This window comes from Jaculus jaculus, chromosome 7 (genome assembly GCF_020740685.1).
Source record: "Jaculus jaculus isolate mJacJac1 chromosome 7, mJacJac1.mat.Y.cur, whole genome shotgun sequence".
NCBI classification, from domain to species: domain Eukaryota; kingdom Metazoa; phylum Chordata; class Mammalia; order Rodentia; family Dipodidae; genus Jaculus; species Jaculus jaculus.
This window is the reverse complement of record NC_059108.1, coordinates 458007-512408: the sequence shown is the minus strand read 5'-3', so window position 1 is coordinate 512408 and position 54402 is coordinate 458007. Positions and strand designations below refer to the sequence as shown.

Genomic DNA, 54402 nt, shown 5'->3' with positions numbered 1-54402 from the left:
AAAGTGTGCGCCACCACGCCCGGCTCTGAGTGTTGGGATTAAAGGCGTATGTCACCACGCCTGGCCCTCCCTTGGTATTTTTGAGAGAAGCTTTCTCTTGCTTTGTAGTCTAGGCTCATCTCAAACTCTCAGCAGTTTTTCTCAGCAGGAGGATTGTTCTGGAATTATAGGAGTGAGCCCAGTTTTGCTTTCCTCATTGTGTTTCTGTCTTCCCCCTTGCTGTCTCTGTGTCTTATTCTGTTACACATTTCATCTGTTGCCGTTCTACTGAACTCTGGGCTTGGACCTCATTTCAGGCATGAGAGTGGCAGCTCTATCTTGGCTAAGTGATTACCTTTCCTCTCAGCATTAATAAACACAGCTATCAGGTTCAAAGAATATATGAACTCATCCAAAGATCCCTCCTTTTTCTGGCTCTGTATTAGGCCATGCTAGGGCATAGTAATGATGGAGGTGGCCCTAGGCCCTGCTCTTACAAAATTCACAGGCTAGTAAAGTAGACATACCTGAACCCAGACAATGATAGTCCCAAATGAATACTGGGAGAGACAGAGCAGTTAGGCCTGAGGAATGATCCTGGAATGTCCAGGTGAGCTTCTTAGTGGAAGCAACAACTCAACCAAACACTGCAGAGTTGTTAGGAGAAGTTGTCTCTTTCTCCAGAGCACAGTGCCTGAGAGGAAAGCCCTGGTGTGGGCCAGATGACGGAACTATCCCCTAGAAACTTGACAGGCAGGGAAAGGATTTAAGACCTCAGACCAGAACCTCTGCCTCCTGAGTGCTGGGATTAAAGGGATGCACCACCACAGTGGCTAAAATGCTACTTTTAACTCAACCTCACAGTGATGTTGGCCCTATTTACTGTCATGCCCTGGGCTCCAGAGCCACCCTATTTGATTGATCTCATCTTGCAACTGGCCCATGGCTTCCTGCATATTTGAGCAGTCATTCTACCTCTTGGATTTTGTTTCTGTTAAGTGATGACTATACCAAAACTACTCTAAAAGATGAGGTCACCTAGGTGCAATAGCTCAAACCTATAATTGCAGTACCCAGGAGCCTGAGGCAAGAGACACAAGAGTTTCAGGCTGGTCTGAGCTACATAGTGAGAACCAATCTTAAAAAGAATATGGGTGATGGAGCTAGGAAGGGACTGGGAATCAGTGTTTAGGGAGGACAGAGTTTCAGTTGGGAAGATGGAAAGTTCTGGAAGAGGATGGTCAATATCGTGAACATATTAAATTCCATTGATCTGTGTACTTGGACATGGCCAAAATATATTTTATAAATTAAAAAAAAAAAAGAATATGGGCCAGATTCAGGAGGCCTAGGTAGGAGGATTGCTCTGAGTTTCAGGCAATCCTGAGAATACATAGTGAATTCCAAGTCAGTATGAGCTAGAGAGACCCTATTTTGTAAAGCCCCAAAAATAAAAATCTATTTTTTTTAAGTTGGACATGGTGGCCAACACCTTCAATCCCAGCACTCAGGAGACAGAGTTAGGAGATCAAGGCCAGACTATATAGAGTGCATTCCAGGTCAGTCTGCGCTAGAGCAAGACCCTGCCTCAAAAAAAAAAAAAAAATCCAAAGTACAAAAGATTATACAATGGAAAGTAAGTCTTTTATACTCAGACAATATTGACTTATTTCCAAGGTTTCTTTTTTTTTCTTAACACCAACTATACATTTTTTCCACCAGTCTTTTAAAAATCCATTTAATTTAATTTACTTATTTGAGAGAGAAAAAGAAGCAAAGAGAGAGAGACAGAGAGAGTGAGAATGGGAACTCCAGGGCCTACAGCCACTACAAACAAAACCCAGACACATGTGTCCCTTTGTGCATCTGGTTTATGTGGGTTCTGCGGAATTGAACTGAGGTCCTTTGGCTTTGCAGGCAAACACCTTAACCACTAAGCCATCCCTCCAGTTCCCAAGGTTTCTTTTTTGTTTGTTGTTTTGTTTTTATGAAGTAGGGTTTTGCTTTACCCCAGGCTGATCTGGAACTTATTCTGTAGTCCTAGGCTGGCCTTGAACTCACAATGATCCTCCTACCTCTGCCTGCATGGTGCTGATATCAAAGGCATGTACCACCAAGCCCAGCTTTTAAAAATTTAATTTAATTTTTTTGAGGTAGGGTCTCACTCTAGTGCTGGGATTAAAGGCATGCACCACCACACCCGGCTCTAATTTTATTTTTATTTTAGAGAGAGAGAGAGAGAATTGGTGCACCAAGGCCTCAGCCACTGTAATCATACTCCAGACACTTGCTCCACCTAATGGGTATTAGGGAATTGAGTCTAGGCCACCAGACTTTGCAAGAAAGCATTTTAAACCACTGAGCAATCTCCCCAGACCCCCAGTGTAACCACAGCCAACATTTTTATTTTTTTATTTTTTTGAGGTAGGGTCTTTCGTTGAAACCAGAGGGAACCGAAAGGCTAATGACTGCCCCTGAAACTAGGTCTTGGGAATATCAGAGACATTCAGTCCCAGACAAGCCTGACAACTCCCCTGATTGATAAACTTCCCTTAACTCAGAAGACCTTGTAGGAACAGAAACCATCTGAAATATCTTCCCTAGACAATCTTGCTGGAAAAGTTTATTCTGAGCAAGGACACAAGTAACTACAGTTCCTTTTCTACTTCCCTTGGACCTGCACCTGGTACAGTCTGTTTTTCTTAGGATCCTCTTTATAAGCGTGAATCCCAGCTTAGCTCAGTGCTTCAGCCTCCATCCTGTGGGAAGGTTGTAGCCCCTGGCTGTGCTTCAATAAATAGTCTCTGTCTGTTAAAATCAAGTCCAGTGTTTTCCTTTGCTTTTTGCTTTCACTTTCCTTAAATGCTTACCTGGAATTCACTAGTAGTCTCAGGGTGGTCTTAAACTTAGCCTCCTGAGTGCTGGGATTAAAGGTGTGCACCACCATGCCCAGCCCCAGACAACCCTTAAGAGAGGTAACTTTCCTCTAAAACTGAGAGTTTCACAAACAACCTTATGACTTCTGTAATTACCTATGGTGGTTTGAATCAGATGTCCCCCATAAACTCATGTGCTTTGTATACTTGGTCCCCAGCTCATGGCAATTTGGGAGGCAGAGACCTGCTGGAGGAGGCATGCAACTGGGAATAGACTTTGCAGTATTATTGCCCAGCTTCCTCTTGCCAGAGCTCAGCTCAATCTCCTCCTGCTGTTTTTCACCTGTTATGGCAGAGGTAATGTCCAGCCTCTGCCCCTGCCATGCTTTCTTTTGCCATCACGGAGCTTTCCCTTAAGACTGTAAGGCAAAATAAATATTTTCCTTTCATCAATTTTTTTTGGTCGGGTGCTTTGTCCCAGAAATAAGGTTTTCTTTTGTTCCTTTTTATTAGGGGGTGGGGTAAGATAGGGGCTCACTGTAGCCCACACTTACCTGGAACTCAGTCAATAGCCCCAGGCTAGCCTTGAACTTACAGCAATCCTCCTATCTCAGCTTCCCAAGTGGTGGATTAAGGGTGAGTACCACCACTCAAATCCTCTAAAGACAATTCTACCTCATAAAAATTATGTTACATGGGCTGAATAGATCCTTAGCGGTTAAGGTGCCTGCCTACAAAGCCAAAAGACCCAGGTTCAATTCCTCAGGACCCATGTGAGCCAGTACACAAGGTAGCACATGCATCTGGAGTTCATTTGCAGCAGTTGGAGACCCTGGCATGCCAATTCTCTCCCTCTCTCTCTAATAAGTAATAAAATGCTTTTTAAAAAATTATGTTCCATGGGCTGGAGAGATGGCTTAGCTGTTAAGTGCTTGCCTATGGAGCCTAAGGGCCCCAGTTCAAGGCTCAATTCCCCAGAACCCACGTTAGCCACATGCACAAGGAGGCGCATGCATCTGGAGTTTGTTTGCAGTGGCTGGAGGCCCTGGCGTGCCCATTCTGTCCACCCCCCACTCTCTCTCTATATCTATCTATCTGCCTCTTTCTCTGTCTGTCACTTTCAAATAAATACATAAAATTAAAATAAAAAATTATGTTCCACACTCAGGAGCCATAGATTGTTGCTAGAAAATTTTCAGTGCCAGGGATGGAATACCTTCCAGTGAGTTGTTGGCCAGGGAGGTCCCAGATGTCCCCAAAACATTATAGGCCATTGCCAAGGCCCTTCATTTCCCACCAGGAATAGATGGTAAGACCCTATTGCTGAAGATTCCACATACTTGGGCTGCAAGGCCATTGAGAAATCCTGTTGGAACTGAGCTGATAACCTCCTCCATGTAGACCAGCTGACAGAAAGCTGGAAGAAGCCATTCTGCATGCAGTTCAATGGGAGAGAGAGAGAAATCACCAGCTTCCTCTTGCCAGAGCTCAGCTCAATCTCCTCCTGCTGTTTTTCACCTGTTATGGCAGAGGTAATGTCCAGCCTCTGCCCATGCCATGCTTTCTTTTGCCATCACGGAGCTTTCCCTTAAGACTGTAAGGCAAAATAAATATTTTCCTTTCATCAATTTTTTTTGGTCCACCACTTGGGAAGCTGAGATAGGAGGATTGCTGTAAGTTCAAGCCTTATATTTGGCCGGCCAGGCCAAATGAGCCAACGGGTGCAATAGTGGCATGTCTTTCATGGTGGAAACCAACTGCCTTCTAATTGGACTGGAGGCCCGCTCCATGGGAGGGAATACATCCCTGATACAGAAAACTTAAAACAGGGGTAGTCATGAGCCCTAGGAGTGTAACGTCTGCTGCTGTCTGGCTAAATGTATATACTATGCTTATCAAACTGCCCATTAAATACTTCTCTTAATGTTCATACCCTTATATTAATGCTACTCTCACTTTTGGTAGAGAATCTTCTCTTTTCAGATAGCAGTGACCTTGGGATGACTCAGAAGGCATCATGGTGCTGGGAAGAAGTGACAGGAGTGCTCAGCACTGCAATATCTCTATCACACCTTCTAAGGCTCAAGGTCTATTGCGGAAGAGGTGGCAGAAAGAATGTAAGAGCCAAAGGAAGGGTAGGACTCCTTACAATGTGCTCCTTCAGACACAAAATGGCCTGGATATCCATGACCTCACAGTGCCTGACACTACCTACACAAGACCATCATAATGGAAGGAAAAGATCATGACATCAAAATAAAAGAGAGACTGATTGAGAGGGGGAGGGGATATGATGGAGAATGGAGTTTCAAAGGGGAAAGTGGGGGGAAAGAGGGCATTACCATAGGATATTGTTTACAATCATGGATGTTGTTAATAAAAAAAGTTTGAAAAGAAAAAATATTATGTTCTAAGGGCTGAAGTGGTAGCTCAGAGGTTAAAGGCTTTCTTGCAAACCTGCTGTTTGGGGTTCAGTTCCCCAGCACCCATGTAAAGCCAGAGGCATGCATGGTGCATGCATATGGAGTTCATTCACAGTGGCAAGAGGACTTGTCATGTCTATACTCTCTCTCCCCTCTCTCTCAAATAAATAAATAACATGGTTGGGCTGGAGAGATGGCTTAACGGTTAAGCACTTGCCTGTGAAGCCTGAGGACCCTGGTTCGAGGCTCGACTCCCCAGGACCCATGTTAGCTAGATGCACAAAGGGGCGCATGCTTCTGGAGTTCGTTTGCAGTGGCTGGAGGCCCTGAAGTGCCCATTGTCTCTGTCTCCCTCTTTTTCTCTGTCTGTTACTCTCAAGTAAATAAATAAAAATAATAATAAATAAATAAATAACATGGTTTAGTGGTTAAGGCACTTGCCTGCAAAGCCAAAGAACCCAGGTTTGATTTCCCAGTGACCACATAAAGCCAGATGCACAGGGTGGTGGTGGTATATGTGTCTGGAGTTCATTTGTCATGGCTGGAGGTCCTGGTGTGCCCAGTCTCTCTATCTATTTGCCTCTTTACTCTCTATTAAATATATTTATATTAAATATATTTACTCTTTATTAAATAAAAAAATAAGATATTTAAAAAATATTTTAAGCCAGACATGGTGACACATGACTTTAATCCCAGCACTAGGGAGGCAGAGGTAGGAGGATCACAATAAATTCAAGGCCACCCTGAGACTACATAGTGAATTCCAGGTTAGTCTGAGCTAGTGTGAGACCCTACCTCAAAAAACCAACCAAACAAACGAAAAAAAAAATTTAAGCTGGGCGTGGTGGCACACACTTTAACCCCAGCACTCCACTGGACAGGCAAAAGTAGGAGGATCACTGTGAGTTTGAGGCCAGCCTGAGACTACATGATGAATTACAAGTTGGCCTGGGCTAGAGTAAGACCCTACCTCAAAAAAAAAAAAAAAATTATGTCCCATTCTGAGGCTCAGAAAAACCTTGGATGCTCTATAGAGGTCCTTCTTTAAATAACTTCCTAACTTTCTGGCAATCAGAAACCTATCTGGCCATCACATACTCACATACTATCTTCTCTCATGCTCATTTCCTTCATTAGGGTCTCACGCTGTCCCAGGATTAACTGGAATTAGTTTCAGGCTGGTTTTGAACTCATAACTATCCTCCTACCTCTGTTTCCTCAGTGCTGGGATTAAAGGCATGTGCCACCACACCTGGCTCATTATCATTTTTATACCCCTACCAGGTAGGGTCTTGTTGTAGCCCAGGCTGACCTGAAATTCACTATGTAGTCTGCGTGGCCTCGAACTCACAGCTATCTTCCTACCTCTTCCTCCCAGTGCTAGGAGTAAAGGTATGTGGCACCATGCCCAGCTTGTTTTGTTTTGTTTTGTTTTTAGGTAAGGTCTCACTATAGCTCAGGCTGACCTGGAACTCACTCTGTAGTCCCAGGCTGGCCTCAATCTCACAGCAATCCTCCTACCTATATCTCCTGAGTGTGGGATAAAAGGTGTGTGCCACCATGCTGGCTGCAAATCTCTCTTTATATGAGTACTGAGGAATCAAACCCAGCCCATTAGGCTTTGCAAGAAACTGCCTTAACCACTGAGCCATCTCTCCAGTCTCTTCATTATCTTTTTTTGGAGGTAGGGTCTCACTGTAGCTTAGTAGCTCAGGCTGACCTGGAATTCACTGTGTCGTCTCAGAGTGGCCTTGAACTCATGGCAATACTCCTGCCTCTTCCTTCCAAGTGCTGGGATTAAAGGTGTGTGCCACCACGCCCGGCTTCCATTATCATTTTTCTCCCATTTTCTCTTTATTCACCGTTAGCTTCTTCTCATGAGCTCCAAGTTTTTCATCCCAGGAGAGTCTACTTAGCAAAAGTTAGTAATAGTCTAACTTTTACTGTTTCCCTTCTGGGCCCCGAACTGCAAGAAACTGTAACCCAATATCTGCATCTTATCCTCTCTTTTATCCAATTTAACCTCCCAAATCATAGGCTAATACCTAGGATGTCTCTTTCTCTTTGTAATGCCTCCCTTATAAAATCAAGCTCCACTCAACAGCTGGTCCACAGTTTTGTCCCACACATTCTGGGACTACAGTGTGTGCTGTGGTTCTTCATCTATTTCTAATACAGTCACCCCACTCATCCAGCAGACATGCCACACCATACTGTTAGCTCTAGGACCACTATCTTGTGATGGAAAAACCTAGTGAACTCAGAACTCACAGATTGGGGTAGTCTAACTTGCCCTGGGGGGTGGTCCTCCTGTCTTCCTCCCAGTGCTGGAATTATAGGCAGACTGCCACACCTGCCTGGCATTTACATGGGTGCTGGGAATTTGAACTCAGTTTTATTTTATTTATTTATATGAGAGAGAGGGAGAGAGAAAGAGGCAGATATAGAAAGGATGGGCACACCAGGGCCTCTAGCTGCTGCAAGCAAACTCCAGATGGATGCATGTACCACCTTGTTGTATCTGGTTTATGTGGGTCCTGGGGAATTGAACCTGGGTTCTTTGGCTTTGCAGGCAAGCACTTTCACCAGTAAGCCATCTTTCCAGTCCTGAGCTCAGTTTTTTAGGTTTGTAATGCAAAGTGCTTTACCCACTGTGGTAGTTTGAATGTATAGCCCCCAGTAGACTCAGATGTTTTATTAAAGCTGTAACTTGGATTTCCAGCTGCCTGGCTGGAAGAGGTGTCACTGTGAGAAGATCCTGGGGTCCAGCCCTATGGTGTTATTGGGGAATGGATCTGTTTCCAGCCTAAGGCATACAGAATGATTGAGCTCTGCCTGGTGTTCCCAGGGTGCGCTTGTTTGAGTGTGGTGCTGAGTTGTGGTTTTTCTCTTTATGTGGCTCTGTGAAGGTGGGTCAGTTTCTTCCACCATTATGGAACTTCCTCTGGATCTGTAAATCTGAAATAAATCCCATTTCTCCCATAAGCTGTGTCTGGTTTAGAGGTTCATCATGGCAGCATGGAGTTGACTATGATACCCACTGATCCAAATCCCAAGAAATACATCTTTTTATGAGATAGAGTCCTACTATACAGTCTAGACTGGCTTTGAAGTGGTCATCCTCTTGCCTCAGTCTCCAGAGTACTGGGATTACAGATGTGTCATAGGCAGCTACAATGTTGCTGGGATGAACTTTCAAACTCGGTACAAGTTATAGGAGGAAGAGCTTTATTGAAGCTTACAGATAGAAAGGAAATTCCACAATGGCAGAAGAGGCTGGCCCACTTTCACAGGCCCAGGCAGAGAGAAATGGCACCACCAGCATCACAAGAAGCATACATCAGGAACACCAGTAGAACTGAGGCACTTTGCAGTGGCTCAGAAGCACCAGGGCTTCTAGCCACTGCAAACGAACTCCAGATGAACGCACCACCTTGTGCATCTGGTTTACGCGGGTACTGGGGAATAGAACCTGAGTTCTTAGGCTTCACAGGCTAACAAGCGTCTTCACAGCTAACCATCTGTCCAGCCCTCGATGGTTTTCTTAGATCACAGTTTCTCACCTTCAGCAATTTTGGCCCGACACACCCCCGTGTGCCTGGGAGTTGCAGCTCCTCCTTCAAGTACCAGGAGTGGATTGAAAATGCCAGTTACTGTGGAAACCCATGCGCCACGTGGGTGTTGCATCTAGCAGGGTGAAAGTCGGTTCTGGAAGTGAGGTCGGCCATTTTGAGAGCGGGCAGGAGGGGCGCGACAGGTGGTGCCAGCAACGGTTGACTGGTTTTAAGCAAGTGACTGGTACAGCCGGCGGGGAGAAGGCGATGCCATCCTAGGGGATGAGGGGGCGGGGAGGGGCTAGGAAGGGGTGGGAGGGAGGGGAGGGAAGAGGCACAGGAGAGAAAAGAGCCTTGAGTAGGGGAGCAAAGAAAGGGCGAGTCCGAGGAGGGCGGAGCTAAGACCCAGGGGTGGGGAAGGGGCGGGGATGGGCGGTGCCAGAGGCCGTTGACCGTCGGGGCATGGAAAGGAGGGGTGGGACTAGGTGGGGCGAAAAGGAGTCTCGGTTCCAGGGGAAAGTGAGCATCGAGAAGACCGCGTGGGCGTGGGACGAGGAGCGGTCTCACGGCCAGGGGAAGGCGGGTGGCGAGGAGACATCCCGAGGTCAGGAGAGGTCTCAGGGCACAGGGAGAGTCTGGGGTGGGAAAGGGTGGGGCGAGGAGAGAGCCAAGGGGGCGGAGAGGCCTGGCGGGGAGGGGAAGGAAAGAGGACAGGAGAAATCCCTGGGTCTGGAAAGATCCCGGTGCCAGGGCAGAGCCCGCTGTGAGAGGCGGGGATCCCGAGAGGGAGAGAGATCCCGCAACCCAGAAAGGGTCTCTACGGAGAAAGGGTGGGGCGAGGAGAGAGCCAAGGGGGAGGAGAGGTCTGGCAGCGAGGGGAAGGGCCGAGGGGAGGAGAAATCCTTGGTCCAAGACCGATCACGGGGCGAGGGAGCCAAAGCTGAGGAGGCTGGAGGCAAGGAGACCGGCTCTAAAGACAAGGGGCGGGGCGAAAATAAGGTGCGGGACCACCCTGAGGGGCAGGGCGAGGAGCGGGCGCGGGAAGAACCGCTGGCCCAAGACCAAGGGAAAGGGCCGGCGGAAAATCAGGGAAGAGGTAAGGAGAAGAAGCAGAGCAATAAGCAAACCTCAAGCAAGAGACAGGGGCGGAGCCATGTGAAGGGGCGTGGCGTGCAGAAGGTCCAGGGCGAGGATTCTGAGAGGAACAAGACCAAGAATAGAACTCGGTTCTTAGGCTGTGCATCACCTAAGAGAAAGGGGCGTGCGGAGCAGAAGGGCGGGGACGGGACATTACATGAGGGCGGAGCAAGGCCCACGAACAAGTCGGTGCCAGTAGGTTGGAGCAGGACTGGGGAAAATAAGAGAGGCTTGGTCAAAACGAGAAACAAAAACCGTGACCCGGCGAAGAGCAGGGTCAGAGTACCGAGAGGGGCCAGAGCTAGGAGCAAGAGTAGGGCAAAGATAGCGGGCGAAGCGAGGAAACGAGACGAAAAGAGCCACGTGGCCAGGAGCAAGAGCAGGGGCGGGGCCCGGAGCAAGAGCGGGGGCGGGGCCCGGAGCAAGAGCGGGGGCGGGGCCCGGAGCAAGAGCGGGGGCGGGGCCCGGAGCAAGAGCGGGGGCGGGGCCCGGAGCAAGAGCGGGGGCGGGGCCCGGAGCAAGAGCAGGGGCCGGGCCAGGGGCGGGGCCCATAGCTCTGGTAGAGGCGGAGCCAGGAAGAGGGTCGGAATGAAAAGGGGCAGCAAGGTGGGTTCACCGAAGTCCGCTCCAGAGAGCGGTCTTGTGCGCAGGCCTTGATCTCCGCGTTCTCCAGGTTCTAGCAACATGGTGTGCTGGCCAGTCATGTCACCTGCCAGCCCTGTGTGGCAGAGAGTACGAGTCCTGTGGGTGTTGTGGGCACTGTTAACTATGTTACTGGAGCCGTGGAAGACGTGGGCGACAGACTCTTACAACCAGTGCAGCTGGCAGGTTGTCCTGAACAAGTTTGAGACAGTAGGCGAAAACGACATGAATGATCGGTTCGTTGATCAAGAGCCCGTGGATACAGTGGCCAACGTGTTCAGCATGTTGGTAGACTCGCCAATTGATGTGCGCGAGGTAAGGGGACAAGGGTCAAACGTATCCGTGGGGTTTTCATCCAGTACACTGCTTGAGTGAACATTTTTGTCCACCTCTTTCTTACAGAAATACCTGGGATTCCCTTATTACTTGAAAATCAACTATTCCTGTGTGGGACAGGTGAGAAGGTACAGTGGAAGCGGACTGACTGTAAGCCTCTGATTCTCCATCTTCTAACTTTTCTCTCTCTCTCTCTTGGTTTTCCGAGGTAGGGCTAGTTCTAACTCAGGCTGACTTGGAATGTACTATGTAGCCTCAGGGTGGCCTTGAACTCATGGCAGTCCTCTGCCTCCCAAGTGCTGGAATTAAAGGTTTGTGCCGCCACACCCGGCCCTCTTTCTTTTTTTATTAATTAATTAATTTTATTTATTTAAGAGAGGGAGAATAGACGTGACAGGGCCTTCAACCACTATAAATGAACTCCAGATTCATGCACCACCATGTACACCTGACATACGTGGGTCCTGGGGAATCAAACCTGGGTCTTTTGGCTTTGCAGGCAAGCACCTTAACCATTAAGCCATCTCTCAAGTCTCTTTTCTCTTTTTTAATTTATTTATTTATGAGCAAGCAGAGAGAGAGGGAGGAAGAGAATGAGCATGTCAGGGTCTCTAGCTACTGCAAATGAACTCCAGCTGTATGGGCCACCTTGTGCATCCGGCTTTACATAGGTACTGGGGAATCGAACCTGGATCCTTGGCTTTCCTAGCAAGTGCCTTAACCACTATAGCCATCTCTCCAGCCCTCTAAAGCCTCTTTTGAGGTTAGGTCTCACTGTAGCCAAGGCTGACCTGGAACTCATTCTGTAGCTCAGGCTGGCCTTGAATTCGTGGTGATCAATCTGTGTGCTCTGCTGAACTTTTTTTTTTTTTTTTTTTTTCAAGGTAGGGTCTCACTCTGGCCCAGGCTGACCTGGAATTCACTATGTAGTCTCAGAGTGGCCTCAAACTCACATGGCGATACTCCTACCTCTGCCTCACGAGTGCTTGGAATAAAGGCATGCACCACCATGCCTGGCTCTGGACTTTTTTTAAAATTGTTTTTTTGAGGTAGGGTCTCATTCTAGCCCAGGCTGACCTAGAATTCAGTCACAGGGTGGCCTTGAACCCACAGCGATCCTCCTACCTCTGCCTCCCAAGTGCTGCTGAACTTTTTAAAGGACACTATGAAGAAGTGAAGAGTGCTTGCTTAGTATGCATGTAGCCCTGGTGGTTCATGCCTGTAATACACTATGTAATGTAATACTACATAGAGATGTCAACCAAGGATAGACTAGGTTATGAGACCTCCCATTCTCCCCTCCCATGCAAAAAAAAAAAAAAAAAAGAAAAAGAAAAAGAAAAAAGAAAAGCTAAGCCATGGGCTGGTGGGATTGCTTATTGGTTAAGGCACTTGCTTACAAAGCCAAAGGACACAGGTTCAATTCCCCAGGATCCACGTAAGTCAGATGCATAAGGTCGTGCTGTATTTGAAGTTTGTTTGTAGTGGCTGGAGGACCTGGTGTGCCCATTCTCTCCATCTCTTTCTCTCTCAAATACACAGCTAAAAATAAAATATATTTTAAAACTAAGAATCTTGGACTGGAGAGATGGTTTAATGGTTAAGCACGTGCCTGTGAAGCCTAAGGACCCCAGTTCAAGGCTTGATTGCCCAGGACCCACGTAAGTCAGATGCACAAGGTGGTACATGCATTTGGAGTTTGTTTGCAGTGGCTGGAGGCCCTGATGCACCTATTCTCTCTCTCTGCCTCTTTCTCTGTCTATCTACCACTCTCAAATAAATAAGTAAAAACCAAGAATCTATGGCTGGGTGTGATGGCACATGCCTTTAATCCCAGCACTCAGAGGGCAGAAGTAGGAGCATCACTGTGAGTTCAAGGCCACCCTGAGACTACAGAGCGAATTCCAGGTCAGCCTGAGCTAGAGTGAGAGACTACTTCAAAAAACCAAAAACATTAAAAAAGAAACAAACCAAAACCAAGAATCTATTTTAAAGAAAAAATAAAAAAGGCCTGGAAAGATAGCTTACTGATTGAGGTGCTTGCCTGCAAACCAAAGGACACAGGTTTGACTCCTCAGTACCCACGTAAAGCCAGATGCACAAGGTAGCACATGTGTCTCACATTCATTTTAGTGGCTGGAGGCCTGTGTGTGCCCATTCTCTATCTGCCTCTTCCTCCCTCTCTTTTTCTCCCTCCTCCTCTCTTAAGTAAATAAATAAATAAAATATAAAGAAAAGCTCTATTTGATGCCATATGTATGTAATTCCAGCACTGGGAAGACCGAGGCAGAAAGATTGTGAATTCAGTATAGCAAGTTCCTGTCTCAAAAGAATGTTTTTTTGAAGTAGGGTCTCATTCTAGCTCAGACTAACCTGGAATTCACTATGTAGTCTCAGGGTGGCCTTGAACTCACTGAGTGCTGAGATTAAAGGCATGCACCACCACGCCCAGCTTTTTTTTTTTTTTTTTTTTTTTTTGAGGTAGGGTCTCTCTCTAGTCCAGGCTGACCTACAATTCACTGTGGCCTCCAACTCTCAATGACCCTCCTACCTCTGCCTCCCAAGTGCTGGGATTAAAGGTGTTTGCCATTGCGCCTGGCTGAAACAACTGGTTTTATGTTTATTTTATTTTTATTTATTTGAGAGAGAGAGGGAGAGTAGTCACAGGCTGGCCTTGAACTCACTGTGATCCCTCCTACCTCTGTCTCTGGAGTGCTGGGATTAAAGGTCTGCACCACCATGCCTGGCTGCCCTTTTACTTTTATTTATTTATTTAACAGAGAGGGGCAGATAGAGAGAGAGAATAGGTATACCAGAGCCTCAAGCCACTGCAAATTAACTCCAGAATGTGCCACCTAGGTACTGGGGAATTGAACCTGGGTCCTTAGGCTTCACAGGCAAGCACCTTAACCACTGAGCCATCTCTCCAGCCCCACCTCTTCTTACTTTCCAACTTTGAGAGAAGTTATTGTAGGGTGTGGCGGATCTCACCTTTAATCCTATCAATCTTGTAGTCAGAAGTAAGAGGATCCAGTGAGCTTGAGGCCAGTCTGGGACTGAGTAAGTTCTAGGTTATCCTGGGTTAGAGTGAGACCCTACCTTATATAAAAAAAATAAAAAAAAAATACAGAAAAAAAAAAAAGAGTAACCTACCAGGAACAGAAGTACTGCCTTCCTACTATTGTATTTGTTTTGTGCTTTCCCTCCCTCCCTCATAGCTTCAGGCTGGTCTTGAATTTATGTAGCTGAGGATGCCCTTGAACTTTTGACCCCTTTGCCTCCACCTCAGTGCTAGCTTTCTTTCTGGTCGGCTAACTTTCTTTCTCTCCTGATTAACATGGAACTCATTAATATAGACAGGCTAGATTCAGACTTGCATCAGTCCTCCTGCCCCTGCCACCTGAGTGCTAGGATTAAATGCATGTACCACTATGCCTGGCTCCTCAGCCATGTTCTCCTGACTATCTCAAGGTGGAGAGCTTGGTATTTCCACCCAGCACAGCAAGACAAGCACTGCTATACAGTATTCCAGGCAGGAGGACCCCGGCACTGTATTAATTTGCCTGTGTGGCCCTCTCACCCTCAGGCTTCTCAGGACCTGGTTCGAAAGGGCCACCTGATGGGGCTGAAGCCCTTGGTGCTGGTCACCTTCCAGTACCCAGTCAACTTCTACCGCTGGAAGATGGAGCAGCTGCAGATTGAGATGGAGGCTGCCCCATTCCGTAGCAAAGGTGGGCTCCATGGGTAGGAGTGGGTGATCTCAGTATGCTTAGAGAACTGGAGGGAACCTGGTAATCACCAGTACTTCAGCACCCACTCTACCAGCAGGGCAGTGCTTGGCAGAGGAAGTATGCATCATGAACTGGTACACGCCCATGCCCATCAAAAACGGCAGTGTGGTCATGCGTGTGGACATCAGCAGCAATGGCTTGGGGCCTTTCATTCCCCCCAAAAGGTGCTCTTTCTGGTACTCAGGCCAGGGCAGGGTCATAGGAATGCCAATCCCCTAGCCTCAGAGGAACTATTGGTGGTCAGAGGGAAGGGTTGAGAGAGATGGTTGTGAGCTGTGGGAAGTCCCAAGCCCAGATTTCTTACTGGGACATGCTGTCCACCTGTTCACAGGTTCTATGTGAATATCAATGGTTTCCAGAAGAGAGAGAACAATGAAATTCGTTTCACTGTGGGAGATGAGGTGAGAGTCATGGGACAGGAAATAGGTGTGGTATACTTAGATCTTGGCCTCCTTAAAGGAGCACAGATCCCATTTGTAGAACACTTGCTTCATGTCCAGCCCCATGTATTCCCACATATACTATTTTCATTTTTTTCAGTGCTAGGGATTGAACCTGAGCCTCATTATTCCTAGGATAGTACTCTCACCTAATGATAGCCCATCTCGATTTATTTATTTGTACCAGGGCCTCCTGCCACTGCAAATAAACTCCAGACACATGCACCACTTTGTGTATCTGGCTTACATGGGTCCTGGGGAATTGAACTAGGGTTCTTAGGCAGGCAAAGTGCCTTAACCACTGAGACATCTCTCCAGCCATATTTTTTTTCTAATATTTATTTGAGAAAGAGAGAGCCAGGGCCTCTAGCCACTGTAAATGAACTCCTGACACATGTACAACCTTGTGTATCTGACTGTATATGAGTACTCAGGAATCAAAGCTGGGTCCTTTGGCTTTGTAAGTAAGCGCCATAACCACTAAGCAATCTCTGTAGCCCCCATTTTAGTTTTTAGAGTAGGAGAGGGTTTATTCTGGCTTGCAGTTCCAGAGGGTAGAGTCCATCATGTCAGGAGAGGCATGACAGGCTAGAGCCGGGTGCCAGTATCAGCCACATCGGCAGGTGGGAAACAGAGGGCAAACAAGAAGTGGGGCAAATCCACAAAGCCTTAAAGCCCCCAGTTACTCACTTTCTCCAGCAAGGTTCCAACCCCTAAAGGTCCCACAACCTTCCCAAACAGTGCCCCTCAAGAGTTGAAACACATGGACCTATGAGGGCAGGGCATAACTTTTTCATCAGGCTCATACATAGATCACAAGGAGTGTAAGGCAAAGGAGATTTATTGAGAAAAGGCAGAAGAGCCTCAAAGTGTTAGGACAAGCAAGCATAGGATTTTGGCCAGCATTCAAAGAAAAGAAAGGGTGGGTGGGGGAGGGGGGAGAGAGTTATACTTTGTGAGTTACAGTTCAGAGAAGTAGTCAGGCTCAGCAGTGAGGACCTGAGAGCAACTGTCCTGCATACTCATTTTAAAGAGGGGGAAAAAAACACTGAGGTTCTTAGGTTTCTTCCCTATACTCTTCAAGAATGTACAAATGGGGCTGAAGAGATGGCTTCGTGGTTAAGGCATTTGCTTATGAAGCCTAAGGACCCAGGTTCAATTGCCAGGACCAACATAAACCAAATGCACAAAGTGGCCCATGCATCTGGAATTCATTTACAGTGGCTAAAGTCCCTGGCAAACCCATTCTCTCTCACTACCTCTTTCCTGTTTTCTCTCCCAAATAAATAAAAACAGAGGTAGGAAGATAGCTGTGAGTTCGAGGCTAGCTGAGACGAATTCTGGGTCAGCTTGGGCTAGATTAAAACCCTACCTCAAACCACCCCTCCAAAGAATGTACAAATGGGGCTAGAGAGAGAGTTCAGTGGTTAAGGTGCTTGCCTTACAAGTCTAATAACCTGGGCTGGAGAGATGGCTTAGCGGTTAAGTGCTTGCCTGTGAAGCCTAAGTACCCCGGTTCGAGGCTCGGTTCCCCAGGTCCCACATTAGCCAGATGCACAGGGGGCACATGCGTCTGGAATTCGTTTGCAGTGGCTGGAGGCCCTGACACACCCATTCTCTCTCTGTCTGCCTCTTTCTCTGTCTGTCGTTCTCAAATAAATAAATAAAAACGAACAAAAAAAAAATTTAAAAAAAAGTCCAATAACCCAAGTCTGATTTCCCAGTACCCATGTAAAGCCAGATGCATAAAGTGTCCCATGCATTTGGAGTCTGTTTTGCAGTGGCTAGAGGCCCATTCTCTCTGTACCTGGGCATGGTGGCACACACCTTTAATCCCAGCACTTGGGAGGCAGAGGTAGGAGGATCACTGTGAATTAGAGGCCAGCCTGGGACTACATAGTGAATTCCAGGTCAGCCTGGGCTAGAGTGAGGCCCTACCTGGGGGAAAAAAAAAATGAGAAAGAGAAGAAGCAATGGGTGCAAAGGCTAGGTGGGGTGTGCCTGGTATGTCTGAGAAGCAGGAAAGGTTTACTGAACTCAGAAAGTGTGAGAGAGAAGGGACTGGCAGAAAGGCCAGGAAGGTGATAGCAAACTGTGAGAGTCTTTGTGTTTAGGATGAGGACTTGGGCTTTGACTGAGATGATGAGCAGATGGGAGAGTGCTGAATGGTCCTTCTGCTCCTTGCCTGGCAGCTCTTTGAACTGAAGAAGCACTACTTTCAGAAAGAAGGCTCGAGACCCCTGTGGTACACTCTAAACCATTCACCTGTGCTCATTCTCGGGGGCATTTCCAATGAAAAGGCCATTCTGATGACAGATACCAACTTTGAGGGCTACTCTCTCGTGGAGGTGAGTGATGCCAAGCAGATGGTGGGCTGCTGGCTCTGGTAGGTAGCTGGGTTTCAGACCCTGTTGGAGTGAGGCATGTGGTAGATGGGATTACAAGGACATAGCAGTCCCCAGCAGAGAGCATGAAGGAAAACTCTGCTGCCAGACCACTTAGCTTCAAATCTTGATTCTGTACCTTCCTCCCCCAACCCCTTTTGTGGTACTGGGAATTAAACCCAGGGCTTCTTATATTCTAGGCAAATGCTTTACCTGTGAGCCACATCCCAGCCCCTCACTGGTGGGTTCTAGGCAAGTGCTTGATTGCTGGGCCATATCCCAATGCCCAATGTTACTTTATATTTGTTTGTTTCCTTGTCTCCCCCTCCCCCCAAGGTACCGGTCTCACTCTAGTCCAGGCTGACCTGGAGCTCACTATGTAGCTCCAGGCTGGCCTCGAACTCTCTGCAATTTCTCCTTCCTCAGCCTCCCAAGTGCTGGTATTAGAGGATGATGTTGAACTTCTGATCTTCCTACTTTCACCTCCTGAGTGCTGGAATTATAGTTGTGTTCCACCTGGTTTATGGAGTACTATGAGGTGTGTGAACCAGGGTTTCCTGTTTGATAGGCAAACTCTCTGCATCCAAGCCCAACTTTTTTTATTTTTTATTTGAAAGAGACAGAGTCAGAGAGAGAGAGAGGGCAGGAGACAGAGAAAATGGGAAGTACCTTAACCACAAAGCCATCTCTCCAGTCCCCAATTTTTTTCATTAAAAAATAATATTTGGTTAAAGCACTTGCCTATGAAGCCTAAGAACCCAGTTTTGATTACCCACTACCTATGTAAACCAGCTGCACAAGGTAGCACATGCGTCTGGAGTTCATTTGCAGTGGCTAGAGGCCCTGACATGCCCATGCTCACACTCTGTTGGTCTCTCTCTAAAAAAATAAATTAATTAGCTGGGCATGGTGATGCATGCCTTTAATCCCAGCACTCAGGAGGCAGAGATAGGAGGATCATCATGAGTTCGAGGTCACCCTGAGACTACATTGTGAAATCTAGGTCAGCCTGAGCTAGAATGAGACCCTACCTGAAAAAAAAAATAATAAAATAAAAGATTAATTTAAAAAATAGTAACCAGCTAACTCTGATTCAAGGCCAACCTGAGCTACATGAGATCCTGTCTCAAAAAAAAGGGATGGAGAGATGGCTCAGACATTAAAGGTATTTGCTTGAAAAGCCTGATAGCCCAGCTTCAATTCCCTAGTACTCACCTAATCCAAATGTACAAAGTGGCACATGCTACTGGAGTTTGTTTGCAGTGACAGGAGACTCTGGTGTGCCCATTCTCTCTGTGTCTGCCTCTTTCTCCCTCTCTTAAAAAAAAAAAAAAAAAAGAAAAAGAAAAAAAATATATATATACATACATACACAGAGAGAGAGAGAGAGAGAGAGAGAGAGAGAGAGAGGTGGTTTGATTCAGGTGTCCCCCATAAACTTAAGTGTTGTGAATGCTAGGTTCCCAGCTGATGGAGATTTGGGAATTAATGCCTCCTGGAGGGAGTGTATCGTTGGGGGTGGGCTTATGGGTATTAAAGCCAGTTTCCCCTTGCCAGCGTTTGGCACACCCTCCTGTTGCTGTGGTCCACCTTATGTTGGCCAAAGGGTGATGTCCATCCTCTGCTCATGCCATCGTTTTCCCCTGCTATCGTGAAGCTTCCCCTCGAGCCTGTAAGCCAAAATAAATCTCTTTTTCCCAGAAGCTACTCTTGTTGGGTGATTTCTACCAGCAATGTGAACCGGACTGCAACATATATGTAGTTAAAAACAAAAAGCCAGGTGTGGTGGTGCAAGTCTTTAAGCCCAGCACTCAGGAGGCAGAGGTAGGAGGATCACTATGAGTTCGAAACCACCCTGAGACTACATAGTGAATTCCAGGTCAGGCTGAGCTAGAGTGAGCCCCTACCTCGATAAACCAATAAATAAATAAATAAATAAAAATAAAGTAAGGGGGGCTGGAGAGATGGCTTAGCAGTTAAGCACTTGCCTGTGAAACCTAAGGACCCCAGTTCGAGGCTTGACTCCCCAGGACCCACATAAGCCAGATGCACAAGGTGGCACATGCATCTAGTGTTCATTTGCAGTGGCTGGAGGCCCTGGTGTGCCCATTTTCTCTCTCTCTGCTTCTTTCTCTGTCACCCTCAAATAAATAAATAAAAATAAAACAATTTTTTTTTTAAACTAAGGGATTGGAGAGATAGCTTAGTGGTTGAGGTGCTTGCTTATAAGCCTAATGGCCCAGGTTTGAATCCCCAGTACATGCATAATGCCAGATGTACAAAGTGGTGCATACATCTGGAGTTCATTTGTAGTGTCAATAGGTCTTGGAGCCTCCATTTTCTCTCTCTCTTCCCCCTCTCTATCTTCCTCCCCCTACTTGCAAATAATAAAGTAAAAAGCCAGGCTGGAGAGATGGCTCAGCACTTAAGGCACTTGCCTGCAAAGCCAAAGGACCCAGGCTCAATTCCCTTGTACCCACATAAGCCAGATGCACATGGTGGTGCAGGCATCTGGAGTTTATTTGCAGTGACTAGATGCCCTGGTGTGCCCATTCTGTCTCCCTCTTTCTCAAATAAATGAATAATAATAATAATAATAATAATAGCTGGGCATGATGGCACACCCCTTTAATCCCAGCACTCAGGAAGCAGAGGTAAGATGATTGTCAAGAGTTTGAGGCCACCCTGAGACTAATAGTGAATTCTAGGTCAGCCTAGGCTACAGTGAGACCCTACCTCGAAAAAAAAAAAAAAAAAAAAGGCGGGGGAGGGATGCTGGAGGAATGGCTTAGTAGTTAAAGCACTTGCCTGCAAAGCCAAAAGACCCAGGTTCATTTCTCCAGGATCCACATGAGCCAGATGCACAAGGTGGCCATATGCATCTGGAGTTTGCAGTGGCTGGAGGCACTGGTGTTCCCTCCCTCCCTCTTTCTCTCTCAAATAAATAAATAAAAATCAAATAATTTTTAAAATGCCTCTTGTGGGCTAGAGAGATGGTTTAGCAGTTAAGCACTTGCCTGTGAAGCCTAAGGACCCCGGTTCCAGGCTCAATTCCCCAGGACTCACGTAAGCCAGATGCACAAGGGGTGCATGCATCTGGAGTTCGTTTGCAGTGGCTGGAGGCCCTGGCACACCCATTCTCTCTCTGTCTCTCTATTTGCCTCTTTCTCTCTGTCTGTCACTCTCAAATAAATAAAAATGAATAAAATGTTTAAAAAAATGTTTAAAGTGTCTTGTGCCAAGCATGGTATGTTTTCTACCCATGTGAGCACAACCTTGATTATATCAATGGCACAGAGATTATTGAGTGCACTGTGCACTGCCCAACTCCAGGTTGTACATAATGCCCCAAATGGCTCAGATCTGTCATCTATTTCCCCAGTCTACAGTGGGAGAGGTTGGCAGTCTGAGCAGTTAAATCAGTAGTCACCTGTTCACCCCTATTCTGCTGCCCTGCAGTTGAGCATTGACAGTTGCTGGGTCGGCTCCTATTATTGTCCCCTGTCTGGCTTCTCGGCAACCATTTATGACGCCATCTCCACTGAGAGCACACTCTTCATCCGGCAGAACCAGCTCGTCTACTATTTTACAGGCAGCTACAACACTCTGTTCAAGCGCAACCAAGACAGCAGTGAGAAGACCTGGCAGTGGGGAGGGAGGGAGTAATGTGGGGAAAAGGGTGTGTGGGAGATCAGGGTGGGGTGGAAGGGAAGGAATTAAGATTGTGGCCAGTTGTGGTGGTCTGCCTGGGTTTGAGTGAGTCCCTACATTGAGAAACCAAAAACTAAAAGAAAGAATTAAGATTGTGAAGGACATTTACCACAAAGGAAAAAGAAGCCAGGTATGTGGCCTGTAATCCCAGTATTGGGAGATGGAGGCAGGAGGACCAAGAATTCACTATGAGGGGGCTGGAGGGATGACTTAGCAGTTAAGGCACTTGCCTGCAAAGCCAAAGGACCCAGGTTTGATTCCCCAAGACCCACGTAGGATAGATGCACAAGGTGGCACATGCATCTGGAATTGTTTGCAGCAGCTGAAAGCCCTGGCGAGCCCATTTTCTCTCTTTCTCTTTACCTCTCTCTCAACTAAATAAAATTAAAAAAAAACAAAAAACACTTAAGGGCTGGAGAGATGGCTTAATCATTAAGTGCTTGCCTGTGAAGCCTAATGACCCACATTCGAGGCTCTATTCCCCAGTACCCATATAAACAAAATGCACAAGGTAGCGCTTGCATCTGGAGTTTGTTTACAGTGGCTGGAGGCCCTGGTGCGCCCATTCTTTCTTTCTCTGCCTCTTTCTCTCTGTGTTTACCACTCTCAAATAAATAAAACTTTAAAAAAAGAGGGGGCTGGAGAGATGGCTTAGCGGTTAAGCACTTGCCTGTGAAGCCTAAGGACCCCAGTTCGAGGCTCGTCTCCCCAGGACCCACGTTAGGCAGATACACAAGGGGGTGCACGCATCTGGAGTATGTTTGCAGTGGCTGGACGCCCTGGCACGCCCATTCTCTCTCCCTCTCTCTGCCTCTTTCTCTCTGTCTCTCTCTGTGGCTCTCAAATAAATAAATAAAAATTTAAAAAAAAGAAAAACCAAAAAAAAAGGGGGGGGGATGATGGGCTGGAGAGGTGGCTAAGTAGTTAAGGCACTTGCCTGCAAAGCCAAAGGACCCAGGCTCAAATCCCCAGTATGCATGTAAAGCCAGATGCACAAGGTGGTGCATGTGTCTAGAGTTCGTTTGCAGTGGCTAGAGGCCCTGGCACACCCTGTCTATATTTATCTACTTCTTTCTCTCAAATAAATAAAATATTTTTAAAAATATATATATATATTTAATTTGACAATAACAAAGTAGACCCCAAGAACAAGAATGGGATTTTCTCCAAGGCTAGTCAGAGATGAAAAGTAACAGGCTCAGTAAGACAAGGGAGAAGGATGGGGGCCTCAGATACCAGGTCTGACTGCCTGGCCCTGAAGCCCTATGCTTGACCCCTAGGCAGGTGGGTTCGTGTCCTGGCCAGCGAATGCATCAAGAGATTATGCCCTGTGTACCTTGGCAGCAATGGCTCTGAGTACATACTTGCGCTGACCACTGGCAAGCATGAGGGTTACATTCACCTTGGGACCATCAGAGGTAAGTGTGGATAGTTTCTGGAACTTTTAGCAGGCCCCTCCATACCCTCTCACATCAGGCCCTCACTGCTCACCATGTGTCCTTAGAACAGGTGGCAGACTATGGATTGTCTCAGTGTATGTGTGTTGGGGAGGGGGTAGTACTTGTAGAGATAAGGCTAGAATTGTGGCTTCAAAAAGCAAAAATGCAATTCCAAAATCTGATCCTAAATCTATTTATTTGAGAGAGTGAGAGAGAGAGAGAGAGAGGATGGGTGTGCCAGGACCTCTAGCCACTGCAAATGAACTCTAGATACACATGCCACATTGTGCATCTGGCTTATGTGGGTACTGGGGAATCAACCCTGAGTCCTTATGCTTTGTAGGCAAGTGCCTTAACTGCTAAGCCATCTCTCCAGTCCTCCAAAATCATTCTAAGCAAAAGCCAGACATGGTGGCACATGCCTGTAATCCCAGTGTTTGGGAGGTAGAGGCAGGATAAGAGTTCACAGCCAGCCTCTGCTGTATGAGTTCAATGCCAGCCTGGGTTATATGAGAAAGATCTTGACTAAAAAGTAAATACTTAATTTAAAAAGCTCACTTGGGCTGGAGAGATGGCTCAGAGGTAAAAGACACTTGTTTGCAAACCTTGATGGCCTTGGTTCAACTCCCTAGTACCCACATAAAGCCCGATGCACAAAGTGGCATATGCATCTGGAGTCCATTGCAGTGGCAAGAGGCCTTGGAGTGCCTATTCTCATTCTCTCTCTTTCTCTGCTTGAAAATAAAATATTTTTAAATTGGGTATGGTGGTGCATGCCTTTAATCTCAGCACTCCAGAGGCAGAGGTAGGAGGGATTACTGTGAGGTTGAAGCCAGCCTGAGACTACATAGTGAATTCCAGGTCAGCCTAGGCTGGAGAGAGAGAGAGAGATAAGAGAGAGATAGAGAGACCCTTACCTAAAAAAAAAAAAAAAAAAAAAAAAAAAAAAAAAAAAAAATTGCTGGCTGTGGTGGCGCATGCCTTTAATCCCAGCACTTGGGAGGCAGAGGTAGGAGTATTGCCATGAGTTTGAGGCCAGCCTGAGACTCCATAGTGAATTCCAGGTGAGCCTGAGCTAGAGTGAGACCCTACCTTGAACCCCCCCCCAAAAAAAAAAACCACTTTTTTTTGAAGTAGGGTTTTGCTACCTGGAATTCACTATGAAGTCTCAGAACCAAGATATTTTTAAAATACTTTTTACTTTTATTTATTTATTTGAGAGAGAGAAGCAGGGAGAGAGAGAGAATGGGCACGCCAGGGCTTCTAACCACTGCAAACAAACTCCAGATGCATGTGCAACTTTGTGCATCTGGCTTATATGGGCTTTGGGGAATCAAACCTGGGTCCTTTGTCTTTGCTGGCATGAGCCTTAACCACTAAGCCATCTCCTCACCCCCAAAATGTATACATATATACATATATATATTGTTTTTTTGAGGTAGGGTCTTGGTCTAGCCCAGGCTAACCTGGAGTTCAATATGTAGTCTCAGGAATTCACAGTGATCCTCCTACCTTTGCCTCCTGAGTGCTGGGATTAAAGGAGTGCACCACCACGCCTGGCTCCCTAAAATATATTATTTATTTATTTTTAAAATTTATTATTTTTGTTAATAATTTCCATGATTATAAACAATATCCCCTCCCTCCCCCCACTTTCCCCTTTGCAATTCTATTCTCCATCATATTTCCTCCCCTTCTCAATCAGTCTCTTTTACTTTGATGTCATGATCTTTTCCTTCCATTATGATGGTCTTGTGTAGGTAGTGTCAGGCACAATGAGGTCATGGATACCCAGGACATTTTGTATCTGGAGGAGCATGTTGTAAGGAGTCCTACCCTTCCTTTGGCTCATACATTCTTTCTGCCGCCTTTCCCACAATGAACCCTGAACCTTGGAAGGTGTAATAGAGATTGCAGTGCTGAGCACTCCTCTGTCACTTCTTCCCTACACCATGATGCCTTCTGAGTCATTCCAAGGTCACTGCCATCTGAAAAGAGAAGGTTCTCTACCTAAAGTGCATTAATATATGGGTATGAACATTAAGAGAAGTGCTTTTATTGGGCAATTTGATAAGCATAGTATATACATTTAGCCAGACAGCAGCAGACATTACACCCCTAGGGATCATAACTACTGCTGTTTTAGGTTTTCAGTATCAGGGATGTATTCCCTCCCGTGGAGCAGACCTCCAATCCAATTAGAAGGCAGTTGGTTTCCACCATGACAGACGTGCCACTATTGTTCCCGTTGGCTCATTTGGCCTCGCTGGCCAAATACAAGGTTTGCAGTGTTCACTGGTGATTTCTCTCTTTCCCATTGAACTGCGTGCAGAATGGCTGCTTCGAGCTTTTTGTCAGCTGGTCTACATGGACGAGGGTATCAGCTCAGGTTTTCTCAGTGGTCTTGCAGCCCAAGTATGTGGAGTCTTCAGCAGTAGGGTCTTACCATCTATTCCTGGTGGGAAACAAAGGGCCTTGGCAATGGCCTATAGTGTTTTGGGAGCATCAGTTACCTCCTTGGCCAACAATTCACTGGAAGGTATCCCATCCCTGGCATTGAAAATTTTCTAGTAGCAATCTATGGCTCCTGAGTATTCCCTTGTTCAAAAAAGTAGGTTTTCATATGATTTATTTATATCTTCTTTTTTTTAAATTTTTTTTTGTTTGTTTGTTTTTGTTTTTGTTTTTCGAGGTAGGGTCTCACTCTGGTCCAGGCTGACCTGGATTTTTTAAATTTTTTATTAGCATTTTCCATGATTATAAAAAAATATCCCATGGTAATTCCCTCCCTCCCCCCCCCCACTTTCTATTTATATCTTCTTAGATTTTGATTAGCGCTCCCTCCACCTTTCCTTTATTCATCTCTTCCCCTGACCTTACTTGGGCCTTTTCACCCCCATTAATCTATTCTTCTACTTACATATATACAATACCATCCTATTAAGTACCCCCCTCCCTTCCTTTATCTTCCCTTTATATCTCTTTTCTAGCTTACTGGCCTTTGCTACTGAGTTTTCTTCCTACTCACACAAAAGTCCAATCATCTGTAGCTAGGATCCATATATGAAAAAGAACATGCATTGTTTGGCTTTTTGAGCCTGGGTTACCTCACTTAGTATAATCCTTTCCAGATCCATCCATTTTCCTGAAAATTTCATAACTTTATTTTCCAAAATATTTTTTTAAATAATAAAAAAAAATAAAGCCAGGTGTGGTGGCACATGCCTTTAATCCCAGCAGTTGGTAGGCAGAGGTAGGATTGCTATGAGTTTGAGGTCACCCTGAGACTACATAGTGAATCCCATGTCAGCCTGGGCTAGAGTGAGACCCTACCTTGAAAAACAAAAGCCATGGGCTGGAGAGATGACTTGGCATTTAAGGTGCTTGCCTTTAAAGCTAAGTACCAGAGTTCAATTCATCAGTACCCATGTAAAGCTAGATGCACAAGGTAGCGCATGTATGTGGAGTTTGTTTGCAGTAGCTAAGAGGTCCTGGTATGCCCATTCTTTCTTTTTTTTTTTTTTCAAAGATTTAATTTTTATTTATTTATTTGTTAGAGGCAGAGAGAGAGTGGGAATGGTACACACAGGGCCTCTAGCCACTGCTGCAAACGAACTCAAGATGCATGTGCCCCCATGTGGATCTGGCTCATGTGGGGCCTGGAGAATCAAACCTGGGCTGGGTCCTTAGGCTTCATAGGCATGTGCCTTATCTGCTAAACCATCTGTCCAGCCCCGCCCATTCTTTCTCTGTGTCTGTCTGCCTCTTTCTCACACTGTCAAATAAATAAAAGCCAGGCATGGTGGCCCATACCTTTAATCACAGCACTCAGAAGGCAGAGGTAGGAGGATTGCAGTGAGTTTGAGGTCAATTTGGGATTACAGAGTGAGTTCCAGGTCAGCCTAAGATAGAGCAAGACTCTACTTTAGAGGTGGGGGCGCAGAAAAAAAGAGAAACAAACAAACAAAGAAAAAAAAAACAAAAAAACAAAAAACAAAGGACTGGGTTGTAGCTCATTAAGATGAGAGAGCACTTACCTACTAGAATCTACTAATGAGCAGAGATTAGGGGAAATGGAATGGCTTAGTGGTAGAGTGCTCAATTTTTTTTCTTCCTTCCAAATATTTATTTGAGAGAGAGTGAAAGTATGGGCACACCAGGGCCACCTGCCACTGCAAGTAAACTCTAGACACATGGGTCACTTTGTGTACCTGGCTTTATGTGAGTACTGGGGAACTGAACCTGAGCCATCAGGCTTTACAAGCAAGTACCTCTAACCACAGTGATCTCTCCAACCCTCTTCTTAAAAATATTTTTATTAGCCAGGCGTGGTGATGCACACCTTTAATCCCAGCATTCGGGAGGCAGAGATAGGAGGATTGCCATGAGTTCAAGGCTACCCTGAGAATACATAGTGAATTTCAAGTCAGCCTGGGCTAGAGTGAGACACTACCTCAAAAAACCAAATATATATATTTATTAGCTGGGCATGGTGGCACAGGCCTTTAATCCCAGCACTCAGAAGGCAGAGGTAGGAGGATTGCCATGAGTTTGAGGTCACCCTGGGACTCCATAGCAAATTCCAGGTAAGCCTGGGCTATAGTGAGACCCTACCTCAAAAAAAACAAAAAAAAAAATTATATATATTTTATTTGCTGGCCGTGGTGGTACACCCCTTTAACCCTGAGATTGGGAGGCTGCGGTAGGATTTCCCTGAGTTCTAAGCCACCCTGAGAGTACAGAATGAGTTCCAGGTTACCCTAGACTAAAGCAAGACCCTACCTCAAAAAAAAAAAATTATTTTCAACACAGAGAAAGAGAATGAGAGAGACAGAGAATGAGTATGAGCATGCTAGGGTTTCTTGCTGCTACAAATGAACTCCAGATACATGTGCTATTTTCTGTCTTCTCCTCCTTCTCCTCCTCCTTCTCCTTCCTCCTCCTCTTCTTCCTCATCCTCCTCTTCTCCTTTTTTTTTTTTTTTTATTTCTAGTTCACTATGTCGTCTCAGGGTAGCCTCTCAAACTTACAGTGATCCTCCTACCTCTGCCTCCCAGGTGCTGGGATTAAAGGTGTGCGCCACCATGCCCGGCAAGATGCATGTACTATTTTCTATTTTGTCTACCTGGCTTTCCATGGATACTAGGGAACTGAACCTGGGCCAGCAGACATTATAAGCAAGCACCTTTTTCTTCGATTATTTGAGGTAGGGTGGTCTTGTGTAGCCAGGCTGACCTGGAATTCACTCTGGAGTCTCAGGCTGGCCTAGAACTCACAGCAATCCTCCTACCCCTGCTTCCAGAGTGCTGGGATTAAAGGTGTGCCCCACCACACCCAGCACAAGCACCTTTAACTGCTGAGCCATCTCCCTAGCCCTGCTTTTATTTTATTATTTTATTTTTTGGTGATACCAGAGATTAAACCCAGGACCTTGTCCATGTTAGTCTTAGTCTACCATCTAAGCTATATCCCCACCCAACTTTTTTGTTTGTTTTTATTTTTATTTATTTTATTATTATTATTATTTTTTTTTTTTTTTTTTTGGTTTTTCAAGGTAGGGTCTCACTCTGGTCCAGGCTGACCTGGAATTAACTCTGTCATCTCAGGGTGGCCTTGAACTCATGGCAATCCTCCTACCTCTGCCTCCCGAGTGCTGGGATTAAAGGCGTGCGCCACCACGCCCGGCTTGTTTTTATTTTTGAAGGTAGGGTCTTACTCTAGCCTAGGCTGATCTAGAATTCACTATGTAGTTTCAGGCTGGCTTCGAACTCATAGTGATCCTCTTCTGTCTTCCAAGTGCTGGGATTTAAGATGTGCACCATCATGCCCAGCCATTGTGTGTGTGTGTGTGTGTGTGTGTGTGTGTGTGTGTGTGTGTTTAATAGGGGTGGGAGGAGAACAAGTTCTCATGCAACCCAGGCCTGGGTTCAAACTTGCTTTGTAGCTAAGTCTGACCTTGAACTACTGATTTCTCTGCTACTACCTCTAGAGTGCTAGGATATGCCGGGCTCCCCCAGCAGGTAGGTAGTGCTGAGGAAGGACCAGGCCTGCTGGTTCCTTCCAAGGGGTTGAGGAGGAAGATGAGTGTCGGATGACTCAGAACCTCTCCTAGTCACCAGAGAAAAACCACAGAGTTGGGAGTCTTGTCGAAGCAGGAACTCACTTTATTGTTACAGGTGGTTGCCTATATAATGTTGAGAATGAAGGCTGGGATTCTAGGATGGTGGGGAGAGGTAAGGGCTAATAGTAAACTGTAACTATTGAAATGGTAATTCCAACTCCTGCATGGAAGTAGCAGGCAAGAAGCCATTAGATGTCTTGCTGAGTCCTAGCTGGCCAGAGACAGGTCACCAAACTTTAGCTAGGCTCAGGCAGTTCCACTAGGCCTTATGCCTGCGCCTCTCAAGGCCCAACAGGATAGGCATGGGCAACCCTGCTGGACTCCATTAGTTCTAACACAAGCATCAGGATGGTTCTGATTGGGACGTATGCCCAGGACTCAGTGCATTATGGTGACCATAGACCATGTATAGAGCTGGAATAGTTAGATGGTAGACCTGCCTCCTAGAATCCCAGAACTGAGGGGTACAAGCATGGGGAGGCCAAGAGGGGGCACTGTTTTCGTGGGATGTCTGGTGGGCTAGGAAGAAGGGTCTGAGCATGGGACCTGCCTTGCTCCACAGATGGCCGTGTGTCCTTCCAGATGTTGCCTGAGAAGTGGTCGGTGTGCGAAAAGTTAATGGGTACTCATCTCTCTTTGGAGTTTGGGGTGAGACGGTGGGAAGTATCTGGGAAAGGCAGCACAAGGTTTCATGTTTGGGAAGGAGTATGACCTAGGCTGCCAGGATAGGGTTGAGTCTTGTGCTGCTTTGAACTTCATGCTTTCCCTCAGTTTCTTACTGCTCCATCAACTGGGCTGTGTTCGTCTCAGATGAGTTAAATTTCCTGTTGCTGTTGGAGACCCAAGAACAGAACTCTACTGAAAAGTCCTTTTTCTTGATCAACTACAACATGGGTAATTAAGATGACTGGGGGACAGGTGGAAGAGAGCAGAAGCTCCTATTGTGGATTGTAGTCCACCCTAAGCATACTGGTCTTAGGTAAGGGGTAGCATGGAGAACAGAAAAGAGGCTTGGTGGGCTGGGGAAGCCAATATGACTGGGGCAGAGAGGAGAGGACAGGGAGAGAGACTGAAGAGTGAGCAGAAGCCAGAACTGGGAAAATCTTGTGACTCACAATAGGAAGTTTCACTTCATTTTACCTGCAATAAGAACAAAACTACCAGGTAAAGTTGTTCAAGTTATATACTACACAAATACTCCAGCCAGGTGAGAGAAGACAAGTACTATGTCCTAAGAGGATCTTATTCTCTCAAAGGCAATATTTTTTATAACTGACATTTATCCAAGATTTTTTTTTTCCCAAGGATGGAAATGTCACTCAGTTTGTAGAATGCTTGCCTAGCCTGCATGAAGCCCCGGGTTCAATCCCCAGCACTGCATAAACTAAGCATTATGATGAGCACCCATAATTCTAGTACTTGGGAGGTAGAGGAAAGAGGATAAGAAGTTCAAGGTCATTCTCAGCTACATAACATGTTTGAGGCTAGCCTGGGATATATGAAACCCTGTCTCAAATGGGAAGCCAAAGCTGGGCATGATGGCACACACCTTTAATCCCAGCACTCGAGGCAGAGGTAGGAGGATCGTGGTGAGTTTGAGACCACCCTGAGACTACATAGTGGATTCCAGGTCAGCCTGTGTTAGAGTGAGACCCTACCTTGGAAAACCAAAACAACAACAGCAACAAAATAGGAAGTCAATAGAGCATCATATGGGAATATTGGGAAGGTGATGATTTATCCTGGCTTCAGATTTTGAGAGCTCCAAGTTTCAGGAAATTTTCTTGTTTTCTCACCTGTAGCTTCTCAAAGTATGGATGTCCTCTATAAGCTGCCAAAATTTATACCTGAAGGTAGGAACTGAAGGAAAGGGTGGCCCTTGGGGTGGGTAGGGGCTAAGAGAAGCCATTGTAAAACTATCTCACTGCTGTCTTATCTCCTCCTTTGCTGTGGTAAGGACGGGACCGGGATTTCCTAGTGATCCTAGGGAAAGAAGTTTACACTTCTACTGCCATGATACCCAAGGGTCTCTTCTACAACACCTTCAACAATTACCTATACATCTGGGGCAACTTCCTCCTCCAGAGGTAGGCCTATACTATGCCCCAGGAGGCCCAGGCATATTTTGAGGGGGTTCCTGGGTACTGAACCCAGGGCCTTGCTCAAGCTAGAAAAGTGCTCTACCACTGACCTACACCCCAGTCCCTCACTGTTGGATTCTAGGCAAGTTTTTATTGCTGAGCCATGCCCCCAGCTTTAAGAGTCCTTTCTTGAAGCTGTCTGTGAGGACTTGCCCATGTAAACAGTAGAGTGGTATTTTTTCCAGATACATTGGAACCCATCCCACCAAGCTACCCTGTCACCCTTCAGAAAAGGAGGGGGGGATGACCCTGTGCCATCTTCATGGGTGATTGAGAAAACTGCCTCCTCCCTGATTCATTTGGATATAATTTTTATTTATTTAATTTATTTGACAGAGAAAGAGGGAGGAAGAGAGAGAGAGAGTGGGAGAGAACAGGCACACCAGGGCCTCCAGCCACTGCAAACTAACTTCAGATGTGTGCATCCTTTTGTACATCTGGCTAATGTGGGTCCTGGGGAATCGAGCCTGGGTCCTGTAGCTTTGCAGGCAAATGCTTTAACTGCTAAGCTATCCCTCAAGTCCTCATTTGGTTTTAAAAGGAAGAAAACTGTTGGGTGTGGTGGCACACACCTAGCACACATGAGGCCAAGGTAGGAGAATCCCTGTGAATTCTAGGCTAGCCTGAAACTACATAGTGAATTCCAGGTCAACCTACAGCCTGGCCTAGGGCAAGACCCTACCTTAACCAAAAAAAAAGGGGGGGGGGGAGGGAAGAATCCCAATTCAGAATCATTAAACAATTTGTGGTTTTATACATGCAAAGATTAAGGTTCAACATTAGGTATGCTTGGAATCAGGGACTCAAAGAGTATGTCATTAAGACTCCATTTCTAGTACTATTACCAGAGTTGTAAACCCTAAAGCCAACTCTTGGTATCCTAAAGAATTGAGGATGCAGAGATAAGGACTCCAAAGGCAGAAAGTCATCCCAGGGAATGGGTGAATACAGAAGCCAGGCTTCCAGTCTCCCTGTATTTGTTTACAAGGTCAGTGGAGGAAGAAATTCAGAGTCCTATGCTATATCTGGATTGGAGTAGAGGATCTGAGACTCTTGGCTGTCCCTTTACTCAGAGCTTCCTACATCTGCCCCTGCAGCTATACCAGGTCACACTTCATCTTTCTAGTGGACTTCCCAAAGGAGTCAGTCATCAAATACGTGGTCAACTCCTTTCAAGGTGACATGGTCTTGGTCACGGAGACAGATGAGGTGGGTTTCCCTGCTCCTCTCTTTACTCCCTCCCTGATCACCCCCAGACCCTCCACCCGTATCAGGGTCAATGGTAGCAGAAGTTCCATCTGAAACTAAACCCTGGAGCTCAGAAAGGATATGAATCTTTTCCAAAGTCACATAGCAGAGTACAAGATCTGATTTTCTGAGGAACTTGATCTTTTTCTTTCTTTTTAAAAATTTTATTTTTATTTATTTCTTTGAGAAAAAGAGGCAGACAGAGGGAGAGAGAATGGGCACACAGGGCCTCCAACCATTGCAAGTGAACTCCAGATGCATGTGCCACCTTGTGCATCTGACTTACGTGAGTCCTGGGGAATCAAGCCTTGAACCAGGGTTTTTGCCAGGCTTCACAGGCAAGCACTTAACTGCTAAGCCATTTCTCCAGCCCTCTTTTTTTTTTTTTTTTTTTTTTTTGAGGTAGCCCAGGCTGACCTGGAATTCACTATGTAATCCCAGGGTGGCCTCAAACTCACAGTGATCCTTCTACCTCTGCCTCCTGAGTACTGGGATTAAAGGCATGTGCCACCATTCCTGGCTCCTCTTTTTTTTTTTTTTTTCACAATGTAGCCTAGGTTAGCCTTGAATTCCTGGCAATCCTGAGCCAGTCTCCTGAATGGTACAATTATAGGTGTGTGCCACCATATCCTGTGACAAGAGACCTCTTTTGTGGCAGTATGCACTTAATTGTTTATGTCACACATATTGAGCACCTACTGTATGCTTGACCCAGTGCTGGGGACAAATTGGGAAAAGATGTAGCCCAGAGCCTTGTCCTCTCAGGGTCACACAGTCCCTAGACTGGTCTAAGTCACACAGTGCCTAGACTATGGCAGATCAAAATGGCCAGGATGCAATGGGGAAAATACCACTAAAGGAACCTGTCCTAGCCTTGGAGAACAACCTGGATAGAGGCTGGATGGGAGAGGAAATGTAGAGTCAGATGAGGGGCATATCAGTACAGAGATAAAACAAGGACAAGGGCATAATGAGACCCTTGGATTGCAGAGAGTAAGGAGAAGAAAAGTGAGCATGGTGGCTAGATCCTGTAATCATGGTGCTTAAGAGACTGACACAGGAGGATGATAACAAGTTCTAGCTTAGGCTATCTAGTGAGACCCCGGCTAAAGAAATGTCAGGCCAGGCATGGTGGCACATGCCTTCGATCCCAGCTCTCAGGAGGCAGAAGTAGAAGGATTACTGTAAGTTTGAGGCCATTCTATCTGCTTCTTTCTCCCTCTCTCTCTCCAATGAATAAATAAATAAGATATATATTTTTTAATTAGCTCAAGTGTGAGGAGAAAGAAGGAAAGGAGGGAGAGGGGAAGGGAGGGAGGAAGGAAAGAGAGGGAGATAGGCATGGTGTTGCATGCCTTTAATTCCAGCATTTAGGAGGCAGAGGTAGGAGGATTGCTGTGACTTCAAGGGCAGCCTTAGACTACAAGTTCAGGTCAGCTTGGGCTTGAGTGAAACCTGGGGAAATAAAAGAGAAAGAGAGAGAGAAAGCTGGCTGGGGAGATTGCTCAGGGGTTAAAAGCACTTGCTTGTAAAGCTCGATGGTCTGTGTTCTGTTCCCCAGTACTCACATAAAGCCAGAAGCACAAAGTGGTGCATATGTCTGGAGTTCATTTGCAGTGACAAGAGACCCTGACTTGCCCATACTCAGTCTCTCTTTGTCTCCCTCTGTAATAAATAAATAAAATGAAAGAAGGAAAATGGAGGGCTGGAGAAATGGCTCAGCAGTTAAGGTACTTGCCTGCAAAGCCTAATGACCTCAGTTTAATTCCTCAGTACCCACATAAAGCCAGATGCGCAAAGTGGGGCATGTATCGAATTCATCTGTAGTGACCAGAGGCCCTGACACACCCATTCTTTTTCTCTCTCAGCTTGCAAATAAATAAATTAATTAATAATTTTTAAAATATTTTATTTTTAGTTATTTGTTTATTTGACAGGGAAAGAGGGAGGGAGAGAGAGAGAAAGAATGGGTGTGCCAAGGCCTTCAGTCACTGCAGATGAACTCCAGACGCATGCGCCTCTTTGTGTATCTGGCTAACGTGGGTCCTGGGGAATTGAACCTGAGTCCTTTGGCTTTGTAGGCAAATGCCTTAACCGCTAAGTCATTCCTCCAGCCCAATAATTTTTTTTTTAAAGGAAGGTTAGGAAAAGAAAAAAAAGGGAATTATTTAGATTGCAGATTTAGCTCAGTGATGCAATGTTTGCCTAGCATGCGGGAGGCCCCAGGTTTGGTATAGTACCTAGTACTACAGAGAGAGAGGAGGGAAGAAAAGAGGAAGACAGAGAAACTCAAGCTGTCTGGAACCTTGAAAAAAAGTTATGGCTTGTAGGGGCTGGAGGTGCCTGGGCTCAGGGAAGTGGGGAAGTGGCATTACTAAGAAGATATGAGGACTCATCTTCAGATGAGGTCCTTGTCTCTCAAGCTGAGGGGGCAGAGCAGGAGGTCCTGTGTCTCCCACACACCCCCTGGTCGCCGCACAGTTGCACATAGGCACCCATGCAAGACTGTTTGATCTGCAGGTCTGGTATTTCTTGGAGGGTGGCTATGATGTGCATAAGCTGTTCCCATCCAAGAGCTGGAACACACATGTCAGTCTGCAAGTAATGCAACAGTCTTCTCTCTATGCATCCAAAGAGATCATGGTCACCATATTTTATGAGAACAGCCAGCTCTACCAGGTGCCAGGCAGAAGGGGTGGGATAGGGAAGGGACAGGTGGGGGAACTAAAGGGAAGTCCTATGAGCTTACCTACCTGCCTACCCTCCAGCTGGTGTATCTTTTGAAGAGTGCAGTTGGCCGTCTGGTCAAGAGGCCTGTGCCTGTGGAAAAGTTGCTGATGTACAGACATGACAACCGACATACCTTCCAGCTGTCTGAGTGAGAAGAAGGGGCCCACCCAGAGATCTGAATGCTCCCAGTCTAGGGGTGGCACCTAAAGCTACTTCAAGGATAACCTGGGACCCAGTACCTAGGAAAGCTCAAGAAGCATCTGGCATAGTTTGGGGTATCAGGAAGGTTTCTAGGAGGAGGTGTGACATTAAGATGAGAAGGAATTAGCCAAGGGAGGAGATGGGAAAGGGTGTTCCAGATGGGGGAACCACACATGCAAAGGCTCTGAAGAGGAAAAGATATTTCAGAGCTGAAGAGATGGCTTAGAGGTTAAGTGCTTGCCTGTGAAACCTAAGGACCCCGGTTCGAGGCTCCATTCCCCAGGACCCACATTAGCCAAATGCACAAGGGGGCGCATGTGTCTGGAGTTCGTTTGCAATGGCTGGAAGCTCTGGCATGCCCATTCTCTCGCTCTGCCTCTTTCACTCTCTCTCTGTCGCTCTCAAATAAATAAAAATAAACAAACAAAATTTAAAAAGAACTTATTCTTAAAAAAAAAATGTTTAAAAAAAGAGATTTGAGTGTTTACAAACTCAGAATACCTGTAATTTTAGCACTGAGGAGAATTAGGAGTTCAAGGCCAGGCTGGACTACACGAGACCTTTCTCAAAAAGACAAAAACAGAAGCCGAGCATGGTGGCACACTTGGCAGAGGTAGGAGGGTCACCGTGAGTTCAAGACCACCCTGAGACTACATAGTGAATTCCAGGTCAGCCTGGACTACTGGACTAGAGTGAACCCCTACCTCGAAAAACCAATAAATAAATAAATAAATAAATAAATAAATAAATAAATAAATAAATGAATGGCAAAAACAAAAAGGACTGAGAGAAACTACTTGTGTAAAGAGTACAGCAGAGATGGGAGAGGACTACAAAGCAGAATGATATTAAGGCATGGAAATGGCAGTAATCATCCTGAGTCCGATATGGGGGCTCACCTCAGGAGTTGGAGACAGGATGATGGCAAGAGGGAGGTCAGTCTGGGCGCTCTCTCTCTCTTTCTCTCTCTCTCTCTCTCTCTCTCTCACACACACACACACACACAAAATGCTTCAGCCACCTGTTGTGGGTGGAATACAGCAAGGTAGCTGGAGATGAGGGTGGAGGCTGGGCAGGGACCTGGCTGGAGTGGAGTTGGAAGTCAAGCTCAAGTAGACAGAAAGAAGGGACTGACTGCAGAAGGGGCTGTGTTAAGAGACAGCCAATCAGATGTGTACAGAGGCCTCCAAGCATAAAGGGGCTGAGTTTGACCAGTGCTGGCTTAGATTTGGGGAGCCAGCAGGGCAGAGTTGGAAACTAAGGCCTAGGGATGTTCCCAGTACTCTATGTGCTAAAGTCAGCTGTTTTCCTCCCCACCCCAATGCTGCCTAGGATGATTCGGGTGCCTGTCTTTGAAAACTTCTGCCCCTTCACGGTGATGCGGCTGCGTGACCTGCCTAACCCACAGGCCTACACCCGCCAAGAGCGCTATCGAGCTCGGCCACCAATGATCATCCAGGCTTCAGGCTTCCACAGTGAGAACTCACTTGCTGTCTATCAAGGCCTTGTCTACTACCTGCTGTGGCTACACTCCAAGTATGACAAGGTGGGTTCCTGGGGGAACTGCATCCAGGTTTGCACATTCAGGTTATAGCCTGAAGTTCAAGGATTGGAACATTGGGTGATACAGAAAGCAAACCCAGACCAAGGTTAGGAAGAATGGTTTTGGGGGTGCTGCTATTAGATTGAGTGCCAAGTTTGAGCTGGGCATGATCACATACAGCTGTAATCCGGTATTTGGAAGATAGAGGCAGGAGCTTTAGGAGTTCAAGGCCAGGCTTGAATACACACACACACACCAGATACCAAACATAAAGCTGGGTTTAGCTAGGCGTGGTGGCGCACACCTTTAATCCCAGCACTTGGGAGGCAGAGGTAGGAGGATCGCTGTGAGTTTGAGGCCACCCTGACTACATAGTTAATTCCAGGTCAGCCTTAGCTAGACTGAGACCCTACCTCAAACAAACAAACAAAAAAGCTGGGTTTAGGGGCAGGCTGGTATGTGCCCTTTTATTTTGGTTATGAGCCAAAACCCAAACCAGAAAAGTGCTAATGGATTTGCCCCCACACACACACCAATGCTTCCCTCCTCACTATGTCTACCGGTTCCACAGCCATATGCAGACCCTGTGCACGACCCTACCTGGCGCTGGTGGAAAAGCAAGACAAATGATGAGGTACTAGTGAGGATGGGTTACACCTGTCCCCCACCTCCTAGTCCCTGTGCTGATTTACCTGGCGCACCCCAGGATTACTACTTCTACCTCTCAAGCAACTCGCAGACTGTGGGTGGTGTGTACATTGACATGAGCAGCTACAAAAAGATCTACGACCTCAAGGCCGACTATGACTTGCCTGACACCATTTTCCTGGACAAAGGCACCACATACAACTTCAGCATTTTCCTGACAGCACAGGAGGACTCCTTGGATGTTGGTCTGTGGGCGGGGTCTAAGTAGAGGTTGTTGGATTGCCCCTTGTGCGTAAAACGGAGGGTGGGGCTGGGGCCTAGGCACTGGGAGGAGGGGGCGGGACCGATGCATTAGTCCCTCCCTCTCTCTGGGTAGGCTCCGCCCTTCTGGTGCACAACAAGGTAGTCTTGAGTGTGGTGGTGGCGGATCCCACATGCATCATGGCCTCACTAAAGCAGGAAGTCTTTATTAACCGGAACTCGGTGCTGTACAAGGTGAGGCCTTAAGAGGAGGGTCCACCAAGGTGGGCACCGAGTTGCAGGACAGTGGCAGCTGTTCAGCTGCTGTCAGTTTACTCCTCTGTGCAGTCACTGAAAGGGCACAGATCTACCTGACCCTTGATATCGGGTATTTGATTCATCTTTTTCTCTTTTTTAAATACCTTTTTAAAATATTTTATTTTTATTTATTTATTTGAGAGAGAGAGAGAGATACAGAAATAGGAAGGTAGACAGAGAGAATGGGCGCGCCAGGGCTTCAGCCACTGCAAACGAACTCCAGACGCATGCGCCTCCTTGTGCATCTGGCTAACGTGGGTCCTGGGGAATCGAGCCTCAAACCGTGGTTTTTAGGCTTCACAGGCAAGCGCTTAACCGCTAAGCCAAGTCTCTAGCCCTTAAATACCTTTTTTTTAAAAAAAAAAAAAAATTATTACCGGGCTTGGTGGCACACGCCTTTAATCCCAGCTCTTGAGGAAGATCGTCATGAGTTGGAGGCCAGCCTGAGACTACATAGTGGATTCCAGATCAGCCTGAACTAGAGTGAGACCCTACCTTGAAAAAAATATATATTTTAGAGAGACGGTGGGGGGGGGGGGCGGCAGAGAGAGAGACAATGGGCTCAACAGGGCTTTAAACTTCTGCAAATGAACTCCAGATGCATGTGCCACCTTGTGCATCTGACTTACATGAGTCCTGGGGAATCGAACCTGGGTCCTTTGGCTATGCAGGCAAATGCCTTAACTGCTAAGCCATTCCTCCAGCCCATGTTTTAAAATTTTTATTTAATTATTTGAGAGAGAGAGAAAGGCAGATAGAGAGAATGGGTATACCAGGGACTCTAGTCAGTGCAAATGAACTCCAGATGCATGTGCCACCTTGTGCATCTGGCTTATGTGGGTTCTGGGGAATCAAACCTGGGTCCTTTGGCTTTGCTGGAAAACACCTTAACCACTAAGGCATCTCTTCAGCCCTCGTTTTTAAATTTTTGTTTATTATTTGAAATATAGAAAGAGGCACACAGAAAGAGAATATGTAAAGGTGCACCAGGACCTCCTGCCTGCCACTGCAAATGAACTCCAGACATATGTGCCACTTTGTGCATCTGTCTTTACATGGGCACTGGGAAATTGAAACTGGGCCTTCAGCTTTGCAAGCAAGAACCTTTAACCACTGAATCACCACTTTAGTGCTTTTTTTTTTTTTTTTGAGGCAGGGTTCCACTCTAGCCCAGGCTGACCTGGAACTTAACTCTGTAGTCCCAGGCTGGCCTCAAACTCATGACAATCCTCCTACCTCTGCCTCCCAAATCCTGATATTAAAGGTATGTTCATTGTGCTGGGCTATTTCTTTTTTTAAATTATATGAGAGACAAGAGAAAGAAAGAGAGAGTATGGGCACAGTGCATCAGGGTCTCTGACACTGCAAACAAACAAATGTATGTACCACTTTGTGCATCTGTCTTTACTTGGGTGCAGGGTATTCAAACCCTAGCCTTCAGAGTTTGCAGGCAAATGACTTTTAAGAGCTATCTTTCCAGCTCATATATTATGTATTTATTTACTTTTTTTTTTTCTTTCATGGTAGAGTCTCACTCTAGCCCAGGCTGACCTGGAATTTACTATGTAGTCTCAGGGTGGCCTTGAACTCATGGCGATCCTCCTACCTCTGCCTCCCAAGTGCTGGGATTAAAGGCATGCAATACCACACCTGGCTTATTTAGGTATTTTCTTTTTGTTTTTTTTTTTTTGTTTTTTTTTTGAGGTAGGGTCTCACTCTAGCCCAGGCTGACCTGGAATTTACTATGGAGTCTCAGGGTGGCCTTGAACTCACAGCGATCCTCCTACCTCTGCCTCCCGGGTGCTGGGATTAAAGGCGTGCGCCACCACGCCCGGCTTTTTATTTAGGTATTTTCGATGTAGGGTCTCACTCTAGCCCAGGCTGACCTGGAACTGACACTATAGTTCCAAGCTGGCCTCGAACTTACAACAATCCTTCTACCTCTGCCTCCCGAGTGCTGAGATTAAAGGCATGTGCCACCATGCCTGACTATATTTCTTCTTCTTCTTCTTCTTTTTTTTTTTTTTTTCCTGTTTAAAGGTTTTGCAAATGGAGAATTTTGTTTTATTTTATTTATTTAATTTATTTATTGGAGATAGAGAGGGAGAGGCAGATAGAGGAAGAAAGAGACAGAATAGGCATGCCAGGGCCTTCACCCATGGCAAATTAACTCCTTGTGCCTCTGGCCTACGTGGGCCCTGGAGAATCGAACCTTGATCCTTAGCCTTCACAGGCAAGCACCTTAACTGCTAAGCCATCTTCCCAGCCCCATATTTCTTTATTTCTGTTTTTCTTCTTTGTCCACCTCAGATTAGACTGCAGGATAAAGGAACGTGTTATGACCAGGGCATCAGTGGGCATCACCTTAAGAAGACTTCCCTGACAATCAAAGTATGGTCCAAGCTTGGAGGGGCAAGGAATAAGGGGAGAACTGGGCCCATAGAGACCCATCATCACCTGTTCCTACCCACAGGTGGTGGGTTCTTCCGGGCACTGCTTCATGAACACTCATATTGGGCCACGCATGCAAGTACTGGAGCCTGGGTACTGGGTGGGCTATTGGAAGTGGAGGAGGGCTGGTTCCCAATGCTGTTCTGGGAATCTCACTAATGAATTTATAATTTCTTTCCTTCTCATTTGTCTTCCTCACTCATCTGCCCATCCACTCCTTCATGCTTTCAGAAAGCAACTTCACATCTCTGTAGGTTGCATACAAGCTTATGTGCTCCTTGGAATATTTTTTGCAGAGGTGTCCAGTGGCTTCTTTAAACATATATATATATTCATTTAGTAGACAGAGAAAAAGAGACAGAGAGAAAGAGAGTAAATGGGCACACCAGGGCCTCTAGCCACTTCAGACAAACTCCAGATACATGTCCCACCTTGTGTATCTGGTTTACATGGGAACTGGAGAATCAAACCTGAGTTTTTTGCAGGCAAGCACCTTAACAGGGAAGCCATCAACCTGCCAATGGCTCTTTTACCAATTAGCCCAAATGGAGCACATGGCAAGCTCAGCCTCCCTAGTGCTGGGATTAAAGGTGTGCACCACCACACCTGGCTTTTTTCCCCAGCATTGGTGATTGAACCTAGGCCTTTGAGTATGAGGCAAACCCTCTCAATGATCTACATTCCCCGATTTCACAATTTCATAAACTGTCTTTATTTCTCTCTCTCCCTTTCTTCTTTCTCTTCTTCCCTCCTTTCCTCCCTCCCTCCTTCTTCCCTCCCTCCTCTTCCCTCCCTCCCTCCCTCCCTCCCTCCCTCCCTCCCTCCCTCCCTCCCTCCCTCCCTTCCTTCCTTCCTTCCTTCCTTCCTCCTTTTCTTTTTCTTTCTTTGACAGGGCTTCACCCTATTCCAGTCTGGCCTCAGACACGCAGCAGTACTCCTACCTCACCCTCCTAAGTGCTAATATTAAAGGTGCCTGGCTACACACTGGTTTTCATTTGGCTACTCTCATATTATTTTTTCTATATTTTGGGTTCTTTTTTTTATTATTATTTACTTATTTATTTGTGAAAGAGAGAGAGAGAGAGAGAGAGAGATAGAATGGGCAGGTCAGGTCCTCCAGCCACTGCAAATAAACTCTAGATGCATGTGGCACCTTGTGCATCTGGCTTATGTGGGACCTGGAGAATCGAACCTGGGTCCTTTGGCTTTGCAGGCAAGTGCCTTAACCGCTAAGCCATCTCCTCAGCCTTTTTTGTGGTTCTTGATTCTCCTCTTGCTTACACATTTTACACACAGGAAGCTATTGAGACCCAGAAAGTTGCAGACATGCTCAGAGTAATCCAGAGGGCCAAAAAGTGGTAGAAAAGGGAGCTGACCTAGAGCCCTTGTTCTCCTTGATTTCCCTGCCTACCTTCCAGCAGACCTACCTTGGGGTCCTTCCTCTGGCTTAGAATGATTCATAAAATGACTCAGAAAATATAAGGCACTTGTAATATCCCAGTCTCCTTAGATAATATGAGATTTCATTTGTTGGGCTAAAGTAGCAACAAAGAACAAGTGTGCATGAATCAAGGTGAGCAAGTAGGGAAGTGGAGAGATGAGTATTCATATATGGCTATATGCTGGGGACAGAAGGTTGTGTATGTATACATGTGTATCTGTGCATAGTCCAGAAAGATCAGGGAGAAGATAAGCAATAGAGTTGAAGTTTGGGGGATAAAAATGTATAATGGATTTAGATTTCTGACGTGGATTCACTATGTAGTCTCAGGCTGGCTTCAAACTCACAGCCATCCTCCTATCTCAGCCTCTCAAGTGCTGGGATTAAAGGCATATGCCACCACACCTGGCTTGTTTTGTTTTTTATTTTTATTTATTGAGGTAGGTTCTCTGCAAGTTAAGTGTAAGAGAAAAGTAAAAGAGAACACCAAACTTGATCTCTACAGACAGACATATTTAGAGAAACTGAGGGGCAGCAGCCTTCTGGCAGGATGGAGACTGAAGCACTGAGCCAGGCTGGGGTACAAGTTTATAAGGAGGATGCTAAGAAAAACAGACTGGACCAGGTGCACTTGATAAGAAAAATTGTAGCTATTTGTGTCCCTTTTTACAATAGGCTTCTTCAGCCAGGAATGCCTAAGGGAGGGTACTCAGATGGTCTCTGGTACTTCAAGGCCATTGAGGCTAAGGGGAGTGCATCAATCAGGGAAGGGTGCCAAACTTCTTTATTGCCAGCACACTTGAGGGATAGTTATTAACTCTATACTTCCCTTTAGTTTTTAGGGAAGACTATTAACCCTTCAGTTTCTAGCCCAAACTGACCCAGAATTCACTAGGTAGTGTCAGTCTAGCCTCAAACTCACAATGATCCTCCTACCCCTGCCTCCTCAGTGCTGGGATTAAAGGCATGAGCCACCACACCCTCCTTGAAAGATTGTTTTAATAAGTTTTCATTGTCAGCAATGGTATCAGTGAGCCAGGCAGGTAGTCCACTGTATGTTGGAGGGGTAGTGTTTTTCCTGTCCCCTTAAGGCACAAGATTTTTCTCCTTAGGGAAGTTTGATGGTGCCAGTGTTAATTGGCTGCCCCCCAGCCAAGCGCCTGGCCTTTGATATCACCTACACTGTTGCGAACCACCGGAAACAAAACAAACGCTACTTTGACTGCGTGGTAGTGGATCCAGAGATGCCCTGCTTCCTCTTCCGTGACAGTGTGTGTTCAATCCTTTTCTTTTTCCTTCCTTCCTTCCTCCCTCCCTTCCCCTCCCCTCCTCCTTCCCCCTCCCTCCCTCCCTTCCTCCTCTTTCTTTCTTTCTTTCTTTCTTTCTTTCTTTCTTTCTTTCTTTCTTTCTTTCTTTCTTTCTTTCTTTCCCTCTCTCTCTCTCTCTCTCTCTCTCTCTCTCTCTCTCTCTCTCTCTCTTTCTTTCTTTCTTTCTTTCTTTCTTCTGGTTTTTGAGGTAGGGTCTCAGTCTAGCCCAGGCTGACCTGGAATTCACTATGTAATCTCAGGGTGGAACTCAACAATCCTCCTACTTCTGCCTCCTGAGTGCTGGGATTCAAGGTGTGTGCCACCACGACTGGCCAATCCTCCCCTCCCCTCCCCTCTCCTCCCTCCCCTTTCTCCCTTCCTCCCTCCTTCCTTCCTTCCTTCCTTTTTGAGACAAGCCCCACAGACTGACCTTATTTATTTTATGAGAGAGATAGAGAGAATGAATTGATATGCCAGGGCTTCCAACCACTGCAGTCAACTCCAGACACACGTGCCCCCTTGTGTGCATGTGCGACATTGCATGCTTGTGTCACTTTGTGCATCTGACTTATGTGGGACCGGGAGAGTCCAGCCTGAGTTTTAGGCTTTGCAGGCAAGTGCCTTAACTGCTAAACCATCTCTCCAGCCCCCAATCCTTTCTTTTCCATAGTTGACTGCCATCTTGTCTGGACTGTCTCACCATTCCTGCCACTCCCCTCCTCTTGATCCACCACCCTCTGGCCTAACTCTTAGTTCTCTCTCATCTCTCCTTCTTCCCTTTTCTATTTTCCATACACTTTTCAGACCAAATTAATTTCTTCTCTTGGTCTCAACCCCCTCCACTCCACAGTGTTCTATCCCTTCTTCTTGATTCAAGATTTGGCAACAGGAGATTCAGGCAGTTTCACAGGCAGGTAAAAGTTAGGCCCTCTGGCACCTAAGGGAACATTGCAGGTGGGAGAAGGCAATGCAGTATTCAGGACCTCAGGTATCATCAACTACTCTGTTCCTGGCAGCTATGTGCTGAAGGTGGTGGGCGGTGGGCCAACAGTGGATACCATCCGGGACTACACTGAAGATGAAATCTATCGTTACAACAGTCCACTGGATAAGTAATTCCTGTGGGGCCCCTGGACACAAGCTTTGCCTGAGACCCCTCCCACATCTCCAGCCTAGCAAGCCTCACCCTCTGTACACCCTAGCTATCTCAGGCCCTGTCTGTAGAGCCATCCCTAGGCTCCCATATAATCCTGCCCCATATTGGCCATGGGTTCTGCCCACAAGGGTCCTGCCTCTGTGCATTGAGCTGGCCTCGTTGGTAGCTCTTTCCGTGCTGACATTACTGGGTCTTGCACAGTACCAAGAGCCTCATCTGGAAAACAGAAGACAAAAGGACCACTCCTGACATGGCATTCCACATCCTGTCCCATCAGAGTTCTGGCATCGAGTGAGTGTGCAAGCCTACTTCTTTACATTTACTTTGTGGAGACAAGGTCCCATTTCAAGGCTGGCCTTGAACTCTTTATGTAGCCAAGGATGACATAAATCCTCCTGCCTTTACCTCCTAATTTCTGGGATCACAAGAGTGTGCTTTACACAAGCATCCTGGACACCTACCTGCTCATCCTGCTTGCCTTTGAGAGCCTTCTAAATATTGCAATCCCACACAATTGCTTTTGCATTTCCTGAGGAGTGTTAACTTTTGTATAGATGGGCCCTCCCATTTTTCTCTTCAGGCCTTAGTTTACAAAAAGGCTTTGCTCCCTGTTTCAAGGTAGGCAGTTGAGGGCTGCAGAGATGGCTTAGTGGTTAAACACTTGCCTGTGAAGCCTAAGGACCCTGGTTCGAGGTTCAATTTGCCAGGACCCATGTTAGCCAGATGCACAAGGGGACGCACGTGTCTGGAGTTCATTTGCAGTGCCTGGAGGCTCTGGTGTGCCCATTCTTTCTCTTTTCTCCCTCCCTCTCTCTCTCTCTCTCTCTTTCTCTCTCTCTCTCTCTCTCTCTCTCTCTCTCTCTGCCTGTCACTCTCAAATAAATAAATAAAAATAAACAAAAAAATTTCAAGGTAGGCAGTTGACTCCTCTGGACTCCCTTGTTCCTCTCTCATCCCAGCCTTCTGGCTGCAACTGCCCTCCTCTTTCTGGCTCTGACCATAGAGCTATTGCTGCCTCCTGTGGGATCTGTCTCCTCTATAGGACCAACTCCTCTTTTTTTTTTTTTTCAAGGTAGGGTCTTGCTCTATCCCAGACTGACCTGGAATTCACTATGGAGTCTCAGGGTGGCCTTGAACTCGTGGTGCTCCTCCTACCTATGCCTACCAAGTGCTGGGATTAAAGGCATGTGCCACCACGCCCAGCTTGTTTTTGTTTTTCGAAGTAGGGTCTCACTCTAGCCCAGGCTGACCTGGAATTCACTATGTAGTCTCAGGGTGGCCTCAAACTCACGGTGATCCTCCTACCTTTGCCTCCCAAGTGCTTGGCCTTGAACTCCTGGCACTCCTCCTACCTCTGCCACCCAAGTGCTGGGATTAAAGGTGTGCACCACCACACACAGCTAGGACAAGCTCTTAAATCAACACAGTATTTTTTATATTTTATTTATTTATTTGAGAGAGGGAGGGTGGGAATGGGCATACCAGGGCCTTCAGCCACTGCAAACAACAAACACATTAGCCTCATTGTGCATCTGGCCTACATGAGTACTGGGGAATCAAACCTAGGTCCTTAGGCTTTGCAGGAAAGCACCTTAACCACTATGCCATCTCTCCAGCCCAACAGTATTTTTGAATGAAAGATTGGTCAAATGAATAAGTTAATTCGTGGTTGGCATTAATTGACAAATGGAGATGTTAATGAATGAATAAAACAATGAAGGAGCTAATTAGTATATAGGGGCTCAATAACTACTTTGATTCAACAAGTGGAAGCAAATAATGCCAAATGAAGTCAATAAATGAGTGAACAAACTAAGCATCTGTACCTGTCAGTGTTCAATCTGGGCTTACTGAATGATGAAGAAATGGAGTAAGTGAAAAAATATGTGCATTTGTGATTACTATGTGTTCAAGCTGTCTTTGTGGGAGGAAGCAATGAAGGCATCAGGGAATAATAGGTGAGTTGGTACAGATAGGTAAGCCAACTATCATCTGGGTGATAGCACAGTGACAGGTGAATTGGCAGATGGAAGTGAAGGCAGCAGGGGATGAGTGACTAAACAGCCCATGCTCAGGCAGCATTAATTTGGATGAAGTAGGCAGGGGAAGGTAGAGACTATGAGCTGGGGTGTGGCTCAGCATTAGAGCCCTTACAGTCCACCAGTGAGGGACTGGGATGTTGCTCAGCAATACAATGCTTGTCTAGCATTCATAAAACCGTTAGTTCAATCCCTAACACCAAAATTCAAAAGGAGAAGGTAGAGACGGTACATAGCTGATGTTCACCCAGAATGTGGTATAAGTAGTACAAGTGCCTGAATTTTGGCTCCAGGTGGCTGTGCCTGGAGAACTCCCCATGCCACGACATTGTTCCCAGGAACATTTTTGCCCCTGAATTCTTCTTCAAGGTGTTGGTGAGCAATAGGTGAGCCATGCATGTGACCTAGGTGGGGGTTGAGATTGTCTCCATGGGATGTTTGAGACTACTTCACCCAATTCTGAACCCCACCCCCTACCAGAGGTGTGGACAACAGTACATACTGTGACTACCAGCTCATCTTCTTACTTCACATCCATGGGCTTCCACTCAGTAACAAGCGATCACTCTTTATTGTCATTGTGAGTGACAGTTCAAAGGCTACCCTTGTGGGTGGGCAAGGGTCTGCCCCATCTGTGTACCCATAACTGTTGTGCTTTGCAGGTGTCAGCCAGTGTGCTTGTGGGCCTAGTGACGTTCTACATCATCTTCTGTATCCTGTGGCCATATATGTTGAAGGCTTGGCTCACACTTCGCTGGAAAATTAACAATATTATGGTTTCCGAGTCATACTATACCTATGCCACTTCCACTGTGGCCTTCAGTACACCATCTCAGTCAAGTTCTGGGGAGAGCTCCAAGGAACCTCCAAAGGAACCTCCAAAGGAAACTCCAGTTGACACAGGACAAAGTTGAAGATGAGATAGAAGTCATTGACTTGAGCCTCTTATGCCTGTTATTTATCTCATCCCCTATGTACTCCCACACCTCTCCTGTCAAGTTCCTCTAGAAATGTAGCCTGCCACCTTCCTAGATAGACTTCCCTGATTTGCCTGAATGTTCGTGTCTCATTCAGACTCAAATAAAGATTCATTTCAGGACCAGCCCTAAGTCTGCAGAAGGGCTCATGTTCATTTGATTTGTACCAGCACAGCTTCATGGGTCATTAAAATAACTGAAATTTAGCTGGGCGTGGTGGCATACAACTTTAATCCCATCGCTCGGAAGGCAGAGGTGGGAGGATCGCTGTGAGTTGGAGGCTACCCTGAGACTACATAGTGAATTCCAGGTCAGCCTGAACTAGAGTGAGACCCTACTTTGAAAAACAAACAAACAAACAAAATTTAGTATGAGCATGGTGGTACACACCTATAATCCTAGCATTTTAGAAGTGGAAGCAGGAAGACCAGGAATTCCAGGTCATCCTCAGCTATACAATGATTTTGAGGCCAGCTGGAGCTACATGAGATCCTAAAATCTCTAAGAACAAAAAACAAAGCTGTGCATGGTGGCTAACCCCTGTTATCCTAGAACTGACAAGGGTGAGGTAAGAGGGTTGCCATGAGTTTAAGACCTACCTGGGCTACAGAGTGAGTTTCAGGTCAGCCTGGGCTAAAGTGAGACCCCGCCTTACAAAACACAAAAGAGGGCTGGAGATGGGGGAAGGGAGGAAATTACCATGGGTTATTGTCTACAATTATGGAAGTTGTTAATAAAAATAAATTTTAAAAAAAGTGGGCTACAGAGATAGCTCAATGGTTAAGGCACTTGTCTGCAAAGCCTGATAACCCAGGTTCAATTCCCACATAAAGCCAGATGCACAAAGTGGTGCAAGCATCTGGAATTCATTTTCAATGGCTGGAGACTCTGGCATGCCCATTCTCTCTCTCTGTTTGAAAATAATTTAAAAAAATAACAGGGCTAAGGAGATGGCTCAGTGGTTAATGGTGCTTGGTGCTTGATTACAAGCCTGCCAGCCCAAGTTTGGTTTTCCAGCTGTCATTTGCAGTGGTTGAAGGCCCTGGTACACCCATTCTCTCTCTTATCTGTTTTTTTCTCTTTCTTAAATAAGTTTAAAACAATAAAATATTTTTAAAAATAAGTAAAAGTCAGGCATATTCCTAGCACTGACGCCTGCAAAGCCAAAGAACCCAGGTTCAATTCCCCAGGACCCACGAAAGCCAGAAGTACAAGGTGGTGCATGTGTCTGGAGTTCGTTTGCAGAGGCTAGAGGCCCTGGCACACCTTTTCTGCCTCTCTTTATCTTAAATAAATAAATAATAAAATAAAATGGACTGGAGAGATGGCTTAGTGGTTAAGGCACTTGCCTGCAAAGTTAAAGAACCCAGGTTCAAAATCCCAGTATGCACGTAAAGCAGATGCACAAGGTGGCACATCTCTCAAGTTCAAAAAAGTAAAATATTTTTTAAAATAAGTAAAAGTCAGGCATATTCATAGCACTGATGCCAGGAAGCTGTTGTAAAGCATAACATTCTGGGGCTGGGAGATGGCTCACCAAACTGCCCAGTACGCACTTCTCTTAATGTTCATACCCATATATTATATTAATGCTACTCTCACTTTTGGTTAGAGAACCTTCTCTTTTCAGATGGCAATGACCTTGGCATGACTCAGAAGGCATCATGGTGCTGAGAAGTGACAGAGGAGTGCTCAGCACTGCAATATCTCTATCACACCTTCCAAGGCTCAGGGTCCATTGCAGAAGAGGTGGCAGAAAGAATGTAAAAGTCAAAGGAAAGGTAGGACTCCTTACGTGATCCTCCAAACACAAAATAGCCTGGATATATATGACTTCACAGTGCCTGACACTACCTACACAAGACCATCATAATAGGAGGAAAAGATGATGACATCAAAATAAAATAGACTGATTGAGAGGGGGAGGGTATATGATGGAGAGTAGAGTTTCAAAGGAGAAAGTGGAGGGAGGGAAGGAATTACCATGGAATATTGTTTATAATTATGAAATTTGTCAATAAAAAATTATTAAAGGGACAGAAGAGATGGCTTAGCGATTAAGGCACTTACTGCAAAGCCAAAAGACCCATGTTCAGTTTCCCAGGACCCATGTAAACCAGATGCACAAGGGGGCACATGCACCATCTGAAGTTCATTTGCAGTGACTGGAGGCCCTGGCGCGTGCACGCTCTCTCTCTCTCTCTCTCTCTTTCTCTCTCTCTGCCTGCCTATTTTTGTATCTCTCTCTCAAAAAAAAATTTTAAAAGTTTAAAAAATTATTAAAAAAAAAAACCAAGGTACTAGCCCAAAAGCATGTGTAGACCAGAAGAAGAGTACAGTATTAGCTGATGTACCTGGTGTAGCAACAGTTATTGGATATCTTATTATACAGGCATAATTACCATTCTCTATAAATAACATATATTGAAAATATATTTTAAAAAGAGAGAGAGGGCAGGGGCTGGACGGATGGCTTAGCAGTTAAGGCGTTTGCCTGCAAAGCCAAGGGACCCAGGTTTAATTCCTCAGGACCCACGTTGCCAGATGCACAAGGGGCCGCATGCATCTGGAGTTTGTTTGCAGTGGCTGGAGGTCCTGGTGCAACCATTCTCTCTCTCTCTCCCCTCCCTTTTTCTAGCAAATTAATTAATTAATTAATTTTTAAAAATTATTTTAAAAAGACAAAACAAAAAATATTTAAAAACTTTTTTTTTGAGGTAGTATCTTACTCTAGCCCAGATTGACATAGAACTCACTCTGTAGTCCAGGCTGACATTAAACTTACAGTGAAACCTCCTATCTTAGCCTATCAAATGTTGGGGTTAAAGGTGTATACCACCATACACAGCCTCTAATTTTTTTAAATATATATTTAAAAAATATGGAACACTTCATGAATTTGTGTATCATCCTTGTATAGGGGGGGCATTCTATTCTACTCTATCATTCCAATTTTAGGATATGTGCTGCCTAAGCAAGCACTTTTAAGCTTCACATCCTGTTCTAACAGTTTAGCAGTTTTGTTTACATTTTGGTGGGAAATTGTAGAGTAGAGTGGTGGTGGGAAACATATTGTCAGGGTTACTTTTTCTTTTTTCAAAAATGGTTTTACTTTTGTTTTTGTTTTTGTTTTTCGAGGTAGGGTTTCACTCTAGCTCAGGCTGACCTAGAATTCATTATGTAGTCTCAGGGTGGCCTCAAAGTCACTGGCAGTTTCCTACCTCTACCTCCTGAGAGCTAGGATTAAAGACATACGTCACTACATCCAGCTTTGTCTGGGGTAACTTTAAAAAAAAAAAATTAGTGCTGGAGAAATGGCTTAGCAATTAAGGCAGTTGCCTGCAAAGCCAGAGGATCTTGGTTCAATTCCCCAGTACCCATGTAAGCCAGATGCACAAGCTGGTACATCCATCTGGAGTTTGTTTGCAGTGGCTGGAAGTCCTTCTCTCTCTTTCTCTTTCTCACTCTGCCACTTTCCCTCTCTCAAATAAATAAATAAATAAATATAAAAATAATCATTTATTTGAGAGAAAGAAAGAGAACTGGCGTACCAGGGCCTCTAGCTGCTGTAAACCAATGCACTACCACATGCATCTGGCTTATGTGGGTTCTGGGGAATCAAACCTGGGTCCTTCCACTTCACAGTCAAGCTCTTTAAACATTAAGCCATCCCTCCAACCTCCCTCCCTCCCTACCCCTCCCTCACCCCCCCCACTTTTTTTTTGAGATAGGGATAGTCTCATTCTAGCCCCGGGCTGACCTGGAACTCATTCTGCAGTCATAGGTTGACCTTGAACTCACCCAATCCTCCCACTTCTGCCTATTCTGGAGTGCTGGAATTAAAGGCATGCACTACTATGTCCTATATTCATTGCTCAGGCCCTCCCCAGTGTATCTCAGGCCTTCCTATGATGTAGCAGAATCCTCTACAATCCAGGTTAATGGCTATGTTCTAATTACTTGATGGTTAGGGTGTAACAGTCATTAAATGTGTAGGTCAACATTCACCCAGGAGGGCACTATAACCGGCTACAATTTTCATTTCAGTTGCAAGTAGTAAAAATTTTACTCAAGTAGTCCATGGACGTAGTAATTTATAATTTTGTTGTTCTTGCTTTTTTGTTTTTGTTTTTCTAGGTAGGGTCTCACTCTAGCCCAGGCTGACCTGGAATTCACTATATAGTCTCAGGGTGGCCTCAAAGTGATCCTCCTACCTCTGCCTCCCAAGTACTGGGATTATATGAGTTCCTGGGTCCTCCAGGGCTGGCTGCCTTTCCCCCAGAAGGCATCCCAGGCAACTGTGGAGACCAAGGTTGTGTGCACTTGATGAGCAAGAATCACTCCCAGGAGACAGTTTTGGTGAACAGCTGTGGGTTTATTGTAGGGAAATGGGTTTATAAGCAGTTGAGGATCCTAAGGGGATTGGATGTACAAGGTTGCTTGGTAATGCATAATTAGCATATGGAGACATTCATTCCAGCACCTGGAGGACGGTACAGGGGGATGGGCTTGCAAGGTGCTGGCCAATACCATATAAGGAGTTTCCTAGGCAAGTGGCCAAAGGCCACAGGGTTATGAGCAAAGCGTAAGTCCTATCTGAATGTCCAGCTATCCCTGCTTGGAGAGGGAGTGGCCGTACTTCCAGGTCTGAGTTTGGTTCAGGGGTCCAGCCTCATTGCAACCCCCAAGAATGGCAGGTGGATCCTGGCTCACTGCAAACCTCCCCCCAATGGGAGGAGCTCACCTGTGGGTCTGGACTTGGAGACATTAAGGTTCTGGCTGCTGCAACCCCCCCACAGCCTGGGGCCTTCATGTCAGACAGCTTAGGTTTGCTTTAACCCAGGACCCTGCCTATGTCTGACAGGGTTAGAGGGATGCACCACATTGCCCTGCTGTTTTTGAGACAGGATCTCATGTAGCCCAGACTGAGGTAGAAGATTGCTATGAGCTAGAAGCTAGCCTAGGTTACATAGGACATTCTCTAGGCCAGTCTGAAAAAAGAAGAAAGAAAGAAAGAAAGAAAGAAAGAAAGAAAGAAAGAAAGAAAGAAAGAAAGAAAGAAAGAAGGAAGGAAGGAAGGAAGGAAGGAAGGAAGGAAGGAAGGAAGGAAGGAAGGAAAGAAAGAAAGAAATAGAGTATGGTGGGAGGCTTTAGGCCTTGGAGATGTTATTAAAGAGGAAAATGGGATCCCAATACCTTTCTATTCCTCTTTTTACACCATGGCTATGAGATGAAGTGTTTTGTTACACAACAGATTTCTGGCCATGAAATACTGTCTACTACATAACCAGAGGTCCTAAAACAATAGGTCTGTCTTATTGAAATCTTCAAAACTGTGAGTCAAAAAGAAACCTTTTTCTAAAGGAAGGGTAGAACTCCTTACAACACACTCCCCCAGACACAAAATGGCCTGGATATCCATGACCTCACAGTACTTGACACTACCTGCCCAAGACCATCATAATAGGAGGAAAAGATAATGACATCAAAATAAAAGAGATAGCTGGGCATGGTGGCACATGCCTTTAATCCCAGCACTCATGAGGCAGAGGTAGGAGGATCACCATGAGTTCAAGGCCACCCTGAGACTACATAGTAAATTCCAGTTCAGCCTGAGCTAGAGTGAGACCCTATCTTGAAAAAGCAAATAAGTAAATAAAATTAAAGAAAGACTACTAGACCAGTCCTGGCTAAAGAGTGTGACTTTGGAGCTGGAGAAATGCTTAGTGGTTAAAGCATTTGCCTGCAAAGCCAAAAGTCCCAGGTTTGATTACCCAGGACCCATGTAAGCCAGATGCACATGGTGGTGCATGTGTCTGGAGTTTATTTACAGTGGCTGAAGGCCTTGGCGTGCCCATTCTCATTCTCTACCTACCTCTCTCTCTCTCTCTCAAATAAATAAATAAAAATGAATTTAAAAAAGAGAGAGAGAGAGAGGGCTGGAGAGATGGCTTAGCAGTTAAGCGCTTGCCTGTGAAGCCTAAGGACCCAGGTTCGAGACTTGACTCCCTAGGACCCACGTTAGCCAGATGCACAAGGGGGTGCATGCATCTGGAGTTCGTCTGCAGTGGCTGGCCCTGGCGCGCCCATTCTCTCTATCTGCCTCTTTCTCTCTTTCTGTGTCACTCTCAAATAAATAAAATAAACAAAAAAAAATTTTGAAAAAAAAGAAAGAAACTGATTGAGAGGGGGAAGGAATATGATGGAGAGTGGAGTTGCAAAGGGAAAAGTGGGGGGAGAAGTAATTACCATGGTTTATTGTCTATAATTATGGAAGTTGTCAATAAAAAAATAATAATGGCTGGATAGATGGCTTGGTGGTTAAGACGTTTGCCTACAAAGCCAAATGATCTTTAAAAATATATATATTTTTTTAATTTATTTGAGAGTGACAGACAGAGAAAGAAGGAGAAAGAGAGAGAGAAAGAATGAATGGTCGCGCCAGGGCCTCCAGCCACTGCAGATGAACTCCAGACACATGTGCCCCCTTGTGCATCTGGCTAACGTGGGTCCTGGAGAATCGAGCCTCAAACCGGGGTCCTTAGGCTTCATAGGCAAGTGCCTAACTGCTGAGCCATCTCTCCAGCCCCTGCCAAAGGATCTTGATTCAATTCCCCAGGTCCCACATAAGCCAGATGCACAAAGGAGCACATGAGTCTGGAGCTCATTTGCAGTGGCTGGAGGCCCTGGCACACCTATTCTCTTTTTCTCTCTCTCTCTGCCTCTTTCTTTCTTGCTCTCTCAAGTAAATAAATAATTTGAAAAATAGATAGACAAAATAAAAATAAACATAGGATGGAGGGATGGCTTAGCAGTTAAGGTGTTTGCCTGTAAAGCCAAAGGACCCAGGTTCTATTAATTGGGACCTGTGTTAGCCAGAAGCACAAGAGGGCGCATGCGTCTGGAGTTCGTTTGCAGTGGCTGGAGGCCCTAGGGTGCCCATTCTCTCTCTCCTCTTTCTCTGTCAAATAAATAAAAACAAAATATTAAAAATATAAATAAATAAAACTTTTTTAACCAGGCGTGGTGGTGCACACCTTTAATCCCAGCATTCATGAGCCAGAGGTAGGAGAATTGCTGTGAATTAAAGGCCATCATGAGACTACATAGTGAGTTTCAGGTCAGC

At 45.9% G+C, this 54402-nt stretch overlaps 1 protein-coding gene and 1 non-coding gene across 2 annotated transcripts; one reads left to right on the top strand and one right to left on the bottom strand.

The window, feature by feature from the left end:
* The first annotated feature begins 10559 nt into the window (after positions 1-10559).
* Positions 10560-47408, top strand: Catsperg (cation channel sperm associated auxiliary subunit gamma). Its single transcript, XM_045155303.1, has 27 exons — positions 10560-10929; positions 11017-11070; positions 14537-14681; positions 14779-14905; positions 15073-15142; positions 17374-17529; positions 21025-21196; positions 22557-22694; positions 29399-29458; positions 29608-29730; positions 30639-30689; positions 30794-30923; positions 32075-32186; positions 34746-34904; positions 34994-35103; positions 36489-36702; positions 37271-37592; positions 37724-37842; positions 40216-40296; positions 40379-40435; positions 42910-43066; positions 43955-44018; positions 44121-44216; positions 44462-44551; positions 46593-46685; positions 46780-46879; positions 46962-47408. The coding sequence occupies exons 1-27, from the start codon at positions 10657-10659 to the stop codon at positions 47211-47213; spliced, it is 3525 nt and encodes a 1174-aa protein (XP_045011238.1). The 5' UTR covers positions 10560-10656; the 3' UTR covers positions 47214-47408.
* Positions 47409-50151: 2743 nt separating this feature from the next.
* Positions 50152-50258, bottom strand: LOC123462532. Its single transcript, XR_006638344.1, has one exon. It is a non-coding gene; the product is annotated as a U6 spliceosomal RNA (small nuclear RNA).
* Between the last annotated feature and the right edge of the window lie 4144 nt (positions 50259-54402).

Coding starts and splice junctions, on each gene's coding strand:
- Catsperg (XM_045155303.1), top strand. CDS start 10,657: ATGGTGTGCTGGCCAGTCATGTCACCTGCCAGCCCTGTGTGGCAGAGA. Junction 15,143..17,373: donor GTTTCACTGTGGGAGATGAG/GTGAGAGTCATG, acceptor CTTGCCTGGCAG/CTCTTTGAACTGAAGAAGCA. Junction 35,104..36,488: donor CATACCTTCCAGCTGTCTGA/GTGAGAAGAAGG, acceptor AATGCTGCCTAG/GATGATTCGGGTGCCTGTCT.